Source organism: Erigeron canadensis, chromosome 9 (assembly GCF_010389155.1).
Source record: "Erigeron canadensis isolate Cc75 chromosome 9, C_canadensis_v1, whole genome shotgun sequence".
In the NCBI taxonomy this organism is placed as follows: Eukaryota; Viridiplantae; Streptophyta; class Magnoliopsida; order Asterales; family Asteraceae; genus Erigeron; species Erigeron canadensis.
In genome coordinates, this window is record NC_057769.1 from 29695165 (window position 1) to 29765776 (window position 70612).

General features: G+C 33.1%; 10 protein-coding genes across 10 annotated transcripts in view; 5 read left to right on the top strand and 5 right to left on the bottom strand.

Moving 5' to 3' along the window:
• The first annotated feature begins 5157 nt into the window (after positions 1-5157).
• LOC122581121 (E3 ubiquitin-protein ligase SIRP1-like) lies at positions 5158-7307 on the top strand. Its single transcript, XM_043753272.1, has 2 exons — positions 5158-5372; positions 5826-7307. Exon 2 carries the CDS (start codon positions 5850-5852, stop codon positions 6966-6968), a length of 1119 nt encoding a protein of 372 aa, XP_043609207.1. The 5' UTR covers positions 5158-5372; positions 5826-5849; the 3' UTR covers positions 6969-7307.
• Positions 7308-7433: 126 nt separating this feature from the next.
• LOC122581244 (pyruvate kinase, cytosolic isozyme-like) lies at positions 7434-11435 on the bottom strand. Its single transcript, XM_043753425.1, has 3 exons — positions 11031-11435; positions 8541-9002; positions 7434-8462 (listed from the first exon to the last, which is right to left on the bottom strand). The coding sequence occupies exons 1-3, from the start codon at positions 11280-11282 to the stop codon at positions 7650-7652; spliced, it is 1527 nt and encodes a 508-aa protein (XP_043609360.1). The 5' UTR covers positions 11283-11435; the 3' UTR covers positions 7434-7649.
• A 4721-nt stretch (positions 11436-16156) lies between these two features.
• LOC122582488 (uncharacterized protein At5g19025-like) lies at positions 16157-17824 on the bottom strand. The gene is made up of 2 exons (XM_043754886.1): positions 16935-17824; positions 16157-16464 (listed from the first exon to the last, which is right to left on the bottom strand). Exons 1-2 carry the CDS (start codon positions 17625-17627, stop codon positions 16450-16452), a joined length of 708 nt encoding a protein of 235 aa, XP_043610821.1. The 5' UTR covers positions 17628-17824; the 3' UTR covers positions 16157-16449.
• A 7946-nt stretch (positions 17825-25770) lies between these two features.
• On the top strand, positions 25771-28943 carry LOC122582888 (pumilio homolog 12). Its single transcript, XM_043755318.1, has 6 exons — positions 25771-26762; positions 26844-27006; positions 27268-27431; positions 27503-27761; positions 28245-28361; positions 28475-28943. The coding sequence occupies exons 1-5, from the start codon at positions 25792-25794 to the stop codon at positions 28350-28352; spliced, it is 1665 nt and encodes a 554-aa protein (XP_043611253.1). The 5' UTR covers positions 25771-25791; the 3' UTR covers positions 28353-28361; positions 28475-28943.
• Positions 28944-29046: 103 nt separating this feature from the next.
• Positions 29047-31129, bottom strand: LOC122582879. Its single transcript, XM_043755311.1, has 3 exons — positions 30783-31129; positions 29523-29603; positions 29047-29444 (listed from the first exon to the last, which is right to left on the bottom strand). The coding sequence occupies exons 1-3, from the start codon at positions 30936-30938 to the stop codon at positions 29238-29240; spliced, it is 444 nt and encodes a 147-aa protein (XP_043611246.1). The 5' UTR covers positions 30939-31129; the 3' UTR covers positions 29047-29237.
• Positions 31130-34042: 2913 nt separating this feature from the next.
• On the top strand, positions 34043-34384 carry LOC122583523. The gene has a single exon (XM_043755918.1). It carries the CDS (start codon positions 34043-34045, stop codon positions 34382-34384), a length of 342 nt encoding a protein of 113 aa, XP_043611853.1.
• Positions 34385-38532: 4148 nt separating this feature from the next.
• LOC122582031 lies at positions 38533-41076 on the bottom strand. The gene is made up of 6 exons (XM_043754377.1): positions 40870-41076; positions 40358-40405; positions 40053-40260; positions 39287-39554; positions 39088-39165; positions 38533-38768 (listed from the first exon to the last, which is right to left on the bottom strand). Exons 3-6 carry the CDS (start codon positions 40229-40231, stop codon positions 38718-38720), a joined length of 576 nt encoding a protein of 191 aa, XP_043610312.1. The 5' UTR covers positions 40232-40260; positions 40358-40405; positions 40870-41076; the 3' UTR covers positions 38533-38717.
• Positions 41077-55182: 14106 nt separating this feature from the next.
• LOC122581740 (5'-adenylylsulfate reductase-like 5) lies at positions 55183-59600 on the bottom strand. Its single transcript, XM_043754009.1, has 4 exons — positions 59174-59600; positions 56604-56785; positions 56393-56517; positions 55183-55899 (listed from the first exon to the last, which is right to left on the bottom strand). The coding sequence occupies exons 1-4, from the start codon at positions 59333-59335 to the stop codon at positions 55490-55492; spliced, it is 879 nt and encodes a 292-aa protein (XP_043609944.1). The 5' UTR covers positions 59336-59600; the 3' UTR covers positions 55183-55489.
• A 3181-nt stretch (positions 59601-62781) lies between these two features.
• Positions 62782-67834, top strand: LOC122582185 (elongation factor P). Its single transcript, XM_043754544.1, has 11 exons — positions 62782-63152; positions 65093-65123; positions 65225-65238; positions 65348-65398; positions 65742-65811; positions 65892-65964; positions 66441-66508; positions 66622-66745; positions 66910-66949; positions 67032-67099; positions 67498-67834. Exons 1-11 carry the CDS (start codon positions 62916-62918, stop codon positions 67502-67504), a joined length of 783 nt encoding a protein of 260 aa, XP_043610479.1. The 5' UTR covers positions 62782-62915; the 3' UTR covers positions 67505-67834.
• A 2426-nt stretch (positions 67835-70260) lies between these two features.
• Positions 70261-70612, top strand: part of LOC122583524 (putative disease resistance RPP13-like protein 1) — a 465-nt gene continuing 113 nt past the window's right edge. Inside the window, exon 1 of the mRNA XM_043755919.1 lies at positions 70261-70612. This exon is cut by the window's right edge and continues 113 nt beyond it. Within this exon, the coding sequence (XP_043611854.1) occupies positions 70261-70612 (352 nt within the window).

Here is a 70612-nt window from a genome sequence, read left to right on the forward strand (position 1 = left end):
AAAGATATAGTGGAGATATTTTAAAAGATAAGAGATTGATGATGTAAATTAATTAATCAAGGGTAAAGTGGTAATTTTGCATCTAACACTTTTATGAGAGAAAAAGTGATAATTATTATAAGATATGATAGATAAACAAAATCTTAGACATTTCTAAAGTAAATCTAGTTTGGGTTGTTAGAAGTGGAATTGGATTTGACGCCACGCTTATTATTTATATTCACAGTTTATTTTGTGTAAATTATGTTTTGGCTGAGATTATCAAAATTGTTGTCAAACAATGTTTTTGCGTGTTCCAGTTTCAATATTCATTTCTAAAAATATACAAAAACAAAAATGTTGTTAATATTTTATTTTTTTCAACTATTAGACCAAAATAATAATAATAATAATAATAATAATAATAATAATAATAATAATAATAATAATAATAATAATAATAATAATAATAATGTAATGTTATGAGGGTATTATAAACCAGCGACCAAGAAATTAGCATTGTCTCTGATACGAAGTTATGAACAGAAGGTATTCTTGGTGTGAATATGAAAAAAAAAAAAAAAAAGAACAGATTAATAGAAAAGTTATCTATTTAGAAGACTTCAAATAAATTCAGTAGTATTTTGATTGGTTCAGTTTCAATAAGACATAAACCAACGACCAAGAGACCTCTGAGACGTTATTTTATCACAATCTACAATAAACATTAAACAATATTGACTAGAATTAGCATTAACAATATTATGTGGAATGTTATCTTCAATTTATTAATATTTATATAAAGTAAAAAATTTATACGGAGTATTTGTATATTCTTTTAACTAAATACACACAATTTCTTCTCTTCAATCGAGTTACCCACCACCGGTCCACCACCATGGTCTCCATTCAAACCTTTATTCATACATCTACAAAAAATTGAGACAACCCATAACAAAAGATATAGAATTTGAGAATTTTCAATAAAGTTAATAATATTGTTTTGTCTTTAAAAAACATGACTCTTTATTGGTAAATAACAAAGTACTTATTATTATTATTATTATTATTATTATTATTATTATTATTATTATTATTATTATTATTACAGAATAAATGAGCACAAAGATTATTTTATTTTAAAACATTGACAAGTAACTATATATTAAACCAACTGAGTTGGATTAGTGGTTGGAGCTCATGTCTCTGGAAACAGAGGTCATGGGTTCAATCCTCATGCCCAGCAAAGCTGGAGGTCCTTTTCTACCTATCGTAGAACCTGGAAGCAGCCTCTCTACCTCTGCTAGGGGTAAGGCGACGGTATTGGAACCCATTACCCGTGAAAGACGGCATTGGGAGTAATTTACTTACAAGTAACTATATGTTCCATGTTTATCTACGTAATTATAGAAACTCTCATATACATCATCACTGTTATTATTTTACGCTCAAACTTGTATAGATTGCCACGATATAAAAAATAAGAATGATTAGATTTAGTATTGAGTGTTAAGTGTTAACTATGGAAAAGCTTAGATTATGTCGTGCACCTTGTATTGTTTGAAAGATTAATTCTGATTGTTTTGTAAGATATTTTTTTTTTTCCTTTCCTTTGAAATAAAAGGAAAATTTCAGGTGCACTAGTTTCGGATTAAGTGGTATCATTCTTTAACAGCAAATATCTATGGGACCATTATGAAGAAGTTCGAGATAGGTCACCAGACTCGAATCCTTCCCCGCTCCATACGATGGAACCCAAAGATTGTTGCTCATTTCCAAAAGCTAGTCTGCTTGGTCCAAAAGAATAGGAGTCCAAATTTTTCCGCCAATTCAAACCTAGTACTCTAATACCCCGAGCGTTGCCTCAGGATCATCGCTGCGCTATGCAAACATACATACAACATTACCTAAAAGTTTGGACACTTAAAGTTTACTAAAGGGTTGGAAACTAAGAAAATAGGTGGCTAAAACCAATAGTTTGATGGTAAAAGTTAGAAACCTTAAAATAAGATATAAAAATTTAAAAGCTATAAAAGTAAAGTTAGACTAAAGTAAAATTCAAAAGTTAGGTGGTATAAATAAGAAATAAAAAAATGATGAAAGTTAGATGTTTTAAAATAAAATATCAAAAGTAAAAAATAAAAAATAAAAATTTTGATGATTAAAATTAGAACCGAAAGTTAGTAAATTATACGTAAGTTTGTATAAAAAAAGTGATACTAAAGTTAAGAATCTAAAAGTTAAGTAGTTAATAAAAACTAGATTAAAGTTAAAAATTTAAAAGTTAAGTGTTAAAATAGCTGACGTGCATGTTAGCTAAGCCTTCAAAAATTGTTATACATAACTAATTCGCCTCTATTATACAGATAATATCCTATCCACAAAACCTGAGTATGCACCAGAATTAAAATAAATACTCAAATAGAATAAATTAGAAGCTGGGTTTACAATCAATCTTTTGGAGTATGGAGATCTATCGTAAGGGCTATTGACTCTATCAGAGTGAACAACACAAGTATATACTAGGTTCTGAAGGGCGTTTGTGGTAACGGGTTGGCCATTCGTTTTTGGCTCAACATATGGGTTGATGACATGGCACTAAAAGATAAATTTCCAAGACTTTTTAGACTCGAAAAAGATAAAAAATGTAGAGTCGGTGAGCGGATTGTCTCCTGCTTAGATGGAGTTTATTACAAATGGAACTGGTCTCGTACACTAACCCATTCTGATGAGGCTAATGAATGGAATTGTATGAGTCTTTTGCTAGAAGGGCTCAGTTTCTCGGTTGGGGCAGATAGGTGGATATGAAAGGGCGGCTCTAGTAACATTTTAACTGTCAAAGAGGTTAAGAATTTTATTAATAGTGCATACAATTACAACAGTATTTGTGTACTCGATTGGGTCACTTGGATCCCTAAGAAGATCAACATTTTCATGTGGCGTCTGAGTATGGACCTGGTTCCAACAGCGGGGGCGCTCCAGGTACGCAATTGTTATGTCAATAATAGTGATTGTGTACTATGTGAAGACAGTTTTGAATCTTCTGCCCACCTGTTTTGTGGCTGTGGCGTGGCTACTCTGATTTGGCACAAGGTCAGCCTTTGGTGCAAGGCACATCCGTTCTTTATTTTCTCCATACAGGATTTAATGGAGATCCATGATCATGTGGGTCTTGGCAAGAAGGAAAGGAAGGCGCTGAAAGGAATTATAATGGTGGCTTGTTGGTGTATTTGGAAAGCTAGAAACGAGAATCGTTTTTCAAATGAAGACGTCAATGTGGAGTCTATTTTCCAAGACGTTAGATCGTTGGGGTATCTCTGGTATAGGAACCGTAAGAAGAAAGTGAGCATTAGTTGGCATGATTGGTGTATATTTAAATTGATGTAAAGTTGTTGTATATTGTAATCGGTTTGCCTTGACGATTTGTCGAGGTGTATGTCTATAAAAATTACCTTAAAAAAAAAAAAGTTGGGTTTAACATACATAAATAAAAATAAATAGAAGAGAATTGGTAGTCGCTAATCAGAAGCCAATGAGCGTTCTACATAGATCATGATATTCATACATATACTCCATTGTTTAATTGACTCGAGTCATCTTAAAGAGTTTATACGCATGAAATACTCCACATCTAAGCTATTATTAGTTTTATGGATCAATGGTGGCTCGGCACTTACTAGCTCTTAAGGAAGTGTTTTTTTTTAACGTGAATTTTGTTTGAAATCTTGTATCATGATTTGATAGCGGAAGGTTTAATATACATTGTTTATATGGGGTCCACATTAGAAAGCTCTCTCGAAGTAGGAATTTCTATTTCAAATACCCGATGGGAGGAAACCTCCGACTAATCTGTCTATATGCATGATGATTAATATAGGTAAACTATGTCCCTTAAACTTGAACCTAAATATACTCAAACTAAACCCTCATGAAAGGGCTTCATATGTCCACCCAAGTCTTAAACCCCAAAACCTCTTCAACTATTGAGCTAATATTCAAAAACTTAAGGCTTTGGTTAATAATTTAATATGTAAGAAAATAATATATGTGATAGTTGATTATTAATTATAGTTATTAACACACAAAAGATGTTAATGGTGGCATATGTATTCTTAAAAAAGAAATTATCTTCATATAAAACTTTTTTATTAAAAAAAAATAAAATGGTAAATTCTTTAAAATAATAGCTTAAAAATACTTCTAATTATTAGATGAAGACATGTAAAAAAATCAATAGGCAAGATTAGAAAAAAAAAAATTAGTAAAATCCATGCATCACCATATAATGATTTTAGGAGAATTTTTAAGCTAATTTTTAAAAGATTAATCATTTTCATAAGCAAAACTCTAATAAATAAAAAGAAAATGATAGATCTTCCTAATTTATCCTCTTAATAAACCTCTTAAATATTAGAATATGACGCATGGAAAGATCAATGGATGAGAAGATAAAAGAGAATAAACGTATTACATGGTTCAAATTTTGAAGCATTTAAGACATATGAAAAAATCAAAGGAGAAAAGATAAAAGAAAATAAACATGTTATTTAGCTAAACTAATTTAAGAAGATAAATTATTTCTCTAAATAAATTACGGGTGATACTATAGATACACCGTCAACTGTTCATAAAAATACATCTAAAACACCCCGTTTTATAAAATGAAGGAATGACTGACATGTGTGTCAGACCACGTGTAATTCTCCTTATAGCTTTTACTATCTACACACCAGTTAAACATGATGTTTTATATAAAACGGGATGATAAACACGACGTTTTATATATAAAAATGGGGCGTTTCGGATGTGTTTTTTGGAAATAGTTAGATGTGTGTATTAGTGTATATAGCTGCTTCCTAAATGACAACTTCATGTGTAATAGAATAACTCAATAATTGAAATTCGTAATTAATGACTTTCACATTTATTTGCACAAAATAGTTAAAGAAAAAGAAAAAGGGGAAACGCGGTATTCGTTGTCAGTTTCTTGCTTTCTCAGAAACTTCAATCAATCATTTTATTTAAGTTTAATTTAATACTCGTATATAGTTATAAAAATATATAAAATTTAAAATTATGTATATATACATGTTCCTTCCTTAAATTCAAACTTTATCAAATCTTTTGATCCTCATCCAAATTTCCCTACAAAAAAATCCACTATACAAAATTTTCAACATATTTATAGATATACATCAATACATATTTTTTGTAGACTAATAATAACAAGTTGAAAATTTTGGAAACTGACAACCATACATAAACAAACAATAAAATAAAACCCCACAAACATTACTCACCACAAATTTTCATTAATTCCTATGTTTTCAAAAAAACCACAACTAAAGAAGATACCAGAATTTGTCTGCAGCTGCTGATCCTTCTTGTTACTGGTAATTTGCTTTATTTTTTTAAAAATTTTAATTCAGCAATTAAAGATTGTTGCTTTATGTTCATTCCAACAATTTAATTCTTTTTTTAATGGCTTTTTAAGATTTTTAAAAAATAAAGTAATTAAGTAATTAAGCATGTTACTTTTTGTTAATTTTGATAGTTCATATTTCTCTATAATGGGTTTTCAAGATTTTTAAGTTATTTTTATTTAAGTAATTAAAGCAAATTTCTTTTTGTTCATCTCATTTATTATAACATACTAAAGTTGATAATTTTTATATTTTATGATATGATTTCAGGGTTTTACACTTCTGTATACCCGGATCTGGAAACTAAATTTATTTATGTATTTTAAATAAAAAGTTACAAACTTTTATTGTCAGTACTATATTGTAGTGATTATATGTTTATTTGATTTTGGATATATGAATTGATTATGAATTTATGATTAGAAACTAGAGGTTGACTTTTCAAAAATGGAGGAAGATAGAGAGTCAATAAGATATTGGTGTCATCAATGTGAGAGGCCAGTAGTTCCGATTTTAGGTATCGAAACGGTTAAATGTGGTTCTTGTAATGGCGAATTTATCGAGGAAATGGGCGATCACCTCCATCAGGGTGGTGGTGGTGGTTCTGACCCGGATCTTGACCCGGACCGGGCAGTTTCTCTATGGGCTCCAATCTTGTTAGGTATGATGAATAATCCTAGACGTCGTAGGAGATTTACCCACATTGAGTTTGATGACGATGAGGAGGAACGTCAAGTAGAGCGTGATGATGATGATTCGTATGAACGTTATCGTCGTTATCAGTTTCAGGATCCTCGTATGGGAGGAGACTCTGATTTGGACCGTGAGTTTCAGACGGTTATTAGGAGGAGAGATAGAAGGCCTTCTGCGATTTTGCAGCTTCTTGAAGGTGTTAGATCAGGGATGGTATCTGAATCTGAAAACAATAGGGATAGGGAGAATGGAACGGATGGTAATAGGGAACGTGTTATTTTGATTAATCCGTTTAATCAGACTATTATTGTTCAAGGTGGAGGTGGTAGTGGCAGAAATAGGTCACAGACTCACCCGATTGGTTCTTTGGGTGATTACTTTTCGGGACCTGGGTTAGAGTTACTGTTGCAGCATTTGGCTGAGAATGACCCGAATAGATATGGGACTCCACCAGCAAAAAAAGAGGCGGTGGAGGCAATACCGAATGTGACAGTTGAGGAAAATTCAGTTCAATGTTCAGTATGTTTGGATGATTTTGAGGTTGGAGCTGAAGCTAAAGAAATGCCTTGTAAACATAGGTTTCATAGTGAATGTATCTTGCCATGGCTCGAGCTTCATAGCTCGTGTCCTGTTTGCAGGTTCGAGTTGCCTTCTGATGAATCAAAATTACACCAAGATCAAGAAGGGTCTGGTGGTGAATCCGAGAATGCTGGGAACAATAGACGATTTTCTGTTTCTCTCCCTTGGCCTCTTAGCAGCTTATTCTCGTCAACAAGTGGGCCTGAAAGTGGGAGCTTGGTGACATCAACATCAGCATCAGGTTCTAGTTCATCTCCACAAGATCATGAACCTCATGGTGAGGAAGATCACTAGACTGCCCTAGGCGACCCGTTTAAGTTCCCTGCTCGTTTTCTTGGAGCTTGGTGAATTCAAAATCAGCATCGGGTTCAAGTTCAACTCAACAAGATCATGAACCTTACGGTGATGAAGATCATCATTAGGCTGACTCTCAGCCTGCGTAAGTTCCCTACTCGTATTATAGGCTTTCTGCTTTGTTACAGTCCCATGTACATTAATTAATAAGTGTAATATTGACAGAGTTGAATTGCCTATTTCCATCGACCTGTATGTATTATATAAATTATCTTCCTTTGTTGGTCTAACAATGTTATGGATCATTTGTTCTTGATATGTACCGTGTTGGCTCATTAACTCTCACTTGTATCTGAACTTAAAAAAAAGTTTTTGTGTTTGTGCCATTCTCTTGATCTTGTGTACTTGTTTTTCATGTTTTTGTCGGTTTCTCTTGAATCAAGTTGACAGACTTACGAAACCTGCTGGAACCAAACAGTCGGCATAATCTTGCCAACTCTAGTTTTATATAACAAAATACTGTAGTTTATAACAGAATACACGGAAATTCAGTTTATCAGTGGTGGAACCATTGAAAATAGTTTACTGAAATCATACATGCCGACAAAACGGGCAAAAAAATACATGGAACCAATTGTAAAGACCCACAGGGATGTCTCGCCTTTGTGCTCAAAGAAATGATTACTTGACATTCACAATCTTGATAATAGATGCAGCTCCAACCCGGTGTAGAACCACAACTGCATCACCCTCTTTGCAGAGTCCCTTAACTTTGGCATGTTGCAAGGCAAACCCCAACACTTCTTCGGTTGACTCGGCATGAGAAGCCCTAGCAGACCCGGCAGATAAAACCGGAACCAAACCTCTAAAGATTAAACTATGCCTTGCTGGGGTTTCATCACTGCAAGACCAATCAAAAGAATCGGTCTGGATTTCAGGAACCACAACCGAGAGTATGGGCATGCCAGGTCTGTACTTAGCCACCAATTTGGCAGTGCTTCCTCCTCTAGTTAGGACCACAATGATGGTGGCTCGGGATGAGTTTGCAGTTCTAACTGCAGCAGAGGCTAAACTTTCGAGTGGGCTCATGGGTATGGGTGCATTTGCTGCTATTCTTTTGAAAACATCTGAATAATTGATTGTGTTTTCTGCTTCAATGCAAATCCTGGCCATGGTTAGGACTGCTAGTTCTGGGTAGGCTCCAGCTGCGGTCTCACCACTAAGCATGACACAATCTGTGCCATCTAGAACCGCGTTGGCAACGTCTGTTGCTTCCGCTCGAGTTGGCCTTGGAGATTTGATCATTGACTCCAACATCTGAGTTGCGGTTACCACCGGCTTACCTTGGATGTTGCACTTGTAGATCATGACCTTTTGGGCTAAGAATATCTTTTCGATTGGTATTTCCATTCCCAAGTCACCACGCGCCACCATAAAGGCGTCGGAGTTGGCTAGGATTTCATCAAAGTTAGCAACCCCTTCTTGATTCTCAACCTGGCAAAGGTTTAACAATCAGTTAATATGTTTGGGTAACAAGTCAAAGCGAAGCGTCTTTTAAGAACACTGACATACCTTGGACATAAGAAGGATGTTCTTTGCGTGCTCACCCAACAACTTTCGAACCTCAATCAAATCAGAACCTTTGCGAACAAAAGACAAAGCAATCATATCAATCTTGTTAGGAACACCCCATGTGAGTATATCTTCTTTGTCTTTCTCAGTCAAAGTTGGCAAGTCAACAATCACTCCCGGAAGATTGACATTCTTTCTCTCACCAAGAACTGCAGTATTCTCACAGCGACAACGAACCAACCCCTTTTCAGTGTCGCAAGAAAGAACACTAAATGAAATGGTACCATCTGCGCACAATATCACACTCCCTGGTTTCACATCATAGGCTAATTTTTTGTAGCTCATGCAAATCGTCTCGATGTCACCTTTAATCTCATAATCTGTAGAGATGGTGATTTCTTGACCCTGCTTCAGTTGGATGGGCTTGCTGTCTTTCAGAAAACCAGTTCTGATCTCTGGACCCTGAAAACATCACCAAATGGTTAGCAAAACCTTGAAAGTTGTAATTGCTTTTGCAATTTAGTGTCTACATTTCTACACAACGGCAACGGTTAGCAAAAATCAAAACATGAAATTGAACGCAAAATTGACAGCGGGTCAACCCTTCCCTCCTATGCCAAGAGCTATGACTTCGTTTTAACTTGATCCTTTTTGACCCGTTACCGCAATCTATACAGAACAATTCGACCCGTTACCTAACATTTCTGTTTTGCAGGTTGCAATCGATAAAACAAAACATTCAGAATTTTCTTCTACTATCAAATCCTTTTTTTCTTTGGTTGAACGCCTAGCTTTTGTAATGAGTCATGTTTGATTTGTTTAAACTTTAGTTAGTACAACATGCCTATCAATGCTGTAGAAAATGTAGTCAAATTTTATATACACTTTATATTTATGCACCTCATGATTCTATTCTAGAATGCAACATTTTTCATAATATATAAATGTCACGGATTAACAGCATGGATTGATGCATACCATGTTTGACTTGATATAAACATATACGAGTATTATAACTTGATAAGTGACGTTTTCATTTGTTTATTGTCAATTACATATTTCATTACTTAACTAACAATTAGTGGCACGTAGTCTTGCAAGTGCTCAAACAAAAAGAAAATACAATATAAAAATTAAATCACATGGGCTGAAATGAATATATATATGCCATCAAAGATGAAGCAATAAATGAAAAAAATAATGCTACCTTTGAATTAAAATATAGTAACATGTTTATAGATCTATATATATATATTCAGATTGCATCTCAATGAGATCTAAAGAACATAACTATTCTCATGAATGAAATAAATAAACATATACAAATTGTTATATTAAAACCATGTATACAGAATACCTCTAACTCGCTGACCATAAGTTTGTATATATTGCCTTTGAAACATCAGTAGCATTTGTTATTTTTAAAAACGATATATTTTTTTGACCTACAAGACAACAGGGACGACTGGTTAAAGCAAAATCCATAGAAAAATCGAGCTAAATCCTGATCAACCGTTTACATCTGGTGTTGTTCTTATTCCATAAAATGAAAATTATGGTAATTCTTGGTCTTTAAAATCGAAAATATGGTAGTTCTTAGCGAAGAAACTGTCTGCCAATATGGTGAAGTTCAACTCACAAACTCTTTTCCTTTTCTATTCTTATACTCAAAATACGTCGGTTAGAAAAAATTTCATTCTGTTAATGTAGGATTAGTCCACTTGGTAGAGATGGTTGTAAGTACAGGGATTCATCCCTGAAGTAGGCAGGATTATTTGGGACTAATGTTGTAACAAATTTACCGTACAAAAAAGAGAAGAAAAAATTTGATTCCGGTTCAAGGTCTAGTTTGAATCCAAACCCATTCTAAACCGTACCTGACTTCATACTAACCCTTCCTTTTACGATCTGGTACTAATGTAGGGTCGAATCTGGAATCAGATTGTTGTACGCCCCTTACAACAACAACTGATTAATCATTAATGAATGGTACCAATGACCATATCACCATGATCAATCCTTAAATCTTAGTTTTAGTCAAGACCAACTAAATTTTTATATATACACAACAATTTAATCTCCAAGAAAATTGGAGATTTCAATCAAACTACATACTTATATAATCTATATCAATATCAACTAGTGACGGAGTTACATGGAGGTGAAAGTCGCCCGTGTCTACTCAGAATGTCTATAAAACTCTATATTTCCAGTATAATTTATTTCATAGTTAATTGTCCCTTAAACAAAACATACACCTAGATCTAAAATCCTGGTTTCGTCACTGATATCAACACTAAACAAGTAGTTAACAAACTCCATGAATCCATATCAAAAAGTCCTAAAGAAATCAGTTTGACTTCCAAAGTCATAACTTGAGAAACCCCCCATGAACCTAACCATTAACCCATCACAAATATATGATCACCATACACAAAAATATACAAAAAAAAGTGCTTGCAAATAGTTTGAAAAAAAAAAAAAACTTACTTTGGTATCAAGCATAACGGCACAAAGAATACCCGTATTATCCATAGCAGTCCTCAAATTATCAAGTGTTTCTTGATGATACTCATATGACCCATGTGAAAAGTTAAACCTTGCAACGTTCATTCCAGCTTTCAAAAGCTTCTCCACCATTGGAACAGATCTTGAAGCCGGTCCAAGTGTGCAAACAATCTTGGTTCTTGGTCTCTTGACACCGATTTGTTGCAAACTTTGATCAGTACTCATTTGATCCATTTTTCCTTTTTGTTTATCACTTGTATCTAAAAAGTCAATATTTTTAACAAGTTCAAATTGGTTTATATTTTTTTGATACAAGTAATATACTTTTTGAGATGTGGAAATGAATGATAGGAAATTGTTCTTGTTGTTGTTGTTTATGGAAGAGATGGCTAAAATGAAAGGGATATGTTGTTTAAGGAGTTTTGGGGTCCATTGAATGAGTTTTAAAATTTAGTTTTATTGTCATGCCACTTGCTTCATGACAATCGATTCTCTTTTTACTAGCTACGTGGGGTGTTTGGAAGTTTTTACTGTTTATTTTTATAAAACTAGAAAGTACTCACTAGAGGCAGATCTTACGATTACCAAAGTATAAAAACTGCTTTCAATTTGTACCTAAATGGTACAAAACGATTCCAGCCTTTACATGAAATGAGAATCGAATGTATGACTTCTGCCTCCAGAAACCAGGATATTTATCACTGATCCAAACTATGTTGCTTTAAAAATAAAGATATCCTTTAAAAACTTAATTATTTCATTTAAAAAAAAAAAGATATCCTTTATATATATATCTGTTTGTGTTTATTTCATTAAAAACAAAGATATCCTTTGGAAAACGTTAATATAACTTAAGATTTTTAAAATTTAAAAAATGAAAAATGAATTGTGGAAAACAATAAACAAAATATTTCTAATTTTAAAAAATGAAAAAAAACAGTATTTTCCGTTTTCTTGAAAAATTATGATTTGATGGTGTTCCATATTTTTTTGAAAAACGAATATGGAAAAAAAAAAGATGTTTTCTCTAACTAAACGCTCCCTTAGCGTTTTTGCATGTATTTTGTGAGTCCATTTTAATCTGATTTTTTCTAACTATGGTTCGTTAAAATTTGTATAAGTACCAATCATTTAATTGGTATTATAAAGATGATGTATACCTATCATGTGATATTTAAATTGGTATGGTTTATAAGTTTGCATAGGATATCAGTTTTTATCATATAAAGCTATGTTACTAAAAAGGTTTGTTGAAACTTTGTCTGGTTTGTTTGAAAGAGAGATTTTCTATAAACATGAGGAGTCTGAAGATCCATAGAGTTGTTTATATGTCGACATCATAATAATTATATTAAAATCCGACCAAGTATCTAGATATTTTGAGATGTTAAAAATGAAAAATAAAAAGTTGATATAACTAACTTTCATGAGGAGCGTTTGGACGTGCGTTTAAAATAGCTTATTATCCTATTATTTTAGAATTAAAATTGCTATAATCAGTTTTAATACTTTCGGGCACACAACCGTTGAAGTGAAGGTTTCAAGTCTTGAATGTCGGTCTTTGGTTAGAGATGCGCGAAGCAGCCGGTTTGCATTTTAGATCTGGGAATCAACGGTAGTTCTGAGCGATCCTGAAACAGGGAAGAAAGAGATTAATTGGTTTTATATAAGTAAAATATTCACTATTGGAAAATTGGTCTCAAATTGTTGATAATCAACTTATATCAAAGAGTCAAAGACAATGAGAAAGTTCAACTTATATCAAAGAGTCAAAGACAATGAGAAAGGTTCTACTATACTGCATACTGTAGTAAGGATTTTTGCTATGCGTTTGATACAAATTATACTGTAGCTAAGTTAGTACAAATATTTTCTGTAGATTTTATTTATGATAGAAAAATTCTCAAATTTGGTAGAGGTGGAAAGAAAGAAAGAAACTGCTGTTTTCTGTAGGTTTTAATCCCTAATATGTGAGGGGTTAAAATGTAGGCAGACCTTATCTCTAACTAATTAAAGGGATTGTTTCTAATTTTTCATCTAAATGATAAAAGGTCCTCTAATCTTTACATGGGACGAAAATCAAACATAACTTCCGTCTCTAACAGCCAAAGTGATTACTCCTGATCCATCATGTTTTTTTTTTTTTTGGTTGAGGTCATCGGATGACTAAAAATGAAAGGATGGAAGCCTTTGGGTTCCTTGGAAAGATTTTAAAAACTATTTTATTCATGGCACATGCTTGATGATTCATGCCACAATGGGTGATCTGCAAACCACAAAGTTTTACCTTTTTAATTGGTTACTTTGTGATACAAATTTCAGTGTGGTCCTTTTCTTTTGGCTTAATTTATAAAAGTGCTAATAGATAGATACTACATATACATAGATGATCTATATGAAAAGTTATGCGAATATTCTGAAAACGGGTGCTTTGTCAATTGTAAAGTTAATATCAAAGAGACTTTTTCCATGAGCTTTCGAGGGGAAAGAGCGGTTAAGTTGTACGTGGTGTTATGCGTGTGTTGTGATGTTGCAACAATCTAACCCGGATCTGGTTTATTGTTTTAGTGGAGTTGGGTTGATGTTGTGTTCACATTGTCACAAGTCACAACATGAAAACATAGGTTGTGGACTTGTGGGTGTTTTTTTGGTGATTCATTCTTCCCAAATGACTTGCTTTTAAAAAAAAACTTTTTTTTATATTATAGTATATATTTTATACCTTTTTAACACTAATGTGAAAAAAATATAATAATATTCGACTTATTTGACGTTGTAAACTTTTGGTATTTTGTATTCATATTGTGAAAGAGAATATGATAATGTGTAAAACTGTAAATGTAAATGATAAAAGGAAAAAGACAATTTTTGATGTTTTTTTATGGGGATGGTATTCCCTGATCACCTTAACATAACTAGTAATGTTAATGTAATCTTGACCTTTAGATGAAAATCAAGGGCCAAGATTTAATGATCATTTCTAAATATTGACCTTCGATTTTTATTAAGGGTCAAAATTTCCTCAACTTGATTCTTTTTTTAAGAGACACCTCATCCGGTGGTTTAGATTAATGTTACGACTCTATAAATATGGCTGAAATGAAAGGCACCATAATATTTAATTTGTTCTTAATAGTTATAAACAAATGTCCGTTTGTAACCAGATTTACAAGACCAATGCGAATCTATAGCTCAATGATACTTATACATTTGTAAAACACATAAGCCCGTTGTAGTTATTAAGAGATTTTGTATTCAAATCTTGCCTTGTGTGATTACCAGAAACTAGAAACTATTTCTTATGCGGTGGACAATGACCGAAGTCATAAAATATATCTCCATCAATCTACACAAAGATATATATAACTCTGACCCAAACTCGTTTGATTCTGTTTTATCCCATGGATTGAGTCACTTGTTTAAGCATAAATTTACACAGACCTAATATGTATATATTATACTTAATATGAGGGGGTTAATCTTGTTTAGAACATGAAAAGGTTAAACGAAGACTTGCTAGCGGTTCCCAGTTGGTTTGAAAGTATGCGCAACTTTCACGCTACCAAGTGTAAAGTGTGTATGTGAGTGTATGTTGCATGAATGTTTGTTGCTCTGGCTTGAGTGAATGATTTGGTATTTATAGGCACCAAGGAGGGGTGGTCCTTAGTGCATGACGCCTATTTAGCAGGAGACCGTTTTTCGGTGTGTCGTGTTGCTTAACAAACTTTGTCTCTTTGGTTCAGAGGTCCTAGTACGACTCTGCAGTGTACGAGCATGGACGTCATTGGCTCGAGGTACAATTGGCTTCGGATTAGCGAGTAATGCCGCAGCCGTAATGAAGTCCGTAACGAGTGCCGGAGGGCATACGTCATCATCACCCTAAATTTAGGTAATCTAAAACTATCTTCTTGTAACGCATCACTAGTCACTAGAAAAGTAGAAATAATAAGACAAGGGTGAACCAATTTTACACTTCATTCCATGGATCGTACTTGTTTTTTATTTTAATTTATCTAAACTAAATAATCCACGTCATAAATAATAGTCCCTTCTCATTTTGTCTTTTAAGTTTTGAAAGTCTGACTAATATCTTAAATACATTATGCTAGCTGACTCAAAGTTGCAATGAATGGGCACATCTTCATTTGTGGACAGTTTTTGTTCAAGCCAAAAGGTGGTTCTCACTTCTGGATGTTACCAACAAATCCGTCTATTTATTCTGTTTTTCGCTGAAATAGAAAGAAGCGGCAACTTGGCATCATCAACACTAACTACATTTTTCCAATTTCATACTTTCATGATACAATCCGAAAACTTAAAGAGTGGTATACGTATATCACTTACTTTTTCTTCTTTTGTTTATGGACAATATTTTTTTGAATTTGCAGTAACCCTATTTCAATTTATGATTAAAACATATATCAAAAAGATTATTGTGCCGGTTGGTCTTAATTAGATCAACCAGCATACGACCATTATGAAGGATTTTTATGAAAAGAGGTCATGAGTTCAAATCTAGGCTCAGTTCTTAGGATGATATCCCAAGACAAGTGTACATTGCTTCGGGTGGCCCTTGGGAAGGGTCACTTAGTGGCCAAAGGGTACATGGTGAAGGTTTCTAATTTGTCGTTCCAAACCTTTTTTTGGTATCAAAAGATCATTGTATATTGTAGGATATGCCACTACATAGTTGAATCTCAACCTTCAAAAACTTCTCATGTGACAGCCATCTATCTGAAAAACAACAATGGATCACGTATTTACACTAACTAATTCAGCACACAACTATAGCCACACACACACACACACATATATATATATATATATAATTAGGTATATCAGTGAACTGATAAACTCAACCAAAGATCTCTTAAAGCAAGTCTGCCGGAAAGAAAACCTCCGTTTTTGCAACCTCAGAGCCACAACGAAAGATTTACATGCTATAATTGTCCGTATCAACCAATAACAACTAAAACTTAATAATATTTGTGCAAATGTTGGAATAAAATCCTAAGAAGTTGGACATGCTATCCAAAGAATAAAGGGGAGAACCAAATGAAAGCTTTACTTGATAAAACTAACAGATTATTGTTAACCAACAAGCAATAACACAAAGTTGAAACAGAGTTGTGGTACCTTGAACAAGAAATCAAGTGATCAATACTCGAATTAAGAATTCAGAAAACTTAGGCGCGAAAGAGGAGGTAAAAATGGTAACTTTGTGGACTAATGTTATGGCAGGAATAGGTATCTGCTAGCAGAAACAATTTCACCAGTAATGCTCCAGGATTGCTATTTGTTAATTAAACCTATCGCCCTATAGGATTGACAACTACCAACAACTCTGAAGATGACATTTTTCTCTAAATATGGCATAATGTCCCCATAGCAGTGGGGTTTCTTACCCCAAATAGTCCTGCAGAAATAAGGTAAGATTATATTGAATGTGTAGCCCATACCTGAAGTATAATTGTCCATACTCTCAATATCTAAGATCTAAGTCTCAATATCTAACACTGTTTAAATCAAATATTAAACTCCACCTTAAGTCCATAGAAACGGCATAAATTGGTTAAAAATCATGTGTAGAAGATATGGATCAATCTAAGTACAACGGTGAAAAACTAACTAGATACAAGTATCAAATTCCATACCGTGATTAAACGGCATAAATAAATCTTTATCCAACTTCCAAGTAACAAAACCTATATTAAAACATATATATAGGATTCCCTTATTCTGTATATAATTAAAAAGTAGTACTTCTAATTAGTAACATATATATATATATCATCTTACATATTTATTAATTCTAATCCAAACAACAAAACATAACATAACATATAATCATTTCTTAAGCCTACGAATCCGTTTCGATCCCCATACCTCCAATCTACCAGCAGGACACCCACACGGAGCTCGAAATATCAAAACCGTCCGCCCATTAACCGGGGCCATCTTCTTCAATTCGATTTCAAGTTCTTTATGATCTTGTCCCAATAACTCCAATGGCTTCACATCATTATAACAATTATTATTTATTTCTCCATAATTATTATTATTATTTCTAGACACCAAATACTTAACACACTCTTCACTCTCCAACTGAATATCAAACTCAACCGCTTTTCGCAACCCTTTACACTTCCACTTGCCACATTTTCTCGATTTCACCTCGAGTATTTCCCACGCCGCTATCGTCGCGATCACGCCGCTAAAAGCCGCCACCACGCCGATCACGTAAGCCACGGGAGCTTCGTACATCACTTCTTGTAACACATCTAATACATAAGGCAATATATATAGGGATTCAATATATATGATATGTAGATATGGTATGATTAAATATCCTAGTGCACTTATCACAAGAATTAATATAAGTATATCTAATGCAGCAAATGGAGATTTGTCACAAAATGGATGTGATAATGGATTCACACTATTATTATTATTGTTAGATTTTTTGTTGTTGTTATTATTTGTTGTTGGGGTGCTAATTGGGGTCATGTTATTTTTGTGGTGTTCGAATGCACGACAAAATTCTATCAAGCTACGGCAATCGACCATAGGCAATCTCATGTTGTGTTTTTTTTTTTAATGAGTTTAAGGATGATTTATTTGTGATTGATTGATGATGATGAGGAAATGATTGATGAGATTTTGTGGGAAAGAGAAGAAGGGGATCTACCTAGAAATGTGTGTGTGTGTGTGTGTGTGATTTGAGAGGTGAGATGAGAATGGAAGTCAATGGATGAGTTTGCAGGTTAAAAAAAGAGTTTAAAAGGATGCGTGCATTACGAGGATAGATCATATCAGGGGGGAAAAAAAATAAAGATACAAACATGAAAAGGATAGATGGCGATTAGTAGTTAATAAGTTATCGACATTAGAGTAGTATACAAAGCTTAAACTATGTATATCAAACTCAACACTCTTAAAAATGATATGATGGAAAGGATATAGTTCAAACAATATAACAAAGTATTATTACTAGAAAGACAGAACTAGTCCAAATTTTACAACATAAGTAGCTAAAACTATAAGATAAGTACGGGTTTTATACATAAGTTTAATTTTTAAAAAAATATTAAAAGTTGTGAATATCTTAGATATCAGTCCAATTTGTCATTAGTGAACGTGCTGGTGGTAACTAAATCAGTTACGAACGAAGGTCAATAAAGTTATATTTTATATGTATAGTATAAAACATTTAATTTATTTAAGAAATATATCTTGTGGATTCAAAGTTTGACACTTATTGTAAGCATCTTTCTCATATAACTGGATTTTAAAAGAATGATATATTGGTGAAAGAAATAAATAATATCAATTATAGGGAACCGTTTATAGCTTTATGCATAAGAAAAGGGGAAAGAGAACTCTTTATGGCTTTATGCATAAGAAAGAGTTAAAAGAACACGTTTGAAGTGACGCTGTCATGTGAATGTCCATTGAAGGGGGTTAGATCTAAAATTGTTGGTCATGGGATAGTTAAAATCTACTGTTACTGGGCCTATTGGAGGGGGTTGGGCACCCAGGTCCCCATATTCCCTCCGCCACTACTTATAGTTTTCTTAAGAAAGCTAAAGTTTTTTTAATTGGTGATTAGGTGTTACTGTATGATCATATATCACTAGCTAGTAACACAATTGGACTGTTTGGCAAAGGCTTTTTAGGGGCTTAAAAACCCTTAGCTTTTAAAAATAAGCTCATTTGAAAATTATAGCCATGTTTGGCAATACAAAAGAAATCAAAAGCCACAGCCCCGAAAAACTCCTAAAAGCCTCAAAAGGTTTTTAAAATAAAAGCTCGTAGGAAGAGAGTTGGAAAAAAAGCCCCAGCCCCTAGCCCCAACGTCAAGCTCCAGTCCCAAGCCCTTAACTACAGCCTCAGCTCCAAGCTGTTATGCCAAACATACCCAATAAGTATCGCCATTGATCTAAATTAACCATTTTATTTAAAAAATAAACAAAAAAATTGAAAATGATAGGATGTGTTGTTTGGTCCTTGTAGTATGATAGCATGGTCAAGTTTGCCTCGGAACTTGGATGTTTGAATGGTTGTTACTTGTTAGTTGATAATGGTGATTCTGGGAAGATAGGATGATTTTTGGGTTTGGTGGATGACGGATAAGAGGCGTGTTTCCATTGTGTGTGAGATAATACGAATGATTTGCGGATACATGGCTCGACAAAATAATTGGTTTTTGCAAAATGGTCTTAATGTATGAAAAATGACGTTCTTGTACTCTTAAGAGGAGCTGTGAGACGTAAAATTCTCATTACAAAAGTATCGGCTAAAGCGATCAATTGATGTTTCTCCGTATCAAACTATCACACACGTTTGGTCTCATTTATCTTCAATTTATTGCAGATTTGCAGTATTTGTTGATCATCTTTAACTTGTCTTTTATTATTGTTTTCCTTAACGATAATTCTACATTACTTAGAACTTCCCTATGCCAAGAATAGTCGAATAGATACTCCTCAAAGGATACACTAACTAGTTTCATGTCTCATTTTTAAGTTGTGGTGTTACATATGACTTAAAACAACCCTGACCTATTCACCGTAATCTGCTCTACATAATCTAGAGTGTAAATTTGTAAAATTATATCGATGGTTAGGGTATGAATACCACACAGGAATTACCATGTGAGTATTTTGGGTACTGATAAATTTATAACATTTTTTATCAATTTACAATAATTATTATTTTATATTTATTGTAGATGGGTAAAAAGTTGTATGAAGTTATCTTCATCTCATCGAGTATCTTGTCAGGAACCTTTTAGTTCGGCCCCGTCATACCATTAGAATGGCATGGCTCATGAATCTATTACATGAAAAATAATATCATTTCCAAATGCGTTACCAAACTCATACCCCAAAACACCCTAGAGGCCTAGATGCCTAGACAAAATAACCTTATTGAATGATTTTCATTTTTCAATTTCAATGGGCCATGACCCATAGTCTCTTTTCTGGCCCAAAGACCAAGCATTTGCTCGTCGACTAATTTGTTTTTTGTTAATGTTTATATATTTTGTCTAGTTTTCAATTGTTTAAATGAACGTTCACTTTTGTTTAGAAATCAACTATGTTGATCGGGTCAAAAATTTGTTAGCATTCTCTTTGCTAACATTTTAATATACTAGCACACTAGCACCATACCCGCTCAATGCGGTGATGGTCGTGACGGCGACTGTATGGTCATGGACTCGTGGGGGCGATTGTTGGTGGTAGCGGCGGCGTCAAGTTATGTAAATAATTGATATAAAAGTAATTGATTTAAAGGGTTAATGAACATGTTTCAAAAAATAAATAATTGATAGTGTAATTTAATCATTAATGTTACGGGAATTGTGTATGTGATAATATTATAAGGGATACTAGGTGAAAATATTACATAGTATGGATAAGAGAGCATCTTAGACATTTCTTCATGTAACTTTCAATATAGTGATGTTTTTTTTTAATAAGTGGTATAGATATAGTTTATTTTTATTATATCTTATATATCAAAATATCTATTAACAATCATATAATATTCAGTGTAAAAAATGTAATACATTTAAATAGTAATAAGTTTTATCATCCAAATTCTTCAATCAAAACTACTATTAACGATCATTTTGATTTGAAATTGTACTCATTCAGTGCCTTTGATTTATCAAACAGCCACTTAAATAATACAAATACCCATCGTCTCATATTTCAAGTCGATTCTTTTATATATATAACTATTAAAACAATAGTTAATCGAATGATTTTAAAGCATTTTTAACTTAAAACTAGCTTATAACATTGTCACATAGGACTTAATCCTAAGTGTCATTTTCATATTTATTTACAATATTTATTTTAAATTAAATATTAAATATATTATTAAATTTTAACTGTGTACTTACAAAATTAAAAAATAAATCCTATATTATAAAAATGTATATATATTATGGATACGATAACCATTAGATCCGATCACTAAACTTAATGATTCAAAATAATATCAAAAGATTGTATAATATTTAAATATATTTGTTTACTAATATATTATTACAAACCTTTTAAGCAAAAAAATTTTCAATCAAATTTAGAATCGTCTATATTTCCATTGGAATATCCATACATTAAAAATTTAGGTTTATTATGATTTTTTTTTCACCAAGAATTTGACTATTTATTACAGAAAGAATTATGATCATTAAGGTAATTATTAATTGTTATTGTGCTTTCTACATATTTTTATGTAGTCTTAGTTGAAGCTTTATTTCGAATATTAATTTTCTTTTTCAATGTTTAGGCTTTTTTATTTGATCGCGTATCATCATATTATCGGTAAAGTTTTTTCTATGTTATCTATCGTATTTTGTTTCTTCGATAATTGTCATATAAATGTCACTGATTGGATGTTTCATGCTTCTTTTTTTCCACTTAGCTTAATATCAAAAGGGGTTTTCATGATTAGTGTAATCTTTAATAGTTACATCTTATAAGATTTGATTTTATTTCTTAGATTATTTTCCGGTGATGTCTAAAGACTTGGTGCATTACTTAACGAACAAATTGTCCCACATCTTAGGGGTGTTCACGGTTTGGTTTTTACCCGGTTAACCCATAGACCAAATCGTTTAAAAAACCGTAAAGGATCATACAATTTTTAAATTTGGTTTTTAAATTAAACGAATTATATATTTGGTTTTTGGTTTAAAACGTTAATTATGGGTCATTGATGATAAATTTGGTGAAACCCAAAAAACCAAATAACCTCTATTATTATGCACTTTTTAAAATATTTAATACTTATTTTTTTTTATATAAATCATTATTAATGTATTTTTTTCATTTTAAATTTTTTTTATATGGATTGTTATTAATGTATTTCTTTCTTTTTTATATTATTATTATATTCACCTTTTGCAAAGATTAGAAAAGATTAGATGGACAAACAATTAAAAACTTGAAGATCGAAGATTGAAAAATTATTTATTTGAATTAGTTAATTAACTGAAATAGAATTAAAATCCTTTGAGTTTATACTACCAAAATTTCATTTAGTAGATATTAATACATCTTTTTATATAAGTTTGATATGTTTATAAAAAAATAGTTTAAACGTAGGCTTTGTGTTAAATATATAAGTTTTTACGATAGCATAATGTGAAGTACTTCATTGTTTCTTAAATATCTCTAGCTTTCTTCTTACATATTTCTAGCCTTAGTTGCTCCTCATTTTCCCTATTTTATTATTATATATGATGATATATGGATTTTGTATACCATTGAATTTCCATATCATTATTTTAAAAATATAGTTTATTTTGTATATAATTAGAAGTTAACTTTTATGAATGATATTAATGTTCATTGCTTATAGTATCTTTATTTTACTTTTAAAATATTGTTTTTTTTCTATTTATATATATCTATAAAATATTACGATCTTAATCAAAATTTTGTTGAACAATCGTGTTAAACAACCGCACATCGTGCGGGTGAAAGACCTAGTATATATATATACTAGTCTTAATACCCGTACGATGTACGAATTATATAATATTTGATGATACAGAGAATACGTGGTTGTTAGATATTTAAGTTTTGATACCGTACTTTCACATATTATATGAAACCCATATAAATTGGATAATATATTTGTTTAATTAGATGTTTAAAACTTAGCATATATCTTATCTTTTAAGATAGTTGTATTCCGTATATGATGTTAACATTATTAATTTTTTTATAAATCATGGAAACTTAATATATAATTAGATATATATTTATATTATATCTAAAGATTAGTATTTGATTACAATTAGGTAATTAGGTTATTTTGAATTAGAAATCTTTTTTTAGTTACACCAAATGACACATGTCGTTCAAGGAATGTGCCAAGTTTCAATCAAAAATCTTTTTTATATTAAATCTAAAGAAAGAATAGTATTTGATTACAATTAGATAATTATAAATTAGGAATCTATTTTTAATTACATCAAAAGTGACACATGTCGTGTAAGGAATGCACCAAGTGTCGATCAAAAAAAATACATAATCTTGTTTTAGTATATTGATATATATATATATATATTGAAAAAGTTATTTTGAGAACCTTTTTTTTTGTGAGAACCTTTGAGAACTTTTTAAATCAAGCCCAACCGATGATTATTCTTTACATTAAAATTGTTTTTTGATTGTTTTCGGAATAACTTATGTGTAATTTTGAAGTTTATAATTGTGTGGAGACAAGGATTATCATCCGTTATACAATTATGTGGAGATTTGGATTCTTGATCACATGTGCACGAATATTGCTATGATTACATGTGATCGACTTGCATACATGTGATCATAGCAATATTCGTGCACATGTGATCAAGAATCCAAATCTCCACATAATTGTATAACGGATGATAATCCATGCCTGCACACAATTATAAACTTCAAAGTTACACATAAGTTATTCAGAAAACAGTCAAAAAACAATTTTCATGTAAAGAACAATCATCGGTTGGACTTGATTTGAAAAGTTCTCAAAGGTTTTCGCAATAAAAAAGGTTTTCAAAATAACTTTACCATATATATATATATATATGCATATAATCATAGATACACAAATGCATATAGCACATTTTCATGTTTATTGAAAAAATATCGATGTATACATTGAAACTTGTGATTTTGTAAAAATGAATGTATCAAAAATATTACTAAATGCTTCAAATGTAATATTCACATCTATTGATTTTGTTGATTTATTATTACAATGTCTAGGTTTAAACTTTAAACTATTCTCATTATCGTTTACTAAAATCAGAATATTATTATTATTATTATTATGTTAAATATAACATCATACAACGTAAAAGAAAGAAGGTACATCAGACAATAACATACATTAGCATTAATAGTCTACATATCCATTTTTAATGGTGTACAAATCAATTCCAATCAAAAATTGACTACCTAAGTACCTAGTACACATTTTACATATGACATTTACACATTTTGTTATATAGATAACAAAGTATGTCTTTATTTAATCATTGATCATATTATTACTCTATGAAAAAGTATATATATAAAAAAATTAAATAAATGGGTAATTAGAATGCAAAATAAGGAAAAAAGTGAGAGAGATGCATGGGATGGGTTTTGTGTATTGTTAAGTACTACTACTATCACACACACACACAATCATATCATATGTATTGCTTATTACTATTATTTTTCATGGCCCCCATTTTGCTCTTCTTCACTCCTACCATCTTCTTCTTCTATATATGAATGAATATACATATATGCATATGTATGAATGTATGAAATAATATTACTACCCTTAAACTCCTCTTGATCGATCTCGCAACCACACTCCCACAATCACATGCAAATCAATATTTCACCATATACAATCCCTTAATTTATTAGCCATTGTGATTTTTTTGTTTCACTAATTTGATCTCACTCTCTACATAATAAATCATCACTGGTACGTGTTTAATTTTCATGAGATCAAATCTCATTTCCCTTTTAAGATTTGTGTTTTGTGTTATTGTCTTTGGCTATTCTTATTAACTTTGTGGTAAAAGACTGGAATTTGTCAAAAACATTGATCTTTTCATGTACATTTAAATGTTTCTATGTTTTATGATTATGGTTATCTTGGCTAATGTCAAGATTCATTTGGAATGTTCTAGATTTTATATACAATCTTGATTTGTTTCGTATTGTTATGTTATGTTGTTTGTCTTCTAATTAACCAATATGGTATTATTGTTTGTTAGTAGTATATATGTGACGTGATCGAATAATTCTAAGGCTTAGGTCGAATTCTGTTTGATATTGTCATTTAGAGAACCGTATTTAGACGATCATTTCCATGGGCCCAATTCATTTTTCCAGTACGATATCATACGTCTTACGGGTCACATTTATACTGTCGTTTCACGGGTTCATTAATACGTTCATATCATGAGTTTTATTAGTACTTGGAAGAAATGTCACTTAATAAGATCAACTTATATACAATGTCAATGTCATAAGCCATGAATATACATTCAATGATGTGGTGCAAAAGATGGCTTGATGCAACGAGCCATGACCCACATGTATGATACTTTTTGGTAAGTGGGTCAGGACTAATTGCACCTCCTACGTTAGCTAGCTAAAAGTCATGACCCGTTTATACCTCCTGGTTACATCAATAAGTACTAAAGGCACAAACATATATACTGGAACATATAATTCTCTTTGTTACATCTAATATTTATCATATAATCTAATACAGAAATGACATGATTGTTTTCAATACCGGATCTTGTTCTCACTGTCATTAGTGTGATGGCTGGTGTGATGACCTCAATGTGAAGAAAACCACGGTGAATGTATATATGTGTATGTCTTTTGATTATCAAATGTCAATGTGATCTGGTATCGATAAAAAGAAGTTCAGTGTGATTGTCAATGGGGTCCGACGTGACAGACTTTTCATCATTTTGGTCCAAGTGACCACACCATTACACCGAGTACGCTTATATCCCGGCATAGTTCTTGTTGTTTGGATGCATGGTTAAGTCGTCTAATCCCACCTTGAGGCTTTCATGTCACATCACATTAATCATTAACTTTTTTAAAGATCATACTTTGATTTACTTATGAACTAACCATTTAACATTTGTAATAATGTTTAATCATCTAATTTTTACTTTAGCAGAACTGGAAGGAGTATTAACTTACCTTGTAAAATGCCGGAACGCGTTCATGAAGAGTTTGACGAATTCGATAAGCTTCTTGGCGAGATACCTCGAGCTACTGTGACCCCAAACACTGAAGAATTTGGTTTCTTTAATCCTTCCAAGAACCAGAAAAATCTCTATACAGCTCTTGATAATGGTACATTTCATAATACATTAAGTGATGAAAAATATGGTCCAAGAAGGGTTCAATACAATCTTTTGGATGATCAATCATTCGCGTCTGTGTTTCAAGATTTTAGCATCAAAGATAGGCCGATCATCCTATCACCAACGCCGCCTTTGGTTGATTCTTCAACAGCCTTTAATGGGACTGAATATAACGGTCAACAATTTGTAGCGATCCCTATGATGCCGAATCAACAGCAGCTGTTTTTCCATCCTTCACAACAGAAGCCCGAGTCTCATGTTACTTGGAGAAATCTTGAAAGAGAACTTAATTATCATCCATTTCATATGAACCAATTCTGTAAGAATGCACCCAATGAAAGTCAGCAAGCTGTACCACCTTCGGTAACTAGATTCATAAGCCATGCTAATGGTATGAATGGGTCAAACCAAAAGGTTTCTGACAAGATACTCACATGGTCACGTGGAGTAAGCCGAGACCCTCTTGGATCTCTAAAGTTTGGTAGCTTTGAACGAAAAGAGACTGTTTCAAGTGTCGTGAAGCAACCGTTACCAAAGTCTGATGATCTAGGGGACAGAATATATAGCATGGCTAAAGATCAACAAGGATGCCGTTCATTGCAAAAGAAGTTTTCTGAAGGGACCCGGGAAGATTTGGAGAACATTTTCCGAGAGGTTATTGTGCATATTATCGAGCTAATGACAGATCCGTTTGGAAATTATCTTGTTCAGAAGCTGCTGGAAGTGTGTGACAAGCATCAACAGATGCAGATTCTTCGTGTAATTACCAGAAAGCCTGGGGATCTTGTTAGGATATCGTGTGATATGCACGGGTTTGGTCTCCTTGTCCCTTGTGATAGATGTATTGTTTCGTGATTACTATAGACACTGATATGTTTCTTTTCTGTTTATAGGACTCGTGCTGTTCAGAAGGTCGTTGAAACTCTTAAGACTCGTGAGCAATGTTCGATGGTTGTTTCTGCTCTGAAGCCTGGAATCATTGGCTTGATGAAGAACATGAATGGCAATCATGTTGCACAACGGTTCTTGCAGTACCTAAAACCTGAATTCAATGAGGTAATACGTTAAAAGTGTTTGGCGTCAATCCAGCCCGAACCAGTTCAATCAGAACTAAAAAGTTGTCCATTTCGATCCCAAATATTTGACATGTCATTCAATTTGCCAGACCTGCCAATTTTCGCACCTCTAGTTTGGATCAGGGATGACTCATAAGACAGGGAAAATCTTAATATATAGGACAAGTATATTGCAGTTAAAGAGTCTATGCTAAGTTATTTGAGTCAAATGCGTACGTGCTTATGTATATCACATTTACAGTTTCTTTTCGAAGCTGCAACTATGAAATGCATAGAACTGGCAACAGACCGGCACGGGTGTTGTGTCCTTCAGAAATGCCTGAGTCATTCTGACGGTGAACCAAGACAGCGTCTGGTTCGTGAAATCACTTCAAATGCTCTTATTCTTTCACAAGATCCATATGGGTACCCCCCTGACCCCTCCCTCACCTGACCATTTGTGTGAATTCCGTGATTAATTGAGTTGGACTTTTCAGGAACTATGTTGTACAATATGTATTTGAGCTTCAAGTTCCATGGGCGACATCAGCCATTCTTGATCAACTGGAGGGTAACTATGGTGACTTAGCAATGCAGAAATACAGCAGTAACGTTGTTGAAAAGTGCCTAAAATATGCAAGAGAAGAACGCCGTGTTTGTGTTGTCAATGAGCTGATGAATAATCCTCGTTTAGATCAAATCATGCAGGATCCTTATGGAAACTATGTTATCCAGGCTGCACTACGTTCTTCAAAGGTCAGGATACCTTTAAACAAATACCTTTTAGCCATTATATTTGGATTTTCGTTTTACATGTCAAAATGGGCCGGGTCAGCCTGGCCCGCAAACATTTTTTTTCCAATCTTTGAATTGATAAGTAACTAATGTGTATAACTATGATCCAAAGACTTCATTACTCTGAGCTTCTAAAGCGGTAAAGAAGGATCGATGAATTTGAATACATATCAAACTTAATGAGTTTTACTCACCCTCTCACCATTTTTTTGAGATTTACTGACCCGCTCGGCTCAATGCATTTGACAATTTCCGAACCTTTCCCTGACGGCCCGGCCACCTCCAAGATTGTACCTAGAGGTATTCGAACCTGAAAGGCTGAAACCTCTTGTAAAGAGGTCCAAGATGTTAACCGCTAGGCCACCTTGGAGGTGGCTAGTTGCAATGTAAAAAGCTAATTGCTATCAACTTCAGTTGTATATATGTATATATTGTCTCATGCAGGGAGCTCTACGTGAAGCATTAGTCGAGGCAATAAAACCCCATGTACCTGCACTACGCACTAGCCCGTATGGTAAAAAGGTTTTGTCAAGTAACGGCCTCAAAAAATAAGTTAACTTGGTAAGATGGTCAACTGTCTAGCTACACCTTTTTTTTTTCTAAAATGAAAATTGTATTGTGGTATAAAAATATGTGATGGGATATAAGCTAAAGTAGTGTAGTTTCATTTGCAGGTTCAAGATACTGTTTGTAGTCACTGTAAGGCAGTCGTCTGTTTATGGAGGAGTTCTTATAGCTTGTTTGCATTTGAGATAGAAATAAAGAATTTTCTAAAGATACTATAGGCCATTAGTGCCTTAGTGGCTGGGATGACTTGTAGATGTTGTGATTGTGCAGAAGACTAGGTCAGGGGTAAGCTGCTCCTTGTGCCAAACTACGGCATGGGTGAGTTATTGATACCAGAAAGGTTTGGCCATCCATTCTGTGGTTTGTGGTTCAGCTATAAGTAGTTTTCAAGGTTCTTTTATTTGTGCAGCTGTGATAAATCGGCTTTCGATTAGTGTATGCAGGGTAGGCATACGTTAGCCGAGGTGCTCGTTTGAGCCTGTATTTGGGGTTTCTTTTGTTTGTCATTGATTTTTGTAGAACTAAAACGTTTAGAGGGGTAACTTATTTTTTGAATAATATATTCAATTTCGATTTCTTGGCTTTAATTATAGCTTTGAATTCAAGTTTTTACAATTTCAGATTCGTTTTTTTTCCATTGATGGATATTGTGGTGTTTGGTTGACAAAATGAAGCCATCTTTTAAAAGGAAAACCATAGGTGCATTAAGAATAACCATGTGAGGTTCATCACTCATTCCATTTACATACTAAATTACTAACAGATTTACCATTTACCATACAAGGATATAACCAGAAAGTTGCTCATTTCATAACTCTAAGTTCTAACAAAATCCAATTTAATCACAAGTGAGATCATGACCTTTTCAAGCTAAACATATGGAGGGTCTTCTTCCATATCCCAGGGCACATTTTCACCAGGTCCTCGGTTTTCAGTGGAAGCAGTCAAGCTAGGTGAAGCCACATTCATCTCAATGTGTGCATCTTGGGATGGTCCTCTGTGGTTCGATCCGCTTCTTTCATCCAAAGCTTCCAGTTGCAAATGGGGATTAGTTGATAATGACTCATTGAGCTCATTCTGCAAGTAAAAGATTGCATAAACAATTGCAACTTATAAGATGAACATTATGTTACAGTTTCAAGAATTAATAAACACCTGCACATAGGCCATAACATCGGCTGAAGTAACTGATCTTCCATCCTTTATGTGTGATGAAATCCAATCAAATACCCTTGTCTACAAGATCAAAAAGAAACATATACTTAACCACAACCCTTCGTGTATACACCAAGTCGTAACACTTCTCACACAACCATCTTTTTCCATAACCAAGTATAAACCCGTTGAATCATTTTGGAATTTCATTCTTTCAATGCCAAATAATAAAGCTTCATCAAACAAGCCATAAGTGTGTTTAATCATATCTATGATCATATTCCATGGGTCTAAAATTCGTGATCCATTATCTTGATGGGATCACAATATGCGAAAACAAATGAAGCCTAACTCCAAACGGATTACCATTGTAGAGAAAGTTAAATGGCATATCAAACATTGTAGTAAATACGCGTTTGTCTGACTGGGTATCAGCTAATAAGTTCTCACTGCATATAGAAAACAATGCAAATAAAGACTACAGAAAAAACTCATGCGCCTACTACCAAAAGTGGACTTCATTTCCCTTCAAAGAGACGCTGCTTTTCGTTCATTTCATAAGTTCTTGAAAAGATAAAGAACTAACGACTAAACTAGGTTGGTTAAAGGTCGATAAAACTATTGTCAAAGACCACAATGAGATTAAACGTAATGCGTTAATACCACTTCTCTCCGTTCTTTGTTTCAAGGGTCTTGTAGGATTGGCCGTCCGGTCGTTAGGGGGCTAATAAGGGTCAGTTATCCATTATTTCATGGGTCTATATCTTTATTTTTTTCGTACAACCTACAATCAACTATTTATTATTCAAACTTCAAACAAATGTAAAATCCAGATAATGAAAATGTAAATTAAAACCTCATGAACCCTATCTTTGAACTTAAAGAAAGTACCAACATTTGCAAAATTTAGCATTTAAGGTTTTTGAAGATAACTAAACTTCATATTATGAAATGACTTGCTCACAATGAACAAAAAAAGGTCAAAGTTTGACTATTTCCCACATCTAACAATCAAAATAGAACAACATCTGTATGTAAAAAAAAATAAAACATCACACAAATAACTTATACATAAATTCAAAATAATAATATATATTTTCTCACATTATATCAAACTTCGGTCAAAACTGGGGTTCTAAAAGGACCAAGTTTGACTAAAAAGTCAAAACACAAACTACAATTTTCAACTTTGAATCAAAATAACCTATCAAAAAGACATAAATGAAGCAAAACAATAATGGGTATTATTGAAATTCTTACAAGTGAATGTCTTTTTCCAGAATTAAAAGAAATGGGCTGCAAATTGATGGATTGATGATAAAGTTTAGTAACATGATTAGCAACATTATGGAAATCGAGAAATATGTTAGGTTTATTATTTGTGATTGAATTCTCGATTTTCCTTCTTTGAGACATTGAAAATTGGCTAATTGTGTATCATGAATTTGATTGAAATTGGTCATCATTTTGGGTTTTGTTCGTATAAAATGGGGTGGACAAATGAAGTTCAGAAAATTTGGGTTTGGCCTATTGGCTATTGGGTTATACAAGGTTTCCAACCCAGGTTATATAAAGTTAAGTTTGGAAAACTCGTTACTCAAATTTGACTTATCAAAGAGAATCGAAGAGGTTTTTGGTGATTCGGACTCGGCTCCGGAAGTATTCAGATCGAATTTTTATATATAAACATAATTCTTTAGCAAAACTTAAAAAAATACAATAATAACTTTTTAATTAAACATAACTATTTAAAAACAATGACATAAATGTTTCAAAGTACAAGTTTTGAAACGCGTCTTGGACTCAACATGACGAGGTGGAGAGTTAAGACTTTATTTCGAATACTCGGCCGACTCGTGAAGTTTTACAGTCTTGGGGTTATATGCTAATTTTATGTATTTTATTATCCGTTTGCTTGAGAATGAAAATGGATCCGATGTGAATCCATAAATAAATAAATATATATATATATTAAATAATAAAAGAAAAGAAAAATCTATTAATAAGTTATATTTTAATGTTCCATTTTAGTTGGCCGATGAAAAATCGAATTACCAAACTCGAAATGAAATTAAATGATAGTTTCAATAAAAATAATAATAATAATAATTGCTATATATTTATACAAACTTGTTATATTGTGAGTTTTTGATTATTTATGTGACACAATAGAAAAATTACTATAATAAGTCTATATATCATGAAACGTCTTGAACTAACTAATTATAAGTTAAAAAAAAAACATACAAATTTGTTTTTGTTGCTAATGATTCATTACATTATATCTTTTAACTTTGAGTATGTATGTAAATGTAAATCTTAACTTAGCCAATGGTATTAGTGCCTCATTGGTAAGATATTTGAATTTGAGAGAATTCATCTAGGTTTGAGTTCACTTCTTACAATCCTAAGATAAATTAAGGAATTGGTGTGCTTAAAAATCAACCTAATAATAAGATGATGACATATGAAATTATAAAGGGTTAAGATTTGGAAAGAAAATTAAAAGAATACACATGTTAAAGTTTTAAGATTTTAGATTGATTTTTAGGCATATTTTTAGGTCTATTTATCATTTTCTATAATTTAATGATGGTTTTTTTTTTAGTTATAAATTTCATCTCAAACATTCGTATAATACAAAAGTAAAATTTAAAATAATATGTCGTTAAAAAGAAATGTAAATTCTTATTTTGAATAAGTGGATTACACATGTCATAAATTAAAATTTTTAGATAGATTATTAGGCTATTTATTAGGTTGTATCATTTTCTTTTTCATTTAGGTCATCAATGGTCCTCCCTAGTTGTATGCACTAGTAAAAAACGTGATCAATTTCTAACGTCGTCGTCTTCATCAATATCAATATTTTTCAAAAAAATCTTATGGTTTTTCTTGCTTTGTAGTGATATAATTAGTGCAAAATAGAGATTAACATACATACATGTTATTGACTAGCACGTCTAGGAGTGGAGGGTAAAAAGGGTGTCGACTAGTTTTAAAAGATCCAACGCGTTGTGATCATACAACTTGACAATAAATTTTCTCATCAAAAGACAAAAATCGAACATCATTTGGAAAGTTGTTTGCAACTTTGATATGGACTGATTGAACTCCAATCACTTAACTATATTTTTTATTGCTCAACAACAGAAAATATGTTTCACTTAAGCCAAATTTGTTGCATCTCTTCAACACGTACGTCTTCTTTAAAAATCATGGAACAAGACTACTTAATTGGTTCTTAATGGGCAAAGGGTCCTAATCAGGGCTAACAAAGCTTGGGATAACTATCTGTAATGCTTTTAGGTCCTTTTATGTTACCTTATGGTATTTATGATGTGGATGAGAGATGGTGATTATAGTGGCCCTCATCATTTCCCTCAAAGTTGCGAGAAAAGTCATTGTCTTTTCACTTATGTACGTGGAACAAGTCTACTTGGGATGACTTATGGTTCGATGTTCGCAGTGTTGGCAAGGTGTTTATTACAATTTTTGGCCGGCTATGGTAATTTTGTGGGGGTTTTACTATCATATGTATTTTTTTTCTAATAAATAATCGTTACGTCAGTACTTTATATGATTGTATAACTGACATTGTCATGTTTGATGTTCTCGTAGACTTCTTGTCGCGCAAACATAATGTCTTCAAAACATACACCGTTTGTCCCAACGTAATTGTGTATATTAATGAAAAACGAGGCGCGTAACACCACTAGGCAAAAAAGTGTAACACCACCAGGGAGAGTATTAGCAGCGATGTCGCCGCTAATACTGCGGTCCCCCATGTCTGTAATGGTAAATCTGACAGAGAAATTAACGGGGCCCTTATCAGTGTCAGAGTATTAGCGATGACGTCGCCGCTAATGCCCTGGTCGGGTTGACCTTTTTCTAGTGGTGTTACCCTGTGCCATGAAAAAACACATATAGTTAGAAAAAAGTGTAATCGACAATAATTTATGGTCCACGTGACAAGACAATAAGGATTTACTTACACGGCTAAGTTTCAAACCTCGACTTGATTTGTGTGGGTTTTTTGGGTGCTATGTTGCTACTAGGTCTGGGCTATGTACGACTAGATTGAGTCAGCTAACGGTGATCTTTGTCATTAGGTCAATCATGACGAACTTTTAAGCTTTCAATTTGTAGACCATTAAGAAAAATCAATTTAACTAATATTTTTTCAGAAAATGATAGCTCTAAACTTCTACCCAAATCATCATCAATATAAATAACAACATTTTTATTTTTATACAGTTATAAAATCATAAATATAAATGATAAATCACACGAAACAAACAAATTACTAGCATCACATATTACCAAATTTTTTTACCAATAACAACAAAAACAAAAAACATGGGACCAATTCCAGTCCAAAAGTAAGGGGGTTTTGTTTTTTGAACGTTAGTCCAAAAAGTAAGTAACTGTTTTTCTGACAAAGCCAAAAATATCCAAAATTGAAACATCCACTTCTTCCTTCCACACACCACACCACACCAATCATCACCCACCACCAAATGGTGTTCAACACCGTGTTAGTAGCCACGGTGGCGACAGTCTCCGCCGACGTATGGCAATCAGTGGCATGTTTTTCCGAACACATATCATCCGATGAACTCCTAGATCTAGTCATATGTTTCCCTTTACAACAGCTTGGTCGTTTCGCTATCTGTGTTTGGAATTTCTTTTGTATCCCCCCGTCCCCACCTGACGCTTATTATTATTCTTCTTATTCTTATTATGACGATGACGATGAGGAAACGGATTACGATTCCGATGCTACTCCCGCCGTTGCCGGTGGGTTTTCCGGCTATGATCATGGCCGGCGAATTTCGTATTCCGATTCCCATTCCGATTGATTGACTGAGACGACCCTTTTTTTGTTATGGTTATTTGATGGTTATTTTCTTTCCTGTTTTGTACAGAAATTCTTTTCTTTTTTTTTGTTGGTAATTTTGTTTGCTATATAATAATTAATATATAGTTTAGTTTTACTTATATTGATGTGCTTTTTTCATGTATAAATTATCTAGGTGATTTGATATTTGTTGAATTGCCTGATCATGTAGATAGATGTTTATAGACACTAATTAAGATCTTTGTGAAAGGTTTAAACGAGAATCGCAAATAGGCCTAGCATTCGGAGAACTTTTACGTTACGTGTGATTGAGTTTATTCAAAGTTACGGAATGGGGCCAAAATGTGTTGAAACCATTTAGATTTTGGTTCGCTTGTGATTGAATTTGTTCACATGTGAGGGTGAAGTATGGATTTGTTGGTTATTTAGTTAGTTTGGATGATCAGGCTTTTAGGCATTGGTGGTTGAGGAAATTCATCAATATCAGAATGTTTCTTCATGCAAAATACAGACATTTACTAGGGAACTTATCTTGTAGTTAAAACTTAAACGCACTGTTCTCTGTTTTCACTATGCCTTTGTAGAATATAGAAAATATATAGGTTTTTGGGTTCAATAGAATTTGTTTCCACTGATTATGTTGGCTATAATGAAACTATTTGCGGCTCATAAGGTTGTGTCTGCACCTTTTAGATTTCTTTCGCAATACTGTTTATGCACACTAGTCATTTATCAGTATGTAACTTTTGAGGTGCAAATTTAAGATATGTAGATTGGATAGTAAGACCTTGTTAAAGAACTTTGTGGGATTTGGCTATATTCTTGCATATATAAAGAGTGATGTGCTTTCAGATGCTCATTGAACAATGCATATTGTTGACTGCAACCCATTTTGGTACAATCCATATGCATCCTGTATGTGTGCACAAATTTCCTTTCCCATCTGAGGCAAGTACTAAACGTGTTTTACAGTGGTTTTCTTAACCTCTTTTTAAAGAGTTTATGTTACACTTTTCCATTAGTTCTTAAGGAAAATATTACTGGGCAAATTTGCGTGTTCTGGAAAAGCCGGTTGTCTTAAGTATTGGTTATATTATGTATGAAGTATGATACAATAGTAATAGGTTATTGCTACATCTTCTACTTGGTATTCAATCTTGTTGACCGTAGCAGGTGCTCTTCAAGTTTTTGTCGGAAAGAGCGTTCGGACTCACAGAAAATGACCCGAGTGTCTTAGATTATCCACCTTCCGTTGTCATGGAACCATTTTTAAGGGCATGATTGAATACCTTTTAAATCCATGTTCTGTTTTTCAATATTCTGGTATGCCAAGTTTTAATCTTTTTATCCGGATATTCAACTTAAGTTCCAGGTCTTGAGATTACATCAGGTACAACATAAATATTTGATCATGTTGATGCAGCCAACACTGTTCAAACTTTTTGGTCTTTAACTCATCATGGTTTCATTTTTCATAGATTTCGGAATACAAATAGTTTTGTTGTCTGCACTTAAATGTCTTATTTGTCTTGTGATTATGATTTTATTGAATGGAGTAGAAATTGGTTTCTTTGTAATGTTGTAGATGTGGACATTTTTATTTGTAGTGATATAGACATCATATAGTCTATCATATCTTTTAAGAAATACACTACCAAAACCTTCAATTATAGGAATCAAGTTGACAAGTTGCATATGTTCTAGTGGTTAGGTGTCTATTTCTACACAAGAGGTCTCAGGTAGGAAACTTCCATAAGTAAACATATTGGGAGTGACAATGGAGGTTGTCAGAAACGGTCACGAGCGTTCCTCTAGTGACGACTCGGACATCATAGTAGAAAAGGCTCGCCATCACCAAGTAACCCGGTCATGGAAAACCTCTTGTAAGAGTATGATATTTTAGTTCAAATCTGAGTAGCATTCTGAAAGTAATCAATAAGTTGCTATTATATTTTAACTACTTTTAAGATGGTTTATGTATGTGCCATGACACACATCTCCTATGGATGTCTTTTTGGAATCAGTAGTTCTACTTTTTGCTTGAGGTATATATGTCTAAATCCTACCTCCTTGGTACCCCGTATATGACGAGATTGGGTATTGTTGTTGCCATGTAAAGGGTATCAAATCACAAAATTCACTATTGTCTAATGCATTCTGGTTATTATAACAGGAAAATACAATACTGATGATACAAATATCTTAACAATAAAAGAATATGGCATTCAAGTAACCTTTAATCTGAAGTAAACTTAATGTGCGCTTGGAATACCACAGAATGAGTATATACCCATTGTGTGCTCCCAATGCCTGAAAGGTCATTCACTTCTCACATAACTACTAACCTTAACTCACATTATTAAATACACCTTAACATTATTAAAATAGACAAAGTGAAACGAAGCTATATCATTATGTACTCATGATACAAAGCAAAAATCAATATCATTGGAGTATTAATATATATAAAGTATGCTATATGTGTAACAAGTATATCAGGTTCCTATATAAATGCAAAACTCTGCGAAGTAAAACAAGACAGAAATAGCACAAACAGATTGCTCCAAGCTGGCCATTTCTCTTATGGAATATTCGGCTTGGCTTCAAGCAAGTTGCTTAGTTAATTACACCATTACTAAAATATATATCATGAAACAATAACCAATTGGTGAGAGCTGAAAATGATCAAGGATTCGGTCAATTTCAATATAAACTATGAATAATTAGGAACAGAATACAACACGGAAAGGATAATTCGGTTTGTAAGAGATCACTCTTTTAAGCGCAAAACAAGAGGCAACACACTTAATATAGATAGGAGACCTAAATCTATCTAACTTGCCTTTGGCCTAATCTCGATACCTTGAACGATTAGATCACCCTTCCAATTTCGTTCTTTCACCTCAACTATGATCATCTTGAGCTCCCTCTCTTCAACTCACCCAACTCAATCTCGAGCCACACATCTAGAAGTAGGAAAGGGGAGTCAAGATAAACCATCTTGGTTAGACTCTCAGCTTGAGAATCGATGCCAATTAAATCAGACAAACTTCAGCAGGATAGTATGTCAAAAAAGCGCGTGGTCTCAATTTGTACACAGGTTAAGCTGCGTAGCAAGTGTCGAATGACAACGTTGAAAGTATTGGTTTTTCAGCCACCCTCAACAAACCTGGCAGTGGAGACAGAACCTTAAGTTTTTTAATCATTTTGTGTATCACCCCAAACGATCGAGAGGTCCTGCGAAGCCAATATGTGGCATTTTTTGCGCTCAACGGGAAGCTTTGTTCATGGACAGGAGAACATACTACATATTCATACAACAATATACTTTGGGGAGTTGAAACATTTGAATAAAACCAACCATATCGTAAAACTTTGTGTTCAAGGTAGAAGATTAGATGTCTTACTGGATTGGGAACTTCATGTCTACTACCTACAGACCAGGATACAACATTTCTATAATATGTATATTTATGACATATACGACAATTTATGAAGCTATTTGAGGCCTAAAATATAAATTTATTTGGATATAACAAGGACTTTTTACCCAACCTTTTTTTCTCTCCATCCTTTACACCTTGCGAGTTTAACAGATATTCAAATATGTATTCTGTTAAGTCCAGATTTTTCTGGATTGTCTTCGCAGGGTGCACTTTCCCATTGAATTGGAATCATACTTTGGCCTTTTTATTATATGACTTTGTCAATTTCTTGTTGACCTCTCTAACGAGGTTGGATGCTATATATTTCAGTATTTCATAAATTTAAAGGTTATACTTTTTCACTTTTCAGGCTGCCTAAGATTGGGCCAAAATTCAAAATGTATTGGGCCCCATTTTCAGTTCTTTTGACTCTCTTGGCCCAAACTAAGAAAAGAGAAAATAAATTGTCCTTCACATCTGTAGTTAAGCCGAACAAGTGTAACTTATATGTCAATATATCTATAATACAAAACGTTAATATCAATAATACTCAATCTCGTCATAAGCAAGGTATGAGTTTATACGTATAATTCACATCGAGAGTTTAATCGAACGTTAATTATACTTTTCATAAGTTTAGCTCACAAACTCACCTATCATATCAAACAGAAACAAGTTTTCAAACCTAATTTATTTGTTTAATGCTATTTCTTTGATCTTACCATTAAAGCAACTTTCAAATGGTATAATTGCTACTTAATTGAAGGGTACATATTGAATACAATATATTGGGAAGAGCAATCAAATTTGTTCAAAAATCAAAAGAGAGTTTTCCCTTCCAACTTCAAACAAACTCTAAACCAAAAATCAACCCAAATTCAACATCATTAATTTCCACCACCCAAATCTTCATTCTGAATCACTTTCCATGCTTCCCATTGCCTTCAATCCTCTTGGTCTCTGCAAAAGTCAATATACAACTCATTTTACAACATCGTTAAAAATGCTCAATATATTACAAGTAAAAACAGCATCACCAGCAGTTGAGAAAATAAAGACATTTTAACCATTGCTAGTCTAGAATTTGGCTACAAGACTTCCAAATCTATAAGCAAATCCACAACTTCCATCAAAACTCATTGCAAGTTATTAACGGGTCAGGTTTTCATTCAGGGTAGTCGGGGAGGAAGTCTTTTTGACAAATGAGTCGGATACCATCTAAACTCAATCTATACAAAAGTCATATGAGGTTAAGACTTCACCGAAAGAGTTCACAAACCTTCTTATTAGTCTTTTTCTCCCTAACTTCATATCTTTCTTGGCAGAGATCAGATAGCCATGCACCTGGACTTACCAACTGCATTCAATATAGTAACAATAATCAATCAATATATTTCAACTAAACCAATGAATCAAGATAGCCAAAAATTGAGTAATTATCAAAAACAAAATGAAAAGTGAGATAAAGTGATCTTTACAAGTAAGGTTCTTTGAATAGTCTTGGCTCTTTTCTTAGGCCTTTGAGGAAGTTTACATCCTTTCATAGCCAAAAAGTCTTCTTCTTTCTCTTTGCTTGATAATGTAGTGTACAGCTTGGGCCAAGTAGACCCTTTGGTCTCCTTCTTGGTTTCCACTGTCAGCACCTTCTTGCTGCTGCTACTCTCTTCAAATCCGCCTCCAGTCGACCCTCGTGTCGTATAATACCGATCTTCTTTTTCAGGTGACGATAATGCCGACATCACTTTCCTGTTTAAAGCCCTAAAACTGATCAGAAAGCAAGAATACAATCCACAAAACCAAAAATCCTTTTTGTGGAAACTTAACAAAGACCCAACAAAAAACACACAAAAAAAGGAGAAACCAATTGTACTCTTCATTAAAATCCCACACAAAAGGACTTATAGATGCATTCAACAAAGTGAATGCATATTAAGAAAAAGCACCAAACTTTATCTTTTTATTTGTTTCTCAAACACAACCCATGTTATCTTTTTGCTTTACAATTAATAACATACCAACAAAAATCTTGAACATCTATTCAAATTCTACAAACAATAAAGGCCTAGTCTTTTCACATCAAAACACATAAGTAGCCCAAAAATTTAACCTAAACATGAAGCTTGAAATCCAGTCTACATCCCACCTCTCACATATGAAGCTTGTAATCAATACATTAAATTTTGAACTTTAATAAAATTATGATAAACTTTAACAAAAAATTCAAATTTTTTTTTTACTTTTTACCTATTGAAACGTTGAGGAGATGAAACATGAAGGGGAGGAAGAGAGTCTGGTTCATTTACAACTCTTCTATTAACACGTTGAGATGTGCTTTTTTTCTTCACAACAATTCCATTTCCATTTGATTCTCTCACTTTTTCAAATGTGAGTCTTTTTCTGTTTCCCCACTGTAGCTTATCCATTTTTTACACCAAAGTTTACACCTTTATTTCTGTAAAAAAAAGTGTAACACCTTATTTTAGCCATGAATCCTAAAATTACAACACCAATTGAGTAAAAAAAGTATAGAGATTAAAAATAAATTATACCCAGATGAAGATCTATGATAAAACCAGCATCAAAGCTTTTAAGTCGCCCTGCATTTCAATATTACCAAGAAAATGAGTAAAAAATGTAAAGCTCAATGAATAAATAAATATAAAGATGAAAGAATTACAAGAACAAAAAAAGATTGAATATTTTTATTAAAAAAATAAAAAAATTTATTTTCTCTTGAAATTAAAAACATATGTAAAATATGCACTTAAGGATTTTTGCTAAAACAAGAAGTAAATCTTTCAAATTAGCCTGCATTAAAAAAAAAACATTAAAATCAATGAGAAAAAAAACCCAGATGAAGAAAGAATGGGGGATAAAAAAGAGGTTACACAACAACAAAGAAAGTTTCAAACTTTATCTTTAAATTTCAAGATTTTACATCTTTCTTATGAAAAAAATTGTCTAATTGAGAAGTGAGAACAAAAATTAGAGAAAAAATTATAAATAACATACCCACTTAAGGATCTATGCTAAAAACAGCCAGAGAGATCTTAAAACTTACCTTGCATTCATAAAACAAAACAAAAATATTGAAATGAAGGCACACAAGAAACGAAAGGTTAATATGAGGTAAGGATTACAAAGAAGAACACTTTTTCAAAAATGAAGAAACAAAAAAAAAGATGATGAAAATTATGGGATTTGTTTGAGGATGATTGAATTTAATTTGAGGTTTCAAGAAATTAAATGATGAAAAATGGGTTATATTTTGTAATTTAATGCCAGAGAAAATGGAATTTTTTTTGGGTGTGCCTCTTTTTTGTTGTTGTTTATGTGAGTTGTGTTTTGACAAGAGGAAGAAGAAGGAGAAATGGGGGTTGTGTTGTATTGTATGTTCCAATATATTTTTCCATCCTATCGTTGGTTTTGTATCTTTATGGAGTAGTAGTAAAAGTATAGTAATTGTATTTTTATTTTATTTTTCTTTTTGAACGTCAATTGTATTTTGTTTTTCATTTTCATTTTTACTTTATTTTCAAAGTTTTTGTAGATTAGTTGAGTGAGAACAACGTGGACCATTGGATGTGAAATGGAGGGTTGGATATGGCACTTCTTAGGCTCCAAGTCTTCAACTTGACCTTGGGGCTTGGGGAATGGGAGGGCAGCCTACGGAGCATCTTAGGTCACGGGAGATAAACTTTTTTTAAAATTGTTAAGGTCGTAATATAACATCAGAAAAACCTTACCGTATAATAATAAATCTTTATATATATTATAGATAAGAAAATATTGCTCATGAACAATTATAAGTATCTGGAAAAAAAAATCTAAAAGCTAAGAGGCTACCCAATACTCATCACTCATCCCTCAAGGACTAATCTTTGTCAGCGTCACATCAGAAAAAAAAACTCCAAGGACTAATCCTCCCAAAACACACCCAGTACACTCATCTTTCAATGACTAGTCTTGGACCCACCAATTATTTAATTCCATCATTTTATCTAAACTTTACACTTTTAACTCTCTAAAATTATAACAAAATTCATAACAAAACACATACTTCATTAAAACACACACTTCAAATAAACACATACTTCGCTTTATTTTACAAACTAAAACATACATACTAGAATATTAATAGGGAGCAGCTATCTACACACATCAACTGTTTGAAACAAACACTACTGAAACGGCTCGTTTTATGTAAAACGTCGCGTTTATCACCCCGTTTTATATAAAACGTCGCGTTTGGCCGGTGTGTGGATAGTAAAAGCTTTAAGGAGGATTACACGTGGTCTGACACATGTGTCAGTAATTACCCCATTTTAAGTACCGTTTAACCTAATACGTAGCGATTTATGTAAAACGGTACCTAAAACGGGGGAATGACTGACATGTGTGTCAAACCATGTGTAATTCCACTCTGTAATTTTACTATTTACACACCAGTTAAAGGCAACGTTTAATATAATATGTGGTAACCAACATGGCGTTTTACATAAAACGACACGTTTTGGTAGTGTTTCTATGAACAGTGGACGGTGTATCCCTAGTATCACCCTATTAATAAAGACTAATAGACACACTTAATAATAATAAAAGTATAAAACGTATAACATAACATTACATAAAGGCAATAAAAACATAATACTAACACTCGGAATAGTCCGAGTCCATCGTACTGTCTCCGTCGTTGCGATGAATGTACCGGTATGGTTCAGGAGACCCGGCAGCGTCACCGGGTTGAGGAGATGCGTACTCCTCCCCAAGGCCAGTCTCGTAATCATCAGGACGACCCCCACTGATAGTGTCTTGCCAGAATAATGTGTGGTCTAGAGTGGCAGTTAAAGTGGTAGTGGCAACGGTAAGCTGGAAAATGGTTTGATTCAGCCAATCAATTTTCTGTCAAAGATAAATAAGATACTCATCTTTGATAGCGTTACAAATCCGACCTTCAAGTCGTCCGATTTCGTCGGTGTAATTCGCTTGTTGGATGTGATGCTCTGAATCAAATTGCTAACTTTAGTCTTGTGTTTGTCATCGTCAAGCATGTGACTCAGCATGCCCATTTTTTGCATCACGGACAGTCATGTTTGCCATTGAAAATGTGTTTGTGTATAGCAGAAAGAGAGGAATTTATGAATATATGAAAGACTAGTATAAATTTTAATGGAATGGAAGTGTATATATAGGATTTTAGAAAAGCTAGCCGTTGAAGGACTAAAAGTGTCATTTTTTGAACTTTTTTGGTCCAAAAGGCCGTTACAAGGACCTGTTTTGCCAACTTTTGAAACTTCATTTTTTATCTTCTTCCCCTATTTAGTCGTTGAGATTCAAAAAAAAGAAACAAGTGTAACAGCTCGTCCCTGCAGGATTAAACACACCGAACGAGTCAACCGCACGAGCGAAAGATGAGTCTCACCCAATGGTGTGGACTCATCCGTCCACCTCGAAGGAGCAAAGGGACGAAGGCATTAGGTGACTTCTAAGTATCAAACTCAAAATTATGTATAAAATTTATAATATCTTTAACTAGTTGGACCGAACATTTTTGGCTAAGATGAAATATATCTATCAATTCATCAATGTTCTTCAACTTATATTTATACTAATTTTTAAGATCTTCAACGAGTTGAAAAAATGTTTGTTTATATTTATAGCAAACGAATAAAATCCCCAAGATACCCACAAAATTACGAAATTGTTTTACTTTCCGGCTAAGATTTGTTGTGACCATTAGCAAATCAATATATCTCCCAATAAATATAAATCAACCACTTAAATTCATTTTAATTAAGTTAAAACCGTTAGATAAAATAGGAACCGTTAGATAAAATAGGAAAATGATCTTTGTCCGTTGGATTACTTTCTAAGTTTGCACGTGTTGAGTATGACTTATGTCCCCTTTCAACATGCAATACATATTAACTTTAACTATTAACATTATTCATTATTAATATTAATATACTCCGTATTAATTAAAGCTATATTAGTTACGTTCTTCAGACTTTCAATTCACTAATCTTTATAAAACTTATTATATTATATACCTATTTATTTATGAAAAAAATATTAGCCATAAAAATACTAACGACAAACAATAATCTTTTCAAAAAACAAACAATAATCCCTTGTATCCATCAAGATGATGTCAAGTTTACTCAAATCGAAATAAGGGCATTATTTATAAAGTTCAATGATATTTAAACAAGCATCAAGATATCGTCAACATCATATGTTGCTCCATTTTTCTGGAAACATCATAGTATGTTTTGTTACTAGCCAACTGTCAGCGCGATGCGACGGTGAAATGGTAAAAGTGATAGGTCATAAAGTGTGATAGTTCATAAGAGTGATCGATCAAAAAAGGTGATAGGTCATAGGGGTGATCAGTTATGGAGTGATCTACCTGACGGGCTCCACCCTCAGATTTAAAAATTCTTCGAAAGTATATTGAATAACAATTCTAATGAAAGAGTATGAAATTTTAAGAACACTCATATAATTATTCTATATTATCGATGTATAGTTCTTAAGATAAAAGATTTTGAATTAATTAGAGGAATAAAATGATTTATGAATGAGAGATAAAAAATAAGTGGTTTAGATTTGAGGAGAGAGATGAAAATGAGTTGTTGAGATTTAAGGTTATTATAGGTATATTTGATGATAATTTTCAAACTAATTGATAAAAGAGATAAGTAATTTGAGTATATGAGTATATCAAGTTCTTTTTTGAAAAAATGAGAGGGATAAATGTTTTGTAAGGTAATATAGATATAGATATATGATTTAAAACAAAAATAGTCTGTTTAATTATAGTAAAAATATGTATATATATTTATAAAAAAAAATTACCTAACATATTTGAGTAAAATTTAATAATTTACACTAAAAATGAAAAAATTTGTGTATAGAATTACTAAATGATAAGCCTACTTAGATGGATCATAATTTATATAAAGGGAGAGTGTATATGGGGCTAGTACACACTTAACTTAAATGAAAATCTCTCACATATTATTTTTTATTACATAAAAAACATGAGGGTTCAATTATTTATTTAAAATATTAAAAAATTGACATACGAGGGATTTTTTATCCATGTTAAATGTTGTAAAAGCCTCATACTCATTCTCCTTGTATAAAGTTATTATTGTAAATTGTTTCCACCAATATCTTGGTTAACAACATGTAATTCAGGTTAGCACAATATTATTGAATTTTTTATTAAATACAAAATATATTGAAATTTAAAATTTTATATTATACAACATACAATTATATATATATATATATATATATTTAGCTAATACAACTTACAGTGGGTCATATGTGACATTATTTAATTAACTTAAATCTCATATTTGTCATATTTAATTAGATTTATCTATTATCAATCATCAATTAAACAATTATACACAATAAAACAACTTTATATGAGAAAAAACAACGTTAAAGTATGTCTTAACATGCATCATAACTATTAATGTATTTTTTAAATGTGTTTTCCTATGTATTACGCGAGTCAATAATCTAGTAACAAATATACAAACAACATATAATACAAATAAACAAAAAAAAGAAGAAATAAAAAAAAGAAATAAACATATAACTAGGGCTGTCAATAGATTCGGGTTTGGGTTGGCAGGTTGGTGGGTTGAAAAACTCCGACCCTAACCCAACCCACTAAAAGTTTCAGGTCAGAAATTTCAACCCTGACCCACAACCCGCCAACCCATGACCCGCCCATGTGACCCGAGAAGCAAATATATATAAATATAAAATGGAATAAATCAACCAATATAAAGTTTTATCATTGATGGTGTAAGCCGAAAACGAAGGGTACAAAAAAGAAAGAAATACGAGGTTATTGTTAATACTTGACACAAAGTTAACAAACTTACCGCCTAATCCTACATCACTTATCATCTCACAGAATTTTGAATCCTCCTTTTATTTCATACTTGAAGTTACTTTAGGTTAGAAATATAAAAAATGAGAATATGACGTATGAATTAGTGTAATGTGGAGTATGAACTATTATATATAATTCAATTATTTTAAAGATATTGGGTTGGCGGGTCGACCTGACAACCCAACAACCCAATCCGAACCCAACCCAGAAAAAATCAGGTTGACGGGTTATCGGGTTGGTGGGTCGAAAATACTCAACCCTAACCTGATTTTTTTCAGGTTGGGTTCGGGTTGGGTTTCGGGTTAGGTCAAAATTGACAGCCCTACATATAACACACACAAATGAAAAGTATTTATACATAGTGGTAGGAATACTAAAAAATTTGTATTTATGATCTTGCTTTCGCAAATGTGTTCGTCTCTGAAGACAGTCGCATGGTTTTAGCTACTTTTTTTATTGTGTCGATGTTTTAAAAAACTCACTTCCTTTATGATTTATAAATTTTGGTTGTTTTTGCAGTGATGCAGTAGAGTTTTTCAATGGAATGCTTTTTGGAAAAGAGTTTTTTCAATGGAATGCTATTTGGAAAAGTCTGCCCTCTTTCATTGTATATACTTAAATGAGTGATGTTTAATCTTTAGCTTTTGAACTATGTTTGATGAGATTTTTTGAACTATGTATGATGGGATTCTACTTTTATTGCGTGATATTACAAACCACTTAGGGTGTGGTAGAATGGAATGAAAATGGTGGAAATAGAATGAAAATCAATTTCTTTGTTTGGTTACATGAGAGAATGAAAATGAAGAGGTAGAACGGGGAATCATTTTCATTCTCATGATTCCTCCCAAAATGGTGAAGAATGGTGAGAATGGAATCAAGTTTCCTTATTTTGTTTTTTTTGTTTTTCTCATGGATTTAACTATAAATTTTAATTATTCATATCATGATATTATAGTTAATTTTTGATAATTTTTTTTTCATATTAATTTTTTATTTTTTATATTTCTCTTATCTTCATTCTCTATTGTTACCAAACATTGTAATATATTCTCTTTTCAAATACTCATTCTCTTTTCCTACCATTTTCTTTCTTTATTACATTTTCATTCTTTATGATTTTCTCTTACCAAACGCCCCCTTATATCTTCTTGTTTGGCTCTCTTGTTTGTTTTTTTCATTTTTCTGGAAATTATATGAAAAATTAGAAAACATTTTTCACAAGTAAACACCCCTTAATTGTTTTTCATTTTCCATTTGTAATTTCCATCCCTCCCTCTATCTATATATCTTTCCATATTTCTAAATAAAATAGATTTCAAACTTTCAATTTGATTTGTATAGGGATTTGGAATTTCCAAAGCCTTTAGTTAAAAAAAAAAACTATGAATGTAAACTTTGGGCTTTTCCTTTTCCTAGCCCAAAGTTTAACTAAAGAATAAGAAAAGCACAAAGTTTACATTTTCTTATTCTTTTTTTTTTCTTACCAATTTTAACTAAAGAATAAGAAAAGGAAAAACCCAAACTTTACATTTATAGTTTATTTGTTTTTTTAACTAAAGACTTTGAAGATTCCATATCCCAGGAAAATCAAATTAAAAGTTTGAAACCTATTTTATTTAGAAATATGGAAAGATATATAGATAGAGAGGGAGATGTTTATTACAAATGGAAAATGAAAAACAATTAAGGGGTGTTTACTTATGAAAAATGTTTTCTAATTTTTCATATAACTTCCAGGAAAATAAAAACAAAAATAAAAAAACAAACAAGAGTGCCTAATAAGAAGATATAAGTGGTTTGTAATATCATGCAATAACAGTAGAATCAAATCATACATAGTTCAAAAAATCTCATCAAACATAGTTCAAAAGCTAAAGGTTAAACATCACTCATTCAAGTAGATACAATGAAAATGGGCGGTCTTTTTCAAATGGCCTTCCATTGAAAAAACTCTTTTCCAAAAAGCATTCCATTGAAAAACTCTACTGCATTACAGCAAAAACAACCAAAATTTATATATTATAAAGGAAGCAAGTTTTTTAAAACATTGACACAATAAGAAAAGTAGCTAAAACCATAAAACTGTCTTCACGAACACAATTGCGAAAGCAAGTATTTATACACAATTGTAATGTGAAGAGTCTATAATAATACTTATATATAGTGGTAAGGATACTAAAAAAATTGATACAAATATCATCCTTAAACATTACACCTCTAGATCTCTATATCCAAAATTTGGTTAATGGAATTCAAATCAATTCTAATCATATAATATCTAAAATACAAAGTTACAAACTATTTATTAACAAAAAAATTTGAGCTTGGGTACGCTTATCCATCTAGTTTTGATCAGTTTGAAAGTCATTTTTTTAATTCATGATGGAAACAAATAATAAAAATATTGAGTTTGGTTGACATAAGAAAAGAAACAAGTTTCGGGTCATGTATTTTGTTTAGAACTAAAAAATTACAAACTAACATGTTAACTATTTTTTGTAAAATCAAAACTACAACTCGATTTTTTTAGTTATTCAATTCTATTTCTTTCTCCGAGTTCAATTATATAAAAGAGAAAATGTCACAAATGGTCCCTGTGGTTTGTTATATTCGTATTTTGCCTCCTGTGCTTTTTTTTCGTTGCAACTGGTCCCTGTCTTTTTCGTTTTCGTTGCCAGAGACCCCTGACAGTAACTTCTGTTAAATTTGGTCGTTAAAACCTTACACGTGCGAACCACGTGAGGGTATAATCGTCTTTGTAATAACCAGAGGGACTATATGTGATAAAACATTTTTTCTAATAAAGAACATATATGTATGTGTGTATGAATTCAGGTTTATACGTATATCCATTTTATCTTGGATCCCTTTAGCAGCTTATTCCCCACACATATTATTCCATTCTCAAACATAGTTCTCTAGAGGAGAGATCCCATAGTCTCTCAAAAACCCACAGGTCGGAATAACTGACCGCCGTCGGTAAGAGGCACCACCGCCGCTCATTATATTCTGTTGCCCGGAAAATGACAAATATCCGTCGATCTAGTTATCCCATACCATAAAACGCGATTTCACCGGAAAAACTCCCCCCTCTTCGGCTACTGTTTTTCCGCGATTGAGAAAAGGCCCACCCGCCCCTATGCTTTAAGCCCCCTCTGTGGGTTGAAAGCTTCTTCTTTCTCGCGCGGCCATCGGAAAACCCATCATCGGAAAAAAGCTTCTCATTCGGATATGAATAACTCAAAGTCAAAACCCAAACGGAAGTTTTGGGATTTGTAAATGGACTTCAAGTTCAGGATATGTCAATTGATAGTTATGTCAAGGTTTTATTTCTTTCAAATTAAGTATGGTATGTATGCATACTTATGTGGTGAATAGATTTACAAACACTATCATTTTTTTTTCCGTTCGAATCAAAGTTAAGGATTTTTTTTGTTTATTATATTACATATAGATAGATGGTTATATGTAATATATGGATAGATATATTATAGTATTGTATAAAATTGAATTGGAAAGAAAGATTTGGAATAAAAAAAAATGTTTGGCAGATTGTATGACTGTGGCGGTGGTTGTATGATTGTGGTGGCGGTCAGAAGAAGAACACATAGAAAGGAGAAGAGTTTCGATGATAAAAATCGCCCCTATAATTTTGGGTTTTGATGTGTTATATGGTGATATTGATTTGAAATGTTTGACAATTCAATTTTGGGTTTCGATGTATTTTGATTTTTTTCTCTATAAATTATTAGGTTGAATTCAATCTGGTTCATGATGGTGGGGGGATGACTTGGAGGGTTTTATTCTTTTTAGATTTGTGTTTTATTTTATCACCAGATTTAGTAATTTGGTTAGTGGTTTTTAGTTTTAAAGATGATTGAAAAAGGAAATGTGATCGGAATCTGGTTTGTGTTTTTTGGGAAGATGATAAGAATGGGTACAAGAGTTGAAGAAGAGGATTGAGTGAAGAGGATTGAATTGGAATGGACGATTATACCCTTACTAAACGGCTAAAACTAACGGAAGTTAGTGCCAGGGACCGCTGGCAACAAGAACGAAAAAGACAGGGACTCGTTGCAACGAAAAAAAAGCACAGGGGGCAAAATGCGAATGTGACAAACCACAGGGACCATTTGTGACCTTTTCTCTATATAAAATACTCGATTGCTCATACACAGAGACGTGCCTAAAGGGGGGAACGCCCCCTTCATAATTTAAATTTTATTATGTATTTTTAAATTTTCATGGATTTTAAAAATTTTCTTATAAATTTTTAACATTTTGCCCCTTTTTAGGTTTATATTTCATTAATTTTTTAATTTTACTCCCTCCGAGATTTTTTCTTGGTACCGCCTTTGCTCATACATATGAAGCAGGAGGAATATAACTCAAAATAGTTTGGACAAATACTGTTATTCGGAAAGTATAATGAAAGTCAAAAAAAAAATATGTGAATCGCAACGTTTTCATGAAATTTTGTGATTTTGGGGTATTTTTGTTAAAAGTCGGAATCTTTTTTAGTATTATGATGTATTTAGGATGAAATACCAAATAAATGGTCAATCCCACTTATAAATTAAACCCCACCTATATGCAAATCAGGTACTACCATTCGAGCCCATGAGCGAGTCGAGAGCTATCTTATCCGCATCATGTGTTGTCAAACGCATGGAAGATCCAAGTGATTAAGATACAAGTTTAAAATAAATTGTATGTTTAATTTACTGTTGCTTTTATTTTACAAAATCAAGAAAGCGTGAAAAGAAAACGAAATGTAATCAAATCTTCAATAATTCACATTTCTCAAAGAGTCCAAATGTAATTGCATAAAAAAGGCCAAAATTCAAGATGTTGTACTCTGGGTTGGGCTAAAATAAATTACGATAGTTGGCCTAATTTATAATGGGTTATATTTGAAGTACTTCATACACCCATTAAGCAAGGCCTAGTGAACTGGGTTGCATTTAAACTTTCTAATGTTGGCAAGTTAAACTTAAATCAAACAAAAGAACGGTTCAAGAGTTTGTTTAGTGATTCAAGTTGAACGAGTTATTCGAGCTTCCAAGAATCACACGAGCTCACGAGCTTAGTTAAAGTGAGTCTTATAACTTTTTTTAATTATAAGTTCCAATAATTATTAATTATTTTCATAGATGAGATTATTCGAGTTTTATACCTTGGCACATTTAAATAAAAATGGGAACAGACATAAACAATCGAACTCAAGCTGGAACACACCTTTTAACAGTTATTTGAGCTCGAGTTAAAGTCGAGCCAAGTAATTATTATACGAGCCGAGCCTAAAATTCATGATACTTCACTTGACTCGAAACATTAACAGGTCGATTAAGTTTTTTTCAGATAAAGGCTACCTTGATGACTTTCGATTACAACTACCATCAAACGTTTATTACAAGTAGTGTGTTAAAGCATCACCTCTATTAAGTTTTACCGTCCACCAATTGTGAATGACAATTCATAAGCTTTTAGATTCGCTTTGTTTTTGCAAAATCTTAATTCTTCATTAATTCGAAGATCTTAATCTTTTGATTATTCTTTGAGAAGAATAAACGGATTTATCAAATGGTAACGTAACACTAACAGTTGCAACTTTTCAAATAATTTTTCAGAGTTCAAGTCTTGTAAGATTTAGTGTTTTGTTCATCTGCCATCAGTCATCGAGAACTTGCAAATTTTTTGGTGACACAATATAGCAAGGCATCCGTAGAACTACAACTTTACTTTCCGGGTCGATAATGTAGGAAGTGGTTGAATGGAGTTATTGTCTTTATCACATGTACGGTAAGATAAACACTTGCAGTGTTACGTATCAAATGTGTTAGTTGGGTCATATGTGTAAACTATCAATATTATAAGGGGTCAAAGTGTATTTTAGTGATAGTTGTCTGTTAGGTAGTTAACAATTGTATAAGTATGTTCAATTAGAGCTAATACAATTAGAATAGAATTTGATAATTTCCTCTCTTTCTCTCAAAGATATTTCCTATTCTATCAATTGGTATCAGAGCAGTCGATCCTCTGCCCACTCGTGATTCCGATCATCTTCACCGGCAAACATTCTGTTTACCGGCTACGGTTTTTCTGAAATTCCGATCGAGTTCTTGTAGCAATCACTGATTCTTCTCGTCTTAGAATCTACTAATCAATGGCTGCTACACGAAATTCAGAGATGGAATTGATGAGACAAATAGGTACAATTTCTGATTAGTGTAATCTTTTTCAGGATTGGTTCGAACGGGTTCAGATTCTTGAAGGATTTAGTGACTTTTATGGTGTCTATCTCTTTATCTGTGGGTTACAACCTGAAATTAGGGATATATTTCATGATTGGCATCAATATAGTTGCAATAGGGTTGAAGATGTGATTTCTCTCGCTTTAAAAATAGATGCTAATGGTTTACAAGATTCATTTTCACCATTTGATCCTACATCTTCATTTTACAAAAAAGAATTAGAATTCGATTTTAGAATAAGTCTTGATGAGATAATGAAGGACAATGAGTTTTTTAAAAATGGTAAAATTCCCAAAATGGGCATGGATGATGTTCAAGATGTAGTGAGAGGACTTCATACACCTGCTACTGAAGTGGATTTTGAAGATACGATTCATACATATAAGGTGTTTGATGAAATTCCTAAAAGAATTAGTGATGGAATGACTGATGACATTTTGGTGCAAATTAGTGATAAATCAGTGGTAAATGATGATTCTGATGTTAGGGTATTAGAAAAGGGTAATCTTGATTTTTTGCACCTTAAGGATAAAATTGGGGGTGTAAAGCAAGATATGATTGTGAATAATAGGAATAAGTTTTTTGGAATGAAAATTTAAGAGTTATATGAAATTAAAGATATAATAGTGGATGATTTCTCAATGGTGGGCAGTTTTTCACATGATATATATAAGGAAGTTGTATTAGAAGGTATAGCATGGCACTTAATGATGGATAGTGCGATAGTTATTCATTTCTTCGAATGGAAACCAGGCTGGAACACTTTCTTTATACGAAATTGGGAGGAAATTCAACATAATTCATTTGACAATGTTGTTTTTGACAAGTTAGTATATGATGAAACGAGTACCTTGATGACACAGTTGAATTTGAGATTTCAAATAGCTAGAACTACTATATGCAGTAATGTTTTTAGCCTCTACAAGCTGACTCAAGTTAACTGGTGTCATAGTCAATCAACTAGTCTTATTTTCTGCCCATATGCAGAAGTGGTGATATGATGGAATTCAGAGATTTCAGTGGGGTTGTATGTGATTTTTGGGGACAAAAATCTTTTAAGATGGGAGTATTAGGTACTACTCAAATAGTCATTTAAACTTTTGTTTGGAAACCGGGGTGGCTAAATTGCTTGGATGATGTAGTAGTTACTTTGAATATTGTCAATGAATCGGAAACTGCTGAGGATGTAGAGGATTCTGTTGTTAAAAGTCTGGGATCATTGAATTTTGTTGAGAAGAAAAATAATGAGTTGATGATTAGTAGTGCAAGTTTAAGCAATGAAAGTTTACTTGATGGTCTTGATGATCAAGGTTTTAGTCAGAGTCAAAACCTTGTATGGGTACAATGGGAAGCAGGAGAAGATAGGGTTCCTGTTGTGGTTTATGAAGAACAGGGGCTGCATTTTGTTGAGATGTATGATAGATCTAATGGTTCTGATGCTTTTGATTATGATGTAGGTGATAATCGTGAAATTTTAACTCAAAAACATCCATGTGTCTGCCAAATGAGAAAAAATTACTACATGAATGAATCTGATCTTTGTGTTCGATTAGTTATGAGCTATCTATGTCAAAGTAGAGGGATTAACGATATGATACTTGGGTTGAATTATGCTTTTGAGGGTGCTGTGATCATCTTTTCTAGTAGTGAAGAATTGGATCATCATATAGCTTTCTCTAAGCAGATTGAGCGGGTTATGGGTACCTTCTGGCAGTTCATAATAAGAATGGGAGAAAAGGTGGCTACTGATCATATTTCAAATTCAATGTCTTGCGTGTCCATCAGGACAAATGATTTTATATATTACTATCTCCCTGATGTGTTGGGTGTACAATTAAAGTATATTTCATGGAGATTTACTAAGTTTTCAGCCAAGTCGATGAGACAAGAGATATTGGATTATTATGTTCAACGGGCATCGAGAAATGCTAATAATGATGTTAATCATGTGCAAAATGGTCAAAGGGTAAAGCAGTCACACTGACGTGGGCAGGTGGTTCAAGCCTCTTCTAAAGAGATAGCCTTTGACCAGAGATTAAGGTCCGCTATGCAGGCCGGTATTGATAATTTTGCTGATGCTATTGGCCTTACTCCTAGAGCAACAGTGTGTGATTGCTATATAAGGCTCGCCCCAGAGGTTGCGGATAACAAAACTCAACTTGAGATGTTGCACATTGAACACCCTCTAGGCCAAGTAATGTTTAATCAGCCACCTATGCAAATTTGATGGTAATCTAAAAAATGTGAAATCGTGCTATCATCCTATAGTCGAAGAAATAGAATCTCTAGATGATGGCAACGTGCAGACACTTGATAGAGAAATTAGTATGGCAGAGATGGAAGTTGCATTACTAAAGAAAGACGCAGTGAACCGGGTTCAAGAGGTGTATGTTGTGGCAATAGAAGAAGCTTTAATGGTGGATGGGGTTTTGTGTTTGGGTTCTTTTCCTGGGTATTCACTTAAAGATCCTGATACTAAGATTCCATTCAAGTTTGATTTTGTTATGACTTTAGCACATGGGTTAATGACAAGTCTTTTTACAATAGATGCTGATAAGGAAACCGATACTCAAACTGTAATATGTTTCTCAGTACTTTCGTTAGTGTCATTTGCAAGTGGACAACTAGCTATATCCTCCGTACGCCTCTTAAGATATTCCAAATTACCATTTTTGAAGGCAAAAATGATGATAAGGAGGGAGTATTGTTACATATCAAAGGTGTTAGTTGGGTCATATGTGTAAACTATCAATAGTATAAGGGGTCAACGTGTATTTTAGTGATAGCTGTCTGTTAGGCAGTTAACAATTGTATAAGTATGCTCAATTAGAGCTAATACAATTAGAATAGAATTTGATAATTTCCTCTCTTTCTCTCAAAGATATTTCCTCTTCTATCATGCAGGCTGCAGTTGCTTAAAATTTTTTTGAAACTTTTATACTCGTAAACACCACTAAAGTCTATATCTTGAAAATCTTGTTTACAATCTTTCAAGTTGACTTTATATAAGCGAATTTGATATCGTCAAATTTTTGACTCATCATCCAACTAGGTCAGTCTCCTTATATTACCACCTCTAGAGTAATTATCTAAAAAAGATGCCAAGGTTTGTTATTTAAATCCATCACGCACACTTCACCAAATAATGAGACATGGAAGAAGATATCACTATATCAGATCTTGATCAACAGGTACAATATACCAAAAATACTTGGTATTTTATTCATGTATATGTATCTTAAAGACCAGATTGCGATAACAGCAACACCTAATTGGGGTTAAACTACAACTCATTGATACATAATATACAGAAAACAAATCAAATTTGGAACTCAACTTTACAAACACCCCTACCTTAAACTAAGCCACAATCCCAAAATGACACAGCATTTCGACTCTCCACAACACAGTAAACAAAAAGAAAGGAGAGAACATATTCAAATGTATGCATATTACAGACTTTTGTTACAGAACCAAAAGTCAAGAACTTTCCTCCTCATGATGCTCTATGATGATGATGTCCTGCTCAATGAGAACGATGCCAAAGATGAAGTCCATGCACGGGCACTTCTAGCTCCATTTTGGAAGGGCCTGCTTTTTATAAGCTTCAGTTTGTTGAACACTCTTTCAACATCAACCAGCTGACGAACACGAGCTAACAGCGGTCTTGATTCTCCGAAGATTGAAATGTTTATATGAGGGATGTATGCAAGCCAAAGAGCGATAATGTCAGATACCATGTTTGGATATAGGTATAAGAGTGCCTTTAAGAAGACGAAGAACAGGGAAAAGGCGAGATAGGGTTCTTTTGAGACTAAGTTCTTCAGTTGGGGTTTGTTGTTTGATTCAGAAACTCCAGATTTGATATCTCCAAAGATGGTTTGATCTTCAGTTAAATTGATTACTGGCTCAAGTCCTGAAATGTTGAGATGAATTTATGAAAAAAAGAATATCAAACAATGATAGTTTAATTGTTTAAATCTAGTTTATACGAATATGCCAGTTGCTACTCCACAAATAATCTCACAGACAAAACATGTCCCAATATCCATACACAAAAAAACTAGGAAACAACCAAGAGAATGAATAGCATCAAAACAGAGCAGACATTGGTCAGCATTCTATCAGAAGTAATTTGTTTGTTCTCCAAAAAAAAAGCCATTTTTTAATTTAATTTAAGATAGCTTTGAAGCAGATTACCTGTATTCAAGTGTCGCATTAGTTATCAAGACATCAACACCACAACTCATAAATAGATAAATAGATAAAATGACGCCATTTTTTGGGTCTCTTGAGGTTCTGGTCATAATTATCAATGGCTTCTTCTAATAAAAAATGATTACTTCAAACAAAAAATCGATCAAAGTTGGTTATGTTTTTATGTTCTAAACCCTATCAAATAATGGTACCTGTAGTTTTCTGATAGAACTGAACAAGTGAGACTAGGTCCTTTGAACCACGGTGTCGTATTCCAGTTGTCTTATTTGATATCAAAATAGAAGGAACACTACGGATGCCATGTCTCGAGAAAACACTGCATGCATAATATAAATCAGGGGAGTAAGTCTGGATACAACTCCAATATTTCTATATAGAATCTGATTCTATGGAATAACTTACATAGGTGGAACAGAAGATTCTTCAACCAATACATGCTTAATATGTGGATACATTGAGCTCAGGGCATCAAACTTAGGTTTTACGTTTCTAGAGAATGGACACCAAGAAGCATAGAACAATATGGCTACATATCCATTCATCTGATGGAAGCTCAAGACCTTCTCAAGCGACTCTTCATTCACCTGCACGGTGGGCATACATTACAGCTTTAATAGCGAACAGAAGTGACTCCAAAAACATGCCAGTCTTCAATAATGCTGTTTTTACAAAAGTAATGAATGAAAAAAAAACATGACAGGACAGAATTCAATTTTCTGATAAAGTGATCTAAACAAGAATGATTGGGTTTTGGATATTAGTCATGTAATAAGCATCATGCAACAATCAAAAAGAACTTTGACTTCATCATAGGATTCCCCTTCACTGATCACAGTGATCAAAATCATTATTGTCAACAACAGGACTACTATATAAGCTTCTCAAATAAAAGCATCTTTCTGCAGTGAGAGCAAAAAAATAATGAGTAATTATGTTCCTTGAAAAAATTATCATTTATTTGCCCTTTCTTCTTAGATTGAATGATGTATATTTGTACAAAACACTTCAGGTTTCACAGCAAAACAAGAGCTTAAACAGCTTACAGTGTATTGCAATATTTGGTTTTTAAAGAACTGCATTACCATTATCATACTTGCTAAGGGGGTATAACCAAAACAGGCTCCAAAATATAAGGAGAGCTTCACCCATTAATCACAAGAAATTATAACATGACCACAATATTGCTCATTAATATTCATATAATTTTTCTAGTCGCAAAGTAGGTAGATGGATCTAGCAAGAGCACCATCATTTATTGCTCACATTATCACTTTATTTTCGTTTCCTCACCATCGTCAGTTCCCACACTTCCCTCGTGACATTTGATCTGATTTTTCCATTGTCCTCTTTCTTTACCCTTTATTGCAGCACATATAAGTTCATGAAGATTTGTGCTTTGAAAAAGACCCAAAGGAAATTACGAAGTATTGAGTGTAGAAAACTCTCAAGATGTCGGTAGTTAAGTTTGATTAAAAAAACTGTAATCTTCTAATTTCTTCCATGTTATCACTATAAAGCCTAATCCTGATGACTTGTGGGAACTTCTCTTCAAAAGGTCTGTCTATAGAAATAAATATCCAGATAAATCATTCATGAAGGTGTTTTGTATTTATGGATGTCTGCATTATATGTGTAGCTTCCTTTTTGATCAGTTAAATTTGCTTCAATGTCATTAAGCTTTACCAATGTACATCTTTTGGGCAAATCAGAAACAAAGAATACAACTATACAAGTTCTACATTTGATATTCTGGGGGAATAATGAATGGCAAACGAGACTCAAAATATCCATCAGTAAGATAGAATATGGCCTTCCATTGTCATCCTTTCCTTTTAGACAATCATTGTAGAATTTCACAGATACAACACACTTCTTGAGTAGTTTACATAGATCTTACAGAAGAAAGACAGAATTGTTTTGTTACTAATCAATGTCAACCAAATAGAACTTAATATCTATCATAAAGTTAAAGGCGTCTTTGGACCATCCAACTAATTAAAAACAGCATTTGCATAAAAGCTATATTCAATGGGCTCAAATTGCAATACACTCATTTTAACCCTTTAAAAAACTAGTATTAGGTAAGCTCATTACAATTTAATAATGCAACAAGCTAATAAGCTAACCCAAACACCTCCTAAACTTAAGAGGTTGTTACACTCAAGTGAGCCTCAACCCGTTTCAGTACTCAGGTTGAACAGTACGTCTCAGTCATTTTAACAGCTAGCATTAGCGTACCGTACGCTTGGAACATAGGTGCCCGCATAAAAGTCTAAAGACACATCTAGTGAAATTGCTATTTGTATCCTGTATCTAACATCTTGGAAGTGACGACCAACTTTTAAAGTCAGCCAAAAACTTCCTTCCATTACAACTTATAATTATAACTTTAGTTCTATAAATTTGCTTCAGTCCTATCTAGTTCACTACCTGTGTCTTTATCTATCCATAACCCTCTTACTATTTCCCCTCTTCCTATCAAGTATAAACCATAAAACTTTACACTACGTTCAGCCACCTCTAACATTTATCCAAATTCTGGAAAGAAAATAAAAGGCTACATAAATAGCAGGACATAACTAGTTACCTACCAAGTAATCGCCATCATAACTCAACGGGGATAAGCATAACTAGGGCTAAAACTACACACGTTATGTGTTGCCGACGTTGTATTTCCATGTTCAGATCAAACGGGAACAATATTAAACGGTTGCATTTCCGACACTCTAGCTCCGTTACATACACAGAATACCCTTCATTCATAAAAACACCAAAGCATGTGTAACATTATCGATTTCCCTAACTTCTAAATATCAAAGCAAGATCCTAACTTTAAGTTATTTTTCATATATATCTATATTGGGCAACCATCTTAAAATCAAAAATATACATATAACAACATATACAATACAAAACAATTAAAAACATAATAAATTTAAAAAAGAAGCAAAATTTATGAAAGATTGGTGTACCTGTATAGGCCAAGAATACATAACAGAGGTGGGGCATTGAAGCTTGATCTCATTGAGAAACGACACCGTTTTAGGGCAAGAAAATGATGAGGATGCAAATGATGAAATTGGCAAGAAAATCAATATCAAGAAAAACACAGAAACAGTAACCGGGGACGCCATTTTAGCTGTCAAAAAGATCCTACTAACCGATCTCTCTCTCTCTCTCTCTCTATATATATATATATACAATATATCCAATTTTTATTATATATAGATACGAAATATGTATCTATCTGTATTAGCTGCTTCTTTTTCTTTTTTTTTAATTGTCAACAAATTAGGGGGGGCGGGGGATGAAATCTTATTATTATTTTTATTTTATTGTTTATTATTGAAGAGGATGAAAAGGGGGTGATTTGGAAATGGGTGTTGGTGTTTTGTTGACAATAATGAAATGATATGATGATGGCGGCGAGTAACAAGAAGAGAGGCCAGGATTTTAGAAATGGATTGAGAGTCGGATCCGGATCCGGACCGCTTGTGCGGACAATTTAAGACTTAAAAATCGGGTGGAACTATATATTTTACATTGGTATCCAATTATTTTTGTGCAATCCACATCTACTAATTCTATAGTAGAGAATTGCTAAAGATACAAACAACTTATAAACAAAATTTTATAAATTGAGATGTAACCAATGAAAGAGAAGGATGAAAGAAAATAAAACTTGATATCTAATTGGTCCATCTAAGTTTTTTTTTTTAAAAAAAAGTGAGTTTCGATTCAGATGTGTTAGAGACAATTTTAACCAGAGATTTTTTGGACCTCCAACCCCTCCTCATAGAAAATAAGTTAACATTAATAATTCATATAATAATTAAAATAAGTTAATTCATATAAAATATTTGTTTGTTGTAACAACATTAATATATATACGTAGCCAAGTAAAAAATAAATAGACGCACACACTCTGAAAGTCCCTTAGCCACCGGATTTACGAGATTAGATAACTAGTGTTTGAGTGCGAAAAATCTCGAATACTAGCAATCAACAATACAATAAACACGAACAATATATGATGAAAAATATATGAATGGGATAATCGGAGCCTTGTATTACTTCAATAATAACGATTACAAGTAAGACACGAGCTCTCACAACTAGAGAAAACGAGAACAAAAAGCTAGAGAGATTCACCTTAAACATAAGGTCTAATCTCCTATTTATACTAATTATTTCGGCCAAAGTCTAACTAGACCACCTTAGGTCTACCTAGACCACCCTAGGTCTACCTAGACCAACCTAGACCATTGGTCAATTTCACCGTTTGACTTGGTCGTTTTTGACCTATTACATACAAAACATATCGTTTTAATAATTATATATACAAATGACTCAAGATAGACTTCTATAACGATGTTGTTATCCGGAAACGCACCAACACACTTACTCACTTACGTACGCAGAGATGTCTTCTACTAATCAATAAACCCTAATTTTCAATTCCGTTCAGGCATTCTTTTAGCAGCAGTAGATGTTCTTCCTCGAATCTCACTGAAACCTAAGTTTAGATTTCCTTCCTTTAGGTATTCCTTAGCTTTATCTTTTATTTGATTTAGTTATAACCTCATTAATCCAATATGGGTGTCTACTTTAATTCGAAACATTCTACCTCTTCTAGGAGTAGGATAACAAACCTAATACCGCTACTTTTCTACTCATTGCCGAAGTCAATTTTGAAATTGTTGAGCCCGTCCTTAATTGCAAAAAAAAAGAAAAGGAAACACTTATGAAGTTAGCAATAAACAAAAAAAAGAAACAGTATTTGCACCCACATTCCTATGTCTATTCCCCTTTTGTATCTCCAAAAAACATATAAAGTCGTGTTTCGGAGATAGAGGTTTCAAGCTCTTATTTACCCGAGGTTCTGAAGCATATTCATAGGTTGAATATTTATGTGTCTAAGCTTTCGGTACTTGATGTGACAAAGATTGATAAACTTGTACTTGAGTTTTTTATATTTTCAACTGAATTCACTGAAGTGGCAAAAACATATAAGCAGAACCTGAGTCTCGTTAAGGAAGCCATGTCCACAATAACTAATAACATAGCGGTGGGAACAATTGGTTCCGAGATTTCCCTAGGTGGCACTAATAGGAGTATTGAGAAGTTTTATGAAAGCAATCTATCTCCTAAAGATAAGTTTACTGAAACATGTGAGAATTCATCCCACATGTTTTGAGGTGTTGTAAAAGCGGGATGACTAAAACTTTTAACCTGAGTATTGTTCAAATATTTCGTTGACACAATATTACATATTTTAAAATTATGTTCCTAATGACTATTTACATGCCTACCTTTTCATTACAAAAGTTTATTTACTTCAATTTGATAAATTTCCGTTTTACGGGTTCGCTAGCGTTGATCGGTCACAGTGGCGGGTGTTCCACTACGTGCGTGAGTGAGTTTATATTTTTTTGGTTGTCAAAATAAGCTTAAACAAGAATGTAGCTAGAAGCATGTTGCTTCTAAATATTCCCCTCACAATCTCCCTTCTGTTTTTCACGTGTAAGGCTGACATAACATATCGCACGAAACCTGTTAAGACACGAACATGTTAAGATCAAGCACAAACACGACCTGTTAACAATTTGTGTCATTTTATCAAGACACGAACACGACACGAAAATTAACAGATTACCTATTTAAGGAACATGTTTAGAGCCTGTTAAGATACATCTCATATTGGTTGATAACAACAACACATCTTTTTCATTCTTTCAATTTTAGAGCATCATAAACCAAAAGTCTTATGAATTAGTAACATATGAAACTAGATAGATATAAAATTATGTCAATCAATATTATGGCTTTGCTTTATGCGAATGTAGTAACAATTCATTACAAACAATTACCCAAAAAAAAGCCCAACATCAAAGAAACAAAATCACTATCAAACCAAGTTAAGTCATGAGCGCTTGGATAACAAAAAATAAATTTTAATCTATTGTAGCAGTACATTCGGAAAACACAATCGTTTGCCGTTTGGATGACATGAGCACAAACATCTCGCCGTCATGGTAGATCTGGCCGGAATCTGATCTGCATAGTTACCATGTCCGAAATCTAATGTGAGAAAGATCGGAAAATCTTGCCGTGAAACATTTTCCATCTTGGTAAATCTGGCCATGAAAGTCTTAGACTCGTAGTTATAAATGTGATTGGAAATCTGATATGAAAAGTTGTAGTCATAAATATGTGGTATAATTTGGCCGTGAAAGTCATAGATTTATGAATTACATTTTTTATTAAGATGATATATGAAATAAGACGAAGATGAAAGGAAAGAGTGAAGATGGGGATGAGTGGGTGACGGCTGAGAAATGAATTAAGTTTAGGTTTCACTTTTTACTAGTGTATATATATATAACCTTAATAGATCTTAACAGATCCGGATCCTGTTAAGACACGAAACCTGTTAAGGTCAAACACAAAACCTGTTAAGAATAGGTCGTGTCGTGTCGTGGTAATAAGTTTCGTGTCAAAATTGCTAGCCTTATTCACGTGTGTGAATATAAATCTCCCCCATCCCTCAAAATCTTGGTAGCAGTATGCATACTTGTAAATGCTAAAGATTAGAAAATGTATTTAACAACCTAATTACAGTATTTAACTCGCATAATAAAACGAATACATTAAACCGCATAAACCCACCGCCGATTCCACCACCCGGAAAAACCTCTGACCGTCGCCAACACAATGAAAGCCATCGCCGTATCATCAGCAGCAAAAGCTAAACATTATATTTCCAAAACACTTGTTTCTCACTCTTGTTCATTTCGTAACTACTCTCTTCTTATAACCACACACCTTAACAACAAATCATCTGAGCCCTCCATTTACTCATCATCCAATCCCATCCGTCCGTCCCGCCACCTTCTCTCCGCCCCATGGTCCGCCAATCAGATCCGATTCGCCAAAGCTCGGGGCTCCGATGTTAGTTCTCCTTTTTTTCTTTCTTTATTAAATGCAAAATCATTTTATTCTTCCAATATTTGTTACTATACTATAGATATAGATTTTAGTCCCATATATACACCGTCTTTAAGTTAGAATAGAGACTTTTAAGATATTTAGAATTATTTTGTATGTGTAGCGATTATTTTAGACATGCATTTAGATGATTTAATTTTAAAACTTGATATTAAGATTTTAGGCCAACCATCTTTTTTATTAACGAGAGTAAGTACCCGCGTGTTGCGGCGGTGAGACGGTGGGGGTGATAGGTCATAAAGTGTGATAGTTCTTAGAGTGTGATAGCCAAATGCCATAGCCGTACGGGTTCCCACCTCGGATTTAAAAATTCGTTGAAAGTATATCGAATGACATCTCTAATGAAAGAGCATGGAATTTTAAGAACACCCATACATTTTTTATAATTTATCGATATATGGTTTTTGAGATAAAAGATTTTGAATTAATTAGATGAATAAAATGAATTATGGAGGAGAGAGAAAAAAAATGAGTGGTTGATATTTGAGGAGAGAGAAGAAGATGAGTAGTTGAGATTTAAGGGTATTATAAATATATTAGCTGATGATGTTTAAATTAATGAATAAAAAAGAAAGGTATTTTAGGTACTTCAAATCATGAATTGAGATTTTCAAAAAGGGCAAAATGTTTTATAAGATAGTATAGATAGAAGGATAGATAGTATAGAAGTATAGATATAGATATAGATATTAAGATGAAACTCTAATTAATAATATGAAAGCATTTAAGAAGTGATTTAGGGTTTTATCGTTGACTGAGAAGATGGCTAAAAAACTGTTATTAGTTCTTTCGGAGTTGAATGAGGCAACGAGCAACAAGTCTAGTTCGTATGAATATTATTAGTTATGAGCTATTGCTAGGTCCCGCTATGAATCCATTTATCGAGCCTCAGCTCGTAAAGAAATTCGAAGTTATTATACGCTGCGCTTGAACGCAGTTACGAGTTTATTCAAGCTTGAACCTAATAATTTATAAATGAGCTGAGCCCATATGATTTTGCTGCTTGACTTGGACTGTTAACATTGGTAGTTATGGTAAAAAGCACCTTCGTGTAAAAAGTATAACAAGAATAAGATATCATTGTTATCAGGGTTCATTATTATTGGAAGTTTGGGGATTATTTATATAATACAAATAAAATCATGTTAATGATATTAGTGTAAGAGTATGTATTACTATTTGGAGAAAATTATATGGTAAGGTAAGTTTTGGCTAGTATTATTAAGTTGAATGTAAGTCATATCAACTATCAAGATAACATATAACAATGTATAGGTAATAAGAGAGTATAAATTACTAGAAGCAAACTAGTAAAAAATTCAAACCCCAATGAAAGATAGCTATAACTGTCATACTAAAACGTTAGCTATAAGTTGAATATCCAAAGACAATGAAAAGAAAAAAAAATATAAAGCTGAAAGGTATAACAACGGTATTGATGTACTTTTTCTTTTGGAACAATGATGCACCAATATGTTTAGTGCATCAACACATGGCACATTGGTGTCTCGGTGTTGCAAATATTGTGCATCAATGATTTCTTTACACTTTTTTACATTAAATGATTACTTTCATTTTGAGTTTGACCATAAATGTATAGACACAACTACTTTTAAGTTATGTAAGTTTATGAGATTTTGGAATTTGGTACTATGTTATATTGATAGACTTAGTTTTCCATATGAATATATGAGTAGTTTCAAAATACTTTCATTATGCAACTTCTTATAATGGAGTGGAATGAATTCCTGCATTACTAGTTTAACTAGCAATAAGCTGGGATGTTTTAAAAACGGATGTTTTTTCATATGGTTGCTGGCTCTTTTCATAGGTCATTTTAATGATGGATTGTGTTGTAATCAGGGAATAATGATTTCATGTAGGTGAGACCAGGAAATGTTATTGAAAGGAAAGGTTTGTCTTTTTATTATAATTTTACTTCTACAAATGTCAACGAAGATCCGCATATACATTCACTGAACTGCTTCTACCTTTTTTGGTTTCATCTGCTACAGGAAAAGTTTATCAGGTAATTCTTTTTACCAATGTTTATCATGTGGTCAGGTTTGCAGTAAATCTTTTTGTGTATGTGTTGAGATTGTCCATTACTGATTCACCTATGTGACTCTATGATATAGGTGGTGAAAGCACAACACTCGACTCAAGGAAGAGGAGGTGCTATTATACAGGTTAGAGCTCCCTAACTTTTTTATGTGTTGCTCTGCTTTACTGTACATGTTGCAAGAATGCAATTTCTTAGTTTTTACCATTTATCTACCCTTCAGACCGGATGAATCACTGCTTAGTCATACTAAGAACGAACACCTTATCAATCCTCGTATCGTTATTGTTGGTGATATAAAGAAACTGGTCTATATGCTTTCAAGGGTTATATAAGAGGACTTAGTCATTTAGTTCACTTTATAACTCATTTTCAGAGTCTAATGACCTAACATTATTGCTATTACAGACAATTATCTGCATCTGCACATACCTTGATCCCCTTTTTGCTGTTTTTTTTTAATGGAACAGGTTGAGCTTCGTGATGTCGACAGCGGAAACAAAGTGAATGAAAGGTTTCGCACAGATGAGACAGTGGAAAGTATGCATTTTAATTTTTAACTTTCTGGTATAATTTAACGATGAAATTCTTTTTACAGAGTTTTCTGATCTATTATGCAGAGATATTTGTTGAAGCGAAATCTTTCACGTACTTGTACACTGATGAAGAATCTGATAGTGTTGTGTTAATGGAGTAAGCCTGTTTTCATCATTTCCCACATCTTGCTCTAAAGAGCCTATTAGACTTAATTTAATGGTGGCTATTTCAAACATATAGAGATGAGGCAATTTAGTTTGTGTCTATATCTCCAACAGGTCACGAAATTTCCATGGTGTGTTTTTAGTGTATAAAACCTGTTAATCATTCTATTCGAAAAGTTAGATTATTTAAAAAAAGGGTAAATCGAAAGAACACGTTAGATATTTATTGACTTAATATAATAAACAAACTGATTATCTATAATTATATAAAATAAATTTAGCAACCTAATTTTCTATAAAGTTGTTTTAGACAAAGTTGTTTAGGGTCAACCCCAGCTTAACCGACTTTACCAAAATCACCCATTTGAGAATGCATATTGACCTGTTTTACCCGATCTACCTGCCCTGGCCATATCGTCAGCATAAGTTGTTTTAACACCATGTTTCCTATCTTCTTGTTTCTGTTAGGCCTAATACTTTCGTACAGTTGGACGTACCCAAACACCTATTTGGCGACTCTGTTGCATATTTAAAAGGTGATGAACTAACTTTGTGGATATATCATGCAAAATGCAGGCTTATGATGTATTTCTGAAATGATAATGAACATATAATTTATATGTTTACTAACATGTTTTGTGATAAACAGACGATATCACCGTCTCTGTGGAACTTTATAATGATAGGCCTATGTCAGCATCTGTACCTAAACGAGTGACATGTACTGTGGTGGAAGCACAAGTTCCAATGAAGGGCATGGGAGCTACTCCTCAGTATGTTTCTTCATCCTGTTTCACAGTAATGTTGAAATTGTTATGATTTTGGATAGAGAAAAAGTCCTATAAAGTTTTCTATATTTACCCTTTTACTTGTATAAAACTTAATTACATGCTAACTTTTATATTATAATTGACCGTATCTTCGATACTTGCCACAGTAACAAGAGGGTGTTACTGGACAATGGCCTCAGAGTAGAGGTAAGTTCATACATACTGACATTGGTATACATATGATCCTTTTGGATTAGTTTTGATTTTGGATGTTGTGCATCGTTCCTAGGTGCCGCCTCATGTTCTAACAGGTGATAAGATACTTATTGATACCACCGACAGCTCATACATAAGCAGGTATGCTTGTGTCCAACCACGTCTGCAGAATTTATATTACTCTACTTCTGTATTATTAGGTATTTTATTATAGGGCTACTGGATGAAATTGAGTAATTTAAATCAGATTAAGTTACGAAATAATTTTTTTGTGTGCCAACTCAATCTAAGCTATATATGTTTTAAACATAAACCATGTAGAGAAACATCAGATAAGCATTTTTTTGCGTGTCGTGTAGTCTAGAAGTGTTTAGGTCATTTGTCATTCTTAAGAAGAATATAAAATCCATTCCGAAGGCTCTCTTATTTATTTAATTATTTACTCCTTTTTTGTAGTAATTATATGTAACAACGTATTTTGTGGCTCACAATAGCCCATGTATTGATCACTAACTTTATTTTCCATGTTTTCCTATTAGAGCTTGAGCTCATTCTTCATGGCTCCATCATCGTTCCTGCAAATGCAATGTTCGCGGGAGATGTTTGATATATATAAGATAAGTTTGACAATCCAGTAGCCATTTATTTATCAATGTTAGAGATATTTTTGTAGCGGATTTGTCCACCATTTCATCATATGTAGTGAGCAGATGAGTGAATAAGTTATGTTGAGGCTTTGGTGGTAAGCTTGTTTTCTTGCCATTGACATGAATATAGAAAGAGCATATGAGTAGATAATTGATAATTCTTCCGGGTTGTTGCTGGGTTCACTTCACTGAAATGAAAGCATAAAGAATGATTTCTTTTTTATGTGCATAATGTCTAATACATTAGCATTTTAGGCCTCCCATTGTCAAAGCTAAAGAAAGTTGCAACTGTCCTATAACGTCAAACATACCACACCCTACCTTTGGTAATTTTCCCAGTTCAACTCTGAGATGAGACCGTATAAATTTAGAAGAAATGTAGTAATGTTAGTATATCAAAATCATTTTACTTGATAAGAAAGTATATCATTTCCAGTTTTCCACTAGAAAATTTGGTATATCATCGTCTGTTAAATCTTTAACGTTAGTGTCATCTGCATGGGTGATTGCTGAACAACACTAGATATAAAAAAAATGGAAATCCCAAAAAAATGAGAAGTTTTTTTCTTCTTTTCAAAACATTATTTTTATTTATGATATGAAAACTAGCAAGGTGTTACATATACAAGGTCTCAGAGGAAGATAATTTAACTACTAAAATAACATAGTATATAGCTTAAAACTATTCTATTGGGGCCATTTGATATCAAGATTGGGGGTTGTTGTTCGTTAGCCAAAGAAAACTTGTAGCCTTGATTTCTTTGAAAGTGAATCGAAGAGAAGGGGTCTTGCTAGCAAAGATACTGTCTTTCCTAGATTTCCATCCAAACATAAGAGAGTATGATGAGGCCGAGAAGCTCTGCTTGACTGGGTTGGAGAAGGTGGTCTTGAGAATTCCGAAGAGTAATACAAAACTAAAAACTCAAGAAAACGTTTAACAACTATTCCATTGGCAGTTACTAGGTTAGTATCTAATCTAATATCTAAATCTAAATATAATAATATGTATCTACTTGACAGTATTGCGCATTTTCTAACGAATAAATTTTGACATCTCTCTCATCCTTCTTTCTAGACCACATCTTTTGGCTTATATATTAAGCACAACAAACATTCTACATAATTAATTAATTATTATTTGAAAAATTGTTTACCTTCAAGCAAAGTTAGGAGACATATTTTAGCAGTCTCGGACTCTCGGTCCAATGCATCAGAAAACTGGTGGCTTATCCACTTAACAACCAACTTCTACACAGATTAATTTCTTTCATTTGAAAAACTCGTACATCTTTCCAAATTTCTATCCAATTCATTTTCTTTTTACACCAATTCTCTAAAATGTTGACAAAAACAAACCAATCTTGCAATCATTTTCGAAAATACAAGTAATTCATGGCTGAGGTCCTTGTTACTTTGTTAGTGGTGGCGAAGCTAGAAAATTTTTAGTGGGGGGTCGGGATCTAAATTTTTTTTCCCCTAACCCTATTTTTTTAGGTAAATCGGGGGTCGAAACCGAGTATATCAACATTTTTTTCACGAAAACAATATACCCCTAAATCAAACAAAAATAAAAATTGGGGGGTCGGGCGCCCCCTCCGGCCCCTTAATAGCTACGCCCGCTGTCGTGAGTGTGCTGATTGAGAAGTTACTCGCTGGTGACTTGATAAATTTCGCTCGATCTCAAGGAATCGATTCTCAGCTGAAAAAGTTGAAGACAAGTTTGCCAATGATCCAAGTTGTGCTTGCTGATGCAGCCCTGAAGCAGATAACCCAAAAACCTGTTGAATTGTTGGCTGGTCGAGCTACAGGATTTGGCATACGACATTGAAGATGTACATGATGATATCGCCACTGAAGCTAAGAAGCGGAACTTGCAAGAAGAATCTAGTAAGGTACTGAAGATGATCCCAACTCCTCATACCATCATGTATGGTCGTAAGATGAGCTCCAAGCTAGATGAGATCATACCACTAGATTGAGACATCTTTTTGAGCAGAGTGTGAGTCTGGGTTTAGTTGTGAATGGTGAAACATCAGCTAGCTATAGAACAAATAAACGATTAGAGGAAACTACTTCACTTCTGCCTGATGTGTCTGAAATATTGGGTCGGGATGGGGACAAAGAGGCATTGCTGGTGAAGTTATTGGAGGACGAAGGATCTGTTGGGTTAATCTTGATTTCGGGTCAATAAGTCAATGGGTCGTTTTTTCATTAGAAAGTATCTTAAGTTTGTTATGTTAGTAAGTATCATGTTTTAATTAGCATGTGTCTAAGTTAGTAAGTTTAGTTTGCTTTATTTTGTTTTGGTAGAAAGTAGAGTTAAATTTCATGTAGTGGGTCACGGTTATTTTGAGTTAGAAGAAGTCAAAAATAGTCTAGCATGATGTGTCAGTAAGTTGTATTCATATTTGACCGGGTATGTAGCATGTGAAGGAACGTGTGGTATGGATGGAGAAAAGTGGTAGTTTTTGTAAGGCTATATATAGTCATATTGAGTATGAATACAAGTAACTTTCCCCTTTCACAAAAAGAAAAATTCTCTGCATTTTCTTTTCTTTTTCATATAGAAAAACAGAACTACAATTCAAGAGTACTTTAGATCCTACAGGATCTTGTAGTAATAAAAATGTTATCAGTATTGTGTCAATAGTTGGCATGGGCGGGATTGGAAAAACAGCTCTTGCAAAACTTTTGTACAATGACGAGGAACTGAAGGGTCACTTTGAACTCAGGGCATGGGTTTGTGTTTCTCATGATTTTGATGTATTCAATATCAGCAAGCAAATTTATCAAGCTGTAGTTGGGGAGGACATAACATTCTCCGGTCTAGATCTACTTCATGTAGCTCTGAAAGAAGAACTATCAGATAAAAAGTTCCTACTCGTTCTGGATGATGTCTGGAACGAAGACCACAAGAAGTGGGAAGCCCTCAAACAGCCACTTGTAGGGAAAGTAGGAAGTAAAGTTATTGTGACAACCCGGAACACCGTGGTTGCATCCATGATGA

Excerpts from the sequence above, each read along its gene's own strand:
- LOC122582031 (XM_043754377.1), bottom strand. The coding sequence starts at position 40,231 with ATGGATAAGCTACAGTGGGGAAACAGAAAAAGACTCACATTTGAAAAA. Across the intron at positions 39,555-40,052 it reads TCTCCTCAACGTTTCAATAG|GAAAGTGATGTCGGCATTAT; the intron begins GTAAAAAGTAAA and ends GGCTTTAAACAG. Across the intron at positions 38,769-39,087 it reads AGAAAAAGACTAATAAGAAG|AGACCAAGAGGATTGAAGGC; the intron begins GTTTGTGAACTC and ends TGACTTTTGCAG.
- LOC122581121 (XM_043753272.1), top strand. The coding sequence starts at position 5,850 with ATGGAGGAAGATAGAGAGTCAATAAGATATTGGTGTCATCAATGTGAG.
- LOC122581740 (XM_043754009.1), bottom strand. The coding sequence starts at position 59,335 with ATGGCGTCCCCGGTTACTGTTTCTGTGTTTTTCTTGATATTGATTTTC. Across the intron at positions 56,518-56,603 it reads GAATCTTCTGTTCCACCTAT|TGTTTTCTCGAGACATGGCA; the intron begins GTAAGTTATTCC and ends TTATGCATGCAG. Across the intron at positions 55,900-56,392 it reads GTTCTATCAGAAAACTACAG|GACTTGAGCCAGTAATCAAT; the intron begins GTACCATTATTT and ends TCAACATTTCAG.
- LOC122581244 (XM_043753425.1), bottom strand. The coding sequence starts at position 11,282 with ATGGATCAAATGAGTACTGATCAAAGTTTGCAACAAATCGGTGTCAAG. Across the intron at positions 9,003-11,030 it reads CCGTTATGCTTGATACCAAA|GGTCCAGAGATCAGAACTGG; the intron begins GTAAGTTTTTTT and ends TGATGTTTTCAG. Across the intron at positions 8,463-8,540 it reads ACATCCTTCTTATGTCCAAG|GTTGAGAATCAAGAAGGGGT; the intron begins GTATGTCAGTGT and ends AACCTTTGCCAG.
- LOC122582185 (XM_043754544.1), top strand. The coding sequence starts at position 62,916 with ATGAAAGCCATCGCCGTATCATCAGCAGCAAAAGCTAAACATTATATT. Across the intron at positions 65,399-65,741 it reads GAGGAGGTGCTATTATACAG|GTTGAGCTTCGTGATGTCGA; the intron begins GTTAGAGCTCCC and ends TTAATGGAACAG. Across the intron at positions 66,746-66,909 it reads GGCATGGGAGCTACTCCTCA|TAACAAGAGGGTGTTACTGG; the intron begins GTATGTTTCTTC and ends TACTTGCCACAG.
- LOC122582879 (XM_043755311.1), bottom strand. The coding sequence starts at position 30,938 with ATGTCTCAAAGAAGGAAAATCGAGAATTCAATCACAAATAATAAACCT. Across the intron at positions 29,604-30,782 it reads CTGGAAAAAGACATTCACTT|ACAAGGGTATTTGATTGGAT; the intron begins GTAAGAATTTCA and ends TTGATCTTGTAG. Across the intron at positions 29,445-29,522 it reads ATGTTATGGCCTATGTGCAG|AATGAGCTCAATGAGTCATT; the intron begins GTGTTTATTAAT and ends TTTTACTTGCAG.
- LOC122583523 (XM_043755918.1), top strand. The coding sequence starts at position 34,043 with ATGGTGTTCAACACCGTGTTAGTAGCCACGGTGGCGACAGTCTCCGCC.
- LOC122582888 (XM_043755318.1), top strand. The coding sequence starts at position 25,792 with ATGCCGGAACGCGTTCATGAAGAGTTTGACGAATTCGATAAGCTTCTT. Across the intron at positions 27,007-27,267 it reads TAAAACCTGAATTCAATGAG|TTTCTTTTCGAAGCTGCAAC; the intron begins GTAATACGTTAA and ends TCACATTTACAG. Across the intron at positions 27,432-27,502 it reads CTTTCACAAGATCCATATGG|GAACTATGTTGTACAATATG; the intron begins GTACCCCCCTGA and ends TGGACTTTTCAG.
- LOC122582488 (XM_043754886.1), bottom strand. The coding sequence starts at position 17,627 with ATGAGATTGCCTATGGTCGATTGCCGTAGCTTGATAGAATTTTGTCGT.